Source organism: Petaurus breviceps, unplaced genomic scaffold (assembly GCF_028583685.1).
Source record: "Petaurus breviceps papuanus isolate PSGF00001 unplaced genomic scaffold, PetGlider_PUasm1.0 38, whole genome shotgun sequence".
NCBI lineage: Eukaryota > Metazoa > Chordata > Mammalia > Diprotodontia > Petauridae > Petaurus > Petaurus breviceps.
In genome coordinates, this window is record NW_027186304.1 from 56,770,446 (window position 1) to 56,842,534 (window position 72,089).

Genomic DNA, 72,089 nt, shown 5'->3' on the forward strand with positions numbered 1-72,089 from the left:
CATTATAATTAAAGCTTATGAGCTCCCTCTCAGAATAAACTTTTAAATGACTACAAGTATAAAGAAATCATATTAGTTGAAATTCAATCATGGAAATATAGTTTTTCCATAAAAACTTCATAGATGCCAGGTTAGGAAGCATTAAGAATACAGGCAAAAACATGAAGTTTAGAAAGACATTCTTTGGGCAGAGTCAATATGGCCTAGTAGAAACACGACCTCCCCATGGCTCTGGCTTCCACATTCTCCAGTCCATGTAAAAAGGGGACTCTGAACAAACTTTGGAGCAACACAAGCCATGAAACGACACAGAGAACAACCTTTGGGGCTGCAGAACTCACAAAATGACACAGAGAAGCTAACCTCCCACTGAGGACAGCCTGGCAGGCCAGCAGAAATTGTCCAGCGGAGTGCTCTAAGCCGAGCCCAGGCCCACACAGAGGCTTTGGTGGGCCTGACCAGCCGCTAGCCGGAGGGACTCCAGATCAGCAGCAGCTATGGCCATTTCCAGATTTATCAAAACATAGATTTGAAGGACAAAGTGAGAGGTCAGTGCAGTCTGGACTTTGGGATCAATAAGTGGGAATGCATGGTTTTTACCCCTGGGGCGAGAAGCTGCTGAGATGCCAGCACAGCCAGCCAGTGCCACGTGGCAGCTTCAGCTCCTGGCCTGCAGAGTATAGGGGAACCAAGCACCAATCTGAGGGGTTATCACTCTTGTTTTAAACAGCTTGCATCTGGATTGAAGTCTAGGGTGGAGGTCCTGGGGTGTGTGTCCAGCTTGGCAGATAGTGTGGAGGCCTCAGAGAGGGCACCCAATCTACTACCTCTGGCGGTTGAGAAAACACCAGCATTTGGGAGGAAAGCTCCCCTGTCTGGTGGCAGAGTCCTATTGTGGCAAAAAGCCCAAAGGTCAGGTGACTGAGAGTCGACATGACCAGGCAAAGCAAAAAGAGCAGACAGAAGATTCCAATATTAGACTCCTATTTTGGGGACAAAAAGGAGCAAAGATAGAACAGGAGGAAAACAGAGAAGTCAGAACTCCTGCCCCAAAAGCTTCAAAGGAAAATACGAGATGGTTACAGGCCATAGAGGACCTTAAAAAGCAGATAAGAGAAATGGAGGAAAAATTGGGAAGAGAAATGATAACAATGCAAGAAAATTACTAAATGAGAGTCAACAGCATGACTGAGGAAAACAACACCTTAAAAAATAGAGTAACACAAATGGCAAAAGAAGCTCAAAAAGGCAATGAGGAGAATGCCTTAAAAAGTAGAATTTGCCAGATGGAAAAAGAATCTCAAAAGCTCAATGAGGAGAATAATTGCTTCATAATTAGATTGGAGCAAATAGAAGCTAATGACTTTATGAAAAATCAAGATGCTGTTAAACAGATCCAAACAAATGAAAGAATAGAAGGCAATGTGAAATATCTCATGGGAAAAACCACTGACCTGGAAAACAGATCCAGGTGAGAGAATTTAAAAATTACTGGACTACCTAAAAGCCAAGATCAAAGAAAGAACCTAGAAATCGTCATTCAGTAAGTTCTCAAAGATAACTGCTTTGATGTTTGAGAACCAGAGGGCAAAATAGAGGTTGAAAGAATCCACCCATCACCTCCTGAAAAATATCCCAAAAGGAAAACTCCCAGGAATATTATAGCCAAGTTCCATAATTCCTAGATTAAGGAGAATATTACAAGCAGCCAGGAAGAAACAATTTGAATACTGTGTAATCACAATCAGGATAACCCAGGATCTGGCAGCTTCTACACTGAGGGATTGAAGGACTTAGAATATGGTATTCCGGAGGTCAAAGGAGCTGGGATTAAACCAAGGGTCACATACCCAGCAAAACAGAGTATCATGTTTCAGGGGAAAATATGGTCATTCAGTGGAATAGAGGATTTTCAAACATTCTTTCTGTAAAAAACAGAGTTGAATAGAAAATTTCACATTCAGATACAAGAAGCAAGTGAAGCATGAGAAGGTAAACAGGGAAAAGAAATCATAAGGAACTTATCAGACTTGAACTACTAATATTCCTACGTGGAAAAAAAATAATTGTAACTGATGAAACTTTTCTCAGTACTTGAAGGGAATGGAAACATATATATAAGGGTATATGGGCATATGAATACATATGTGAATGTGTGCATATATGTTTACAGGTATACATAGATAGAGGGCACAGGACCAATTTAACAGGAAGCGATGATATTTAAAATGTGAAATTAAGAGGTGAGAGAGGAATATAATGAGAGGAGATGGGGAGAGATAGAATGGGGTAACCTATCTCATATAGAAGAGGCAAGGGAAAATGATTACAATGGAGGGGAAGAATAGGAAGGCAAAAGGTAAAGGGTCAACCTTATTCCCATTGAATTTGGCTTGAGGAGGGAATAAAATACACACCGAACAGGGTATCTCACCCTACTGGAGAGTAGGGGGGAAGTGGATGAGAGGGGGGATGATGCAAGAGAGGGCAGTTGGAAGAACCCACTTTTGAAAAGGGACAGGATCAAAGTAGAGAATAGAACAAGTGGGAGGTGGGATAGGAGGGAGGGAAATAGTCAGTCTTTTACAATATATCTACTATGTTATTGGTTTGAGTAGCCACACATGTATAACCTATAATGAACTGCTCATCTTCCCAGTAAGGGTGGGTGACAAGGGAGGAAGGGAATGAATCTGGAATTCAAAGTTTTAAAATCAAATATTCAAATATATATATATATATATATATATATGCACATACTATTATTAATACTATTTTACATGTAATTGGGAAATAAGATATACAGGCCCTGGAGAACAGAAATCCACTGGAAAAGTTGAAAGGGGTATGGGAGAAATATGGGAGAGAGCAGATTGGAGGAGGGGACAGATTGTGGGACTGCTATTTTGGGGCGGTGGGTAGGGGAAAAATGGGGAGAAAATTTGTAACAAAATCTGGCGGAAATGAATGATATAAATCAGAAGTTAATAAATCATTTAAAAATTAAAAAAGAAAGACATTCTTTGACTGGGTAAACCATTTTCACTGGTATACTAGATTGTTTTCACACACACACACACACACACACACATATATATATATATATATTGCATTAGGTAGATAGATGCAAGATCTCTAAATGACAAATGTTAATGATTTCTTTGTTCTCCAATATCAATTCATACACTTGTTATCTCCTTTCTGTTTGTTTTCTCTTTCACAGACCAAGAGAGAAAGATATGCAAGGAATATCCTCACATTATTAATTAAGGTCTGACCTACTTGTAATGAAACTGAGTTCTGCCTCTTTATGTCAGCTCCCATAATGAATGAAATCAAAGTTTGTTTTGCAGGTATTAAGATTTTTAAAATTTATTTTAATTTATAGGATAAAACAAGCATTTTGATAATGTGATTTTTAAAAAAGATGATTGCACATGAAATACAAATCTATTATGTACACCTTGCTATATTTTTAAATATAAATATAATTATTATGTAAATTTCCCCTATTTTCCCCTAATATTTTAAGATTTTACACCCCCCTTCAAAGAAATAATAAATAATACTTTTGGAACCTTGGGGTAGTGAGGATACTGTTCCATAATTGTTTGAACTGAATTTGTTGTGAAAGCTAATTTTAAGTAGTTGAAAGATCTGGTATCTGAAGCATACATATTATATCAGTTGTAATTCCTCTGGTAGAATTTTTTTTCGCATATTCAACAATAAAAAAATATTTTGTAATCTTTTGCTTGATTTCAAGTTTTCAAAATATGGTTAATTAAATTGGATTACTGCTCTAAGTTGACTCAACCTTTTTTTTTATACTACAGCATTCCTCAGTTTTGGGCAGTGCTGAAGGGAAATCCTGTTGGAATGAATAGGAATCAAAATATCACTATATGATCCTAAATCTTAGGCTGTAATGCCCTGATGTATTTGAATTTATGTATCCTCCTATATTTAGAAGAAACACAGTAATGTTGAATAATGATGATGAATTGTACAGAATTTGTTCTATCTTGGCTTTTTAATTCCTCTAGCATTTTTTAGTCTATGGATCCACTTAGCAAGAAGCTGGCATGGGATTTGATGTTTAGCAATAAAGTTGTTTCTCTTCTGCAGATATTTTATAGATCTTATTTAATTTGAAGAGAAACTTCATCTGCTTAAGTCTATATTTTAATATTTATAAATCGAATGCAAGAATTATTTTCGAAATTAGAATAAAATAGAGATATTTAACATAATTATCAAGTATAACTAAATTATTTTCAGTTTATTATGATTAGGAAAATATAGAGTAATTTATATTGGCTCATTTTCATCTCTCTATGTACACACATACACATGTATACATGTAGGCACATACATATATTATACATTTATTGAAAACACACAAAATATTAGCACATATAAGTGCATATCTGTATACATGCATGCATATATATATGTATTTACATATATATTCATTCATGCATATGTGTTTTGTTTGTGTGTGTGTGTGTTTGTGTGTGTGTGTGTGTGTGCTGCATGTGATATATGAGTAGAAAAGTTGGGTCCTTTCCTACCAAATTTTGTTCTTGTTTTTTTAGAATCACTTCATAATACAAAACTCAGCTTTAACCTTTCTTTCAAACTACTTTAATAATGATAAGTTTTAAGAATATTATTACAGATGGCAGAGTCAAGATGGGGGAGTAGAAACAGGACTACCATGGGGCTACGGTTTCCACCTACACCAAATCAGATAAAAGGTGATTCTGAACAAACTTTGGAGCTACAGAGCCTAACCCAGCCCTGTGCCAGCTGGAGGTCTTAGCCTCAGGGCAGCCACAGCCAGCCTCTGGCTGGAGGGACTTCAGATCGTCAGCAGCTATTGGGGTTTCCAAAATCATCAACCCATAGATGTTAAGGATAAAGTGAGAGGTGAGTGCAGTGGGAATTTGGGATCCAGTAAGCCCCCACAGTGAGAAGTAGCGGTGACCATGCAGCTGCAGCCACGTGGCTGCTTCAGCTTCTGGCCTGCAACCAGTATGGGGGGTAATTGCTCTTGCTTTTACCTACTTGGATCTGGATTGCATACACACTAAATATGGTATCTCACCCTACAGGAGTGTAGGGGGGAAGGGGATGAGAGGGGAGATGATGGAAGGGAAGGCAGGCTGGGGGAAAAGGAAGTTGCAAGCACCCACTTATCATTGTCTGGTTAACACTGCTAGATCTGACTTCCAGAAATGCCAAGCGATCTTTCAATCTTCCCTCACTCATTATCTTCTGTTCTTCAGATGAAAATTCCTTAGACAAAAGTGAGAATAAACTTCTTGAGGCTGTGAATAATGTGAAATTTGAGGTAAAATTTCTTGAGATCTACTCTCTATGTGTGTTCATGTCTTGATCATGTTTACTGCTAGCCCTCACTGCTGGCAGGACAGTACTTGCTCCAGCTCTAACTAGTTTTCTGGAAGCCATAGCTAAATATTCAATGTGAGCATCTTTGCTTCAGAGACCAACAATCAGAACTTACAGCTCCATTTCATTTTGATCATTTTCAAAAAATACTATTCATTAAGGTCAACCTTAAAAAACCAGAATCTCTATTTCTATCTATCTATCATATATCTATCTATCTATCTATCTATCTATCTATCTATCTATCTATCTATCTATCTATCTATCTATCTATCTATCTATCTATCTATCTATGTTTCTTCAGAACTCTCTTTTTAAAAATTTACCAGAATTCTCTTAACTGCAGGAGTATAATCCTTTCCCCCATTGGTCTGTCCCTAGGCCCCTAGTGTGCAACTATATTTCATACTCCTTGACCTGGCTTTCAGGAAAGCTATAAATACTATCACATTATTGTTCTTCTAAATACATTTTGGGATGTTTTCCAAAATCAATTCTCCACTTTTTGCCTCTGTGATTTTTGTTCACCCTATTTGCTTTAGCTTAAATGCCTGACTTCCTCCCTTTCTCAGGCTTCTTTTCTCTTTAAGATCCAGGAAATATCTCGTCATATATATGAATATTTGTATCAATGTTTATACAAATTTCTTGATAGCTTAATCAATATTAATCCAAAAATCCCTTGTCCTCATTCTCTCAAAAATATTCTATATAAAATATGTAAAAGAGTAAGAATCATCAAAACTGATGTATACATAAAAAGTATGAAAAATATACAATATGATACATTAATTGATGTCACAACTTAGCAAAAGAGTATGGTGGCAGAGTTTTCTCACATCTCTTCTTCAGGCCCATAATTATGCTTTGCAATTTTGCAACATTCACTTTGAGCTGTTTTGTGGTTCTTGCAATTTATAATCTGGTAGTAATTGTATATTTTGATTTTCTTTAATCATGTTTAATTAATTTTAAATGAGATCAAGTACATTTTTTCTGTTAGCAGGTAATTTGCTTCAATATGCATTCAGACTCCGTTCTTTCTAGTTCTTTATCTGAATGTAGACATCTCTCTCCATCAGGAGTCTTTTGGAGTTTACTTATAGACCTGCATTTCTGATAAGAGCCCAGTCTATCAAAGTTGGTTGTCACATATACATTGTGTCTTTAATTGTTTACAATTTTTTTCCTGGTTCTGCTCTTCTCACTCAAGATCAGTTTGTATAAGCCTCTCCAGGTAGATATGAAGTGCATCTGCTCTTCATTTCTTATAGCACATTAGTATTCCATTACATATTATATGATAACTCGTTTACCCATTCCACAATTGATGGAAACAACCTTAATTTCCAATTCTTTGCCACTACAAAAAGAGTGATATCTTTAGGATACAACACTAGAAGAGGTATTAATGGATCAAAGGATATGAAATTACTTATAGCCCCTTGGGCATAGTTCCAGATTGCTCTCCAGAGTGGTCGGATCAGTTCACAACTCCACCAGCAATGTATTAGTGTTACAATTTTTCCATATCCTCTACAGCATTTACAATTTTCCTGTTTTGTCATCATAGCCAATCTGACAGGTGAGATGTGATATGTCATAGTTGTTTTGATTTGCATTTCTCTAAGCAATAGTGATTGAGAGCATTTTTTCATATGCTTATACATATTTTTAACTTCTTCCTCTGAGAACTGTCTGTTCAAATCCTTTGACCATTTGTGAAGTGGGGAATGACTTGTATTCTTATAAATTTGACTTAATTCTCTGCATATTTTAGAAATGAGGCATTTATCAGAGACGTTGGTTGTAAAAATTGTTTCCCATTTTCCCACTTCCCTCTTAATCTTGCTTACATTTTATTTGTTTGCACAGAAGCTTTTCAGTTTCCTGTAATCAAAGTTATCCATTTTGCATTTTAGGATGCTAGGTGATTCTTGTTTGGTAATGAAATCTCCCCCTCTCCATAAATCTCATAAGTACACTATTCCTTGCTTTCCCAGATTGCTTACATTATCATCCTTTATACCTAGATCACACACTCATTTAGACTTAATTTTAGTATATGGTGTTAGATAATGGTCTATGCCCATTTTCTGTCATACTATATTCCAGTTGTCCCAGCAGTTTTTGTCAAATAGTGAGTTCTTTTTTTTTAATAAAGCAATTGGGGTTAAGTAACTTGCTCAAGGTTATACAGCCAGTTATTTCTCAGTGTGGTGCTAAGTATCTGAGCCTGGATTCGATCCTAGGTCATCCCGACACTAGGGCCGGTGCTCTTACTCACTGAGCCACCTGGCTGCCCCTAAGCAATTGGGGTTATTTAACTTGCTCAAGGTTACATGGCCAGGTGTTTCTGTGTGAGTGCTAAATGTCTGAGCCCGAATTCGACCCCCAGGTCATCTTGACACTTGGGGCCAGTGCTCTTACTTGCTCTGCTACCTGTCCTCCCCCAAGTAGTGAGTTCTTATCCCAAAAACTGGAGTCCTTGGGTTTATCAAAGAGTATATTATTATAGAAATTGAATGCTGAGTCTCATATACCCAATCTATTCCATTTATCCACTGCTCTATTCCTCAGCCAGCACCAAGTAGTTTTGAGAACGGCTGCTTTATGAAAAAGATTAAAGTCTGGTTTACATAGGCCATCTTCCCTAGCATTTCTTTTCATTAATACCCTTGATATTCTCAATCTTTTGTTCTTCCAAATGAATTTTGTTACTATTTTTCCTAGGTCTATAAAGTAATTTTTGGGTAAGTTGATTGGTACAGCTTTAAATACATAATTAATTTAGGTAAAATTATCATTTTTATTACATTAGCTCAACCTAGCCATGAGCAATTAAAGTTTTTCTAATTAGTTAGATCTGACTTTATTTGTGTGAAAAGTATTTTGTAGTTGTGTTCATATAGGTCCTGGGTTTGTTTTGGCAGGTAGATTCGCAAATATTTTATAATGTCTACACTAACTTTAAATGGGATTTCTCTTTCTATCTCTTGCTGTTGGAGTTCATTAGAAATATACAGAAATGCCATGAATTTATGTGGGTTTATTTTATATCCTTCAATTTTGCCAAATTTATTTATTGTCTCAAGTAGTTATTTTCTTGATTCTTTAGGATTCTATAAGTATATCATCATTCTATCCACAAAGAGTGATAACTTGGTCTCTTCTTTGCCTAATTTGGTTTTTTTTTATTACTTTGTCTTCTCAAGTTGCTACGGCTAACATTTCTAGTACCAGATTGAATAAGAGGGGTGATAGTGGACTCCCTTGATTCACCCCTGATATTATTGGAAATGCTTCTAGCTTTTCCCCATTACATGTAATACTTGCTCATGGCTTTAAATAGATGCTACTTATTATTTTAAGGAAGGCTCCCTTCATTCATAAACTTTCTAATGTTTTTAATAGGGATGGATGTTGTAGTTTGTCAAAAGCCTTTTCTGCATCTATTGAGATAATCATATTGTTTCTACTATTTTATTGTTGATATGATCAATTATACTGATTGTTTTCCAATATTAAACCATCCTTGCATTCCTGGAATAAATCCTACCTGATCAAAGTATATTATTTTTGTTATAATTTGCTGTAGTCTTTTTGCTAATATTTTGTTTACAACTTTTGCATTTAAATTCATGACATAAATTGGTCTATAATATTCTTTTTTTTGTTTTATCTCTTCCTGATTTAGGTATCAGTACCATATTTGTGTCATAAAAAGAATTTCATAGGACTCCTTCTTTACTAATTTTCTGAAATATTTTCTAGAATAATGGAATCAATTTTTATTTAAATATTTGATAGAATTCACAAGTTAATCTGTCTGGCCCTGGAGATTTTTTCCTTTGCAGTTCACTAATGGCTTGTTCAATTTCTTTTTCTGAGAAGAGGTTATTTAAATAATTTACTCCCTCTTCAGTTAATGTGGGCAGCTTATATGTTTGTAAATATTCACCCATTTCACTAAGATTGTCAAATTTTTGTGCATATAAGTTGGCAAAATATTTCCTAATTATTGTGTTATTTTCCACTTCATTGGAGGTAGATTCACCCTTTGCATTTTTGACATTCACAATTTGGTTTTCTTCTTTTTTTTTAATTAAGTAAGCTAAGGGTCTATAAATTTTATTGTTTTTTTCATAGAACCAGTTCTTAGATTTATTTATTAATTCAATAGTTTTCTTACTTTCAATTTTATTAATCTCTTCTTTGGTTTTCATTATTTCTTATTTACTATTTAATTACAGATTTTCAATTTCTTCTTTTTCTAGCCCTTTTGCTTGCATTCCCAATTCATTGACCTCCCTTTTCTCTAATGTATTCATATATGCACTGAGGGATATAAAACTATCCCTAAGAACAGCCTTTGCTGCATCCCAAAAATTTTGGTATGTGTTCTCATTATTGCCATTTTCTTGAATTAAGTTACAGATTGTTTGTATGATTTATTTTTGGACCCACTCCTTCTTTATAATTAAATATTTAAGTTTCCAATTAGCTTTTATTCTGTCTTTCCATGGTCATTTATTGCATATGATTTTTATTGCATCATGATCTGAGAATGATGCATTTAATATTTATGCCTTTCTGCACTGAATTGTCTGGTTTTTATGTTAAAATGCATGGTCAATTTTTATGTATGTGTCATGTACCACTGAGAAGAAAGTATAATCCTTTTTATCCCCATTCAGTTTTTTCCAGAGATCTATCGTACCTACCTTCTCTAAAATTCTATTCACCTCCTTATCTTCTTTCTGGTTTATTTTTAAGTTGGATTTACCAAGTTCAGAGAAGGGGAGATTAAGGTCCCCCAAAATAACAGTTTTGCTATTTATTTCTTCCTCTAATTCCCTTACCTTCTCCTCTAGGAAATGGATGCTATACCACTTGGTACATAAATGTTATGTAATGATATTGCTTCGTTCTTTTTTTTTCTGCCCTTTGCCTCTTGGAGGGCAATTGGGGTTAAGTAATTTGCCCGAGGTTACAAGGCTAGTATTTTTGTGTGGGTATTAAGTGTTTTTAGGCCTGAACCAAACTTGGGTCCTCAAAACTCTGGGGCCAGCCCTTTCCTCATTGTGCCATCTAGCTGCCCCCATTGTTTCATTCTTTTTCTTTTCTTACTTTTTTCTTAAAGCAATAGGGGTTAAGTAACTTGCTCAAGGTTACATGACCAGTTATTTCTGGGTGTGTTCCTGAGCACCTGAGCCCGGATTTGATCCAGGTCATCCCAACACTGGAGCCGGTGCTCTTACTCGCTGAGCCACATGGCCGCCCCTCATTGCTTCATTCTTGATGGTGCTTTTTATCAGGATATAGTTTCCTTCCTTATCTCTTTTAATTAGATCGATTTTTTATTTTGCTTTATCGAGATAATAATTGTTATACCCTGCTTTTTTTACTTTAGCTGAGGCATGATATATTTTACTCCAGTCTTTTCCTTTACCCTGTGTGTATCCCTCTGTTTCAGATGTGTTTCTTGTAAACAGCATTTTGTAGTATTATGGTTTTTAATCCATTCTGCTATCTGCCTCCATTTTATGGAAGAGTTCATCCTATTCTCATTCACAGTTACAATTACTGTCTGTCTCTTTCCCTCCATCCTATTCCCTCCCCTGTTTCTGCTTATATTTTTCTCCCCTTATCTCTTCCCCTCCTTAAGAGTTTTCTTTTTCACCACCACCTCCCTCAGTATTCCCTTCTTATCATCTCCCTCTCTTTTCCTCCCCTTCCTCCTGACTTCTTCCCTCTCTTCTAAGCACATCCTCTTTTTAGCCCTTCCCCCCCTTACTGCCTGTCAGGTATTTCTTATTCCCTCCAAGAGTGACAGGACCAAATCTCATGCAAAGCTCCTCTCCCTTCCCTCTTTCCCTGTATTATTATATGTTTTGTTTCCCTTCTTGATACAGTCCTATATTTAACTAGTTTGTTGTTCCCTCCTTGCACCAGAACCAATGAGGGACAAGCTCATATAATACTCATCTCCCTCCCTTTTTTCCCTCTGCTATATTATTTTTATGTCTCTTTGTGTTGCATAATTTACCCTTTTCCACTTCATTCTTTCCTCTTCTTCCATTGCAGTCCCTTTGTAGCCCTTAATAAGTTTTTTTAATCATCATTTTGTGTAATTTATACTTATGCCTTCTAATTGTCTATAAAAGTTTGCTCTTTTTAAATAACAGGATGTGTGTGTGTGTGTTTTCCTTGTTTACCTTTCTATGTCCCTCTTGCATCTCATAATTTGAAGTTGAATTGTCCATTGTGCTGTGGCTTTTTCATCAGGAAGTTCTGGAAATTTATTATATCATTGAATGACCATCTCCTTGCCTAGAAGAATATGTTCAGTTTTGCTGGTTAGATGATTCTTGGTTGTAACCTGAGCTCTTTTGCCTTGCAAAAAAATGTATTCAACTTCCTCTGATCTTTCAGTGTAGAGGCTGCCAAATCCTGTGTGATCCTTACTGTGGTTTTACAATATTTGAATTGTTTCTTTCTGGCTACTTGAAGTATTTTCTCCTTTACCTGGTAGTTCTGGAGTTTGGCCACCACATTTTGAGGACTTTTTGATTTGGGATCTCTTTCAGGAGGTGACTGATAGATTCTCTCAATTTCTATTTTACCTACTGTTTCTAGTATCTCAGGGTAGTTTTTCTTGATGAGCTCTTGGAAAATGTTGTCCGGGCTCATTTGTTCATCATGATTTTTCAGTAGGCCTATGATTCTCAGATTATCTCTCCTGAATCTGTTTTCCAGGTCAGTTGTTTTTCCATTGATATATTTTATCTCTTTTTCCAATTTTTCATTCTTGATGTTTTCTTTGACTAAGTCTTGGTTACTCATAGAGTTATTTGATTCAATTTGGTTGATTCTGTTTTTTGGAGAATTATTTTCTTTGGTTTGTTCTTGGAGATCCTTTTCCATATCACACATTTTTCTTTTTAAGTTGCTGTTTTCTTCATGGTAAAGTTTTTTTCTAATTTTGCAATTTTTATTTGAAAAGAATTATTCATTTTATCTCCTATCTCTCTCATTTGGTTTTCAAAGTTCCTTTTGAGCTCATCCAAGAATGCTTTCTGTGCTTGAAACCAGTTCCCTGTTGAGGCTTCAACTGTGGGTGTGGTGTCAACACTGTCTCCCTCTGAATTTGGTTCCTCCCCCTCAGGATAGTAAGACTCCAGCGTCTTTGTCTTTGCAATCTGCTTTCTACCCATTTTGAGGCAGAGCCTTAGCTGCACCCTTGTGATGTGGTACCTCAGCATTGTTTTGATTTGTATTTCTCTAATAAATAGTGATTTAGAACAACTTTTCTTTAATTTCTTCCTCTGAAAACTGGCTGTTCATATCCTTTGGCCATTTATCAATTGGGTCTGACTTGTATTCTTATAAATTTTCCTCAGTTCTCCATATATTTGAGAAAGGAGACTTTTCTCAGAGACACTGGTTGTAAAGAATTGTTTCCCAGTTTTCTGCTTCCCTCCTAATCTAGTTTGCAATGGCTTTGTTTGTGCAAAAACTTTTCAGTTAAATAAATCAAAATTTTCCATTTTGCACTTCATAATGTTTTGTATTTTTTATTCATAAATTTTTCCATTCTCCATAAATCTGACAGATAAACTCTTCCTTGCTCTTCCAGTTTGCTTATGGAGTTAGGATTTACATCTCAGTCATGTACCCATTTTTTACTCTATTTTGGTATATAGTGTAAGATGTTCATCAATGTCTAGTTTCTGCCATACAATTTTCCAGTTTTTACAGCAGTTCTTCTCAAATAGTGAGTTCCTATCCCAGAAACTATAGTCTCTGTGTTTATCAAACAGTAGATTACTATAGTCAAAGACTATTATGTCTTGCTTACATAACCGATCGCACTCATCCACCTCTCTATTGTTCAACTAGTACCAAGGAGTTCTGAGGATCGCTTCTCTATAAAAAAAATGTAAGATCTGGTATTAGGCCACCTTCCCTTCCATTTCTTTTCATTAAGTTCCTTGATAGTATGGAACTTTGATTTTTCTTCCAGATGCATTTTGATATTATTTTTTCTAGCTTTATAGACTATTTTTTGGTAGGAAGGGCATTTCTGATGGGTTTTCTTTTCTAGAACAAAAGTCCTACTATAAAAACTTTGGAATATATGGCAATTTTGTTCTTATCAATGGTATCCTTAGTGTGCAAACCTAAAAATGGACTATCTAGGAAGAAATCTATGCCCCAAACCTTCAGTGTACTCTAGAACACATGGGATATTTTCCTTATCTGTTTGTGTAAGGAGGGAAGTGGGAAAGGAATAAGGATTTATTAAGCACATACTATAAGCACACTCTTTGCTAAGCACATTGTAAATATTGCCTCATTTGATCCTCACAAAAAGCTTGGCAGGTAGATACTATTTCATCCCCATTTTAGACCTGAGAAAACCGAGCAGACAGAGTTTAAGTGATTTGCCCAGGGTCACTCTGTTAGAAAGTTTTTGATACTGGATTTGGACTATGGTCTTTTAGACTTCAGGCACAACATTTTATCAAGTACACCACCTAGTTTCCCTTGAAAAGACTAGTTATTCTCTACTCTGGTGATGGAGATTTTCCTCAAATCATACTCTGCTAACTTCTACACTCTTTTAGAAGAAAAAAAATTCCTCTATTTGCTGACAATCATATTGAACTTTTTCAAAATTTCAGTAAAACTTGACTGTAGTTTCATTTTCATAAGAATATTTAGGTAGAATAACACACAACTTTTCTATCTAGATAGGTGCTTATATTACATTAGAAAAATTGCATGAAGAAGTACCAACAATGGTAGATTTACTGGAAAAATGGTTATGTATTACATGGAGGATTTCAATTCATTGTTAAATTCAATTTTAATTTAATTCAATAAATATTTAAGTGACAACACACTGTACTTACTGCTAACTATATCAATTTATGTGATAATTTTTTCATCAGGTAAACATATCATAACATAGCATAAATGACATTTGGTAAATTATAATGCATTAATTTCAATATATCTTGATAATAAATATATAATTTATCTTATGTATGTAATATGTACATACATGTGTAAACACATGCATACTTAAATTTACTTGGACACCTTATATGTGCATGTCTATGTTAAGTATAATATGTGTGTGTTTATAGACAGAGGTGTGTATATATGTGTGTAGGTATACATGGTTACCTATGTGTGTATATATTATATATTATGCATACATGTTTGTATGTACATATATGCATATGCATGCATGTGCATGTATGTGTATAGTGATGATGTGGAAGCATTAGAAGCCTTTCAACAAGTTTGAGAAACTACAGTTGTTTGGTTATACCTAAAGGTCAAGGTAAGTATTATGGCAGGTGCCTTCTGATGTATCTTCTTACCCAGAGATAATTTGAAAATTGATAATTATTTCCTCTTTGTGGAGTGTAGTGTATAGGAAACCACAACGGGAGACATATAGAAAAATGAGAGGTAATATTCTCATGAAAGTACTCAAAATAATTTAGAAAGACCATATGGTACATAGAGTATTAAAGTCCATCCCACCCAAATGCTGGACCATAATGACCTTCATATTTATTCTTCTATATCTATGACCTTTTGATTTCTTTAGGGTATTAATCTCTGCTAAAAATTATCCTTGCTTGTCAAATTGGATTTGGGTTGAAAAAACCTATTGCAAAGTACTTCCTTATTGTCTCATGTCTTTAAAAAAAAACTACCACCCTGAAAAATGATGTGTCTCTACTGTCTACCATAACTCAGACCTCTTCCAAAGCTCAAGCTGAACTAATACCTTTATCCATGCAACAAAGATTACTGGTTGACAGTTTTCTTTATACAGAAGGGGAAATAAATGACCACATCGAAGGATTTCTCTGGTTAAAACTTCCAAAATTATATTTATGTTAGAACAACATATTTATAATGATGCACTATGGTTCCTTAGACCTTAAGGCTTTGTAAAAATACCTATGAAATGTCTATTTGATTAACATTTTTAAGAAAATTGAAGACTAGGTAAATTCGTTATACCAAAGTAATTTTTGTGTCTAATTAACCATTTACCCTGCTCAAGAAAGAACAAAAGCATTTGATGCTCTAAGAAAAAGAAATAAAAAATAACATAAAATAAATAAAATAACATAACAAAAAAAAAGAAAGGAAGAAATAAGGGTCATGGTAGAGGGGTAATTCTCACATCCCTATTCTATTTATTTTCCCCCCATCATTCAAAAGCAATGATGTGGTTTTTGTTGTTTGTTTTTAATTTCTTAGAAAGGCTATAAGAAAACTAATTATGGCTTTCCTCAGTCTCTCTATGGATTCTCTTCAGCTCTATTGTCTCTTCTATTTTGGCAGTCATTTGGGGGTGCTTCTGGTTCTAACATGACAGAGCAAATGGGGGATGATATCTTAACTTTAGCTTTAAGACTCTGGGGGAAAAGCCAGCATGACAGGAGCTAGCAGACTCCCTCATATCTATATCACTAGCTTCTACAACAGAGATTTCAGAAAAAAAAATTTCCTTGGCTGATATTTTGGTCATTTTATATATGTGTGTCTGTGTATATGTGTATGTGCATATGTGTATGTATATAGATGCATGTATGTATGTACGTGTGTGTGTCTTCCCCACACCAATTTCTGTTTTGGTATCAAATTGTGCAAGTGAGCTTCTTTGAAAAATGTAGAACATTTATTAAATACATATTATGTGCCAGTTACACTAGGTATACAGATAAAAACAAAAAATGACAGCCTCTACCCTCAAAGAACTTACATTTTAATTCAGGAAGAAAACACATAAAAGAGTTGAAATGGTAAAAAGGGAACAATATAATAACAGCAAGGAAAGTGGATCTCTGCAGTTATGGAGGCCATGGCCACATTTGTTCCTTATAGGTGTATGCCCCACTGAATAATGAATTCAAATTATTGCCTACTTTTCCCAATGACATGTAGTATGTATGCAGGAGAATACAGTTTAGGTTTATGGGGAAAATATTTTGTAGCTACTGTTCTTATTCTATTTTACTAAATGCATTTGCTTTGAACAAATTATGTCTATTGGCTGACTAAAATACACACACACATGCATGCGCACGCGTGTGCGCGCACACACACACACAAGGGAATTTAGGAGATGTGGTTTTAGGAATGTGAACCAAGAGGAGTATTCACTCTCTGAGAATTGAAAGCTGCTCACTTGCATGCCAGATGTAGTAGTCTACAGAGTGGGTATAACATGTCAATCTCTCTGGTGTTTAGCATAGTACCTGGCACAGAGTTATCACTTACAAATGTTAGTTAACTGACTGACTTGTGTGGCATGGTCAAGAATTCACCCATCCAACATTCTTATCATTCAATTTTGTATGCTTTTCACCAGCCTATGTAGTACATTGGAAAGAATTTTGAATTTAGAGTCAACAATTTGGAACAGTAGCAACCTCCATGGGATCCAGTTTCCTTATTTTTAAAATGATGGGTTAAAGTAGATATCTTCTCAGACTCTTTCTACCTCTAGATAAGTGATCATTGTCAGCTTATCCTAATACTTCATAAAATGTGTTACCTAGAACTGAACAGAGTGACCTTTCCAAGAGAGTAGATAGGAAATATCATATCATACCTTCTTATTTTGCACAGTATTTGACTAATATTTCAACTCTATTGTAGCTTATTTTCCTTTCTTCTCTTCCTATCGACACAGGTATATAGTGGGTAAAAGAAAAAAAATGAAATGAAATACTGAGCATATTTATTCTTTGAGCAATAAAATAATACATGGCCATTGCCTAACAAACCAGGATAGGATGTCTTGAGTGTAGGCCTAAGTCCTAAATACAGCAGGAGACACACTTTTGTTGGGGTTTACTCTCTGCCCACCCAGAGACACCTAAAACTGTTGTTGTTTCATGATGTCTTGTTGTGGAACCATCTCTAAGAATTCAGATTCATAACACCTCCAGTTCAAGTATAGGCATTTATTGAGATTGATGCTCTCATACAGTGGGCTAAGTTCCAAGAGGAACCAGCAACTTCAGAGAAAGTGATATGAACTTTTATAGAGTAATGACGCAATTACACAACAGAAATTTTGAATATTAAAAAAAAAGCAGGAGATGTTTGTTAAGGAATTAGGTAATATGGGAACAGTCCCAGTCACAGTGGAACTGTGCATGCAATCACCCACAATTCATATGGAAAAGCCCATTGGGGAGGTACATATGTATGTGTGATAGTGATATTGTTCTAAGCCTTAATATGCCATCAATTCATTCTAGGTCAGTTCTTTACTATTACTGCACAGCTGCCTACTTAGGGAAAGTCCCTTCTATTGTTTTTAATTCCACATCCTACTTGGATATCCTGGTGGTACTGATTTCTCATTGGTTGATTGGTTGAATATTGTGGTCCTGTCTGAGACGATATGGGTGTGGTTGTGGTTGGGTGCATGGACACACCTGTTGTTCTAATGAGCAGTGAGGCATATATAAAGAAGTTAGAGCATTGAATGTGTGTGTGTGTGTGCGTGTGTGTGTGTGAGGTGAGTGACTAGATAGGGGCAGTAGGCCTGCTGTTCAATGGGACCTATAAGGAAGTTAGAATATGGAGGTTGGGGGCAGATTTATTAGGATTCCATCACTTCTATATGTTAAAACAATTCATCAAATAAGAACAACAAATAAGACTGAATGAAAACAATACAATGTTAGGTGATCTGATTTATAAGTAGATGAAAGATTAGGGACTTTCCAATTTGGGAGTGGGAGAATGAAAAGGGAAAATTTCCTGAATTCAGAAAAGGAGGTGCCCCACTCTCCAAGTACCTCTAAACAGTTAATAGAACAAGGAAACCACTATGGATTGATCAGTGTGGGGCCAATTTTCAGATAAAAACATGGATTGCTTGAGAGGTTCAATAATGAGAAAACTCCTTACATTAATCTTTGGGTCTAACTGGGTTTCTGGTCAGCACAATCTAGGTCCTTAGTTAAGGGTTTCTAAGCAATTGGTAGAGGTGGTTCAGCTTCCTAGCCACAGAGGGCTAGGCACAAACAATGGAACAAAGGTGTTGTTTTTTTTTTTTTTTCAATTCCGACAGTTGACTAGTTTTCTCACAAGACAGAATTTGGATTAAACCCATAATTGAACAGAAATGGAACAGAGGTAGCTTAATAATTGACTCACACGGTAGAGTAAGTGTGGTTCACTTAAATTCCCACAATTAAACACCTACTGTCCTTGTCCTCTCAGTTCCCTCAGGTATGGGTTGTAGCACATATTTCTTTTCACTTAGATTCTGTGACTGGTACAATTGAAATCTATTTATTAAGTACCCACCATATGAAGAATGTCTCTAGACGATGAATGAAATAGTATAATATAGGCACTGCCTTCAAAAAGGTTGTAGCAGTTGCAATATGCACATAATCGTACTGCAGAATACTTGAAAAGTGTATGAGGAGATTCCACAACAAAAGGTTCTTTGAATACAGATCGGGGAGATTACTGACAGATCAAGAAGAAAATATGGAGGAATTTGAAAACATCATGTTTTGAGTTGCAAAAGACAATATAGTGTTCAAAGCAATTAAAGGAGATAAGACACTTAGAAGACAACATGAGTAAAGTTTAGGAGTACAGAAATATATTCTTTAAGGAGCAAATGAATAAAATATTCTGAAACAAAAAATATGTATTATGTATAATATTATATATACATATGTATGTTTATATATGTATGAATGTATGCATGTAAGCATTCTGATTTAAACACATACATATACATATTCAATAAAATCTCAATTCAAATCTGGACTTGGATATTTACTAGTTATTTGACTGTGGGCAAGTGAACCTCTGTGTCTGCCTCACTGTACCCATCTGTAACACCAAGCTAATAATAGCATCTACCTTCCAAGGTTGTTGTGAGTATCAAATGAGATAATAATTATAAAACAATTAGCATAATTCCTGGTTTATAATAAGCACTATATAAATGTTTATTTATTATTATTATTTTATTTTTATATATTTCTATAACCTCTTGCATATTGTACTCCAGGCTTGACCCTACACTGGCTAAATAGCCAGAGGAAACATTATGGTAACAAAAGTGATTCACAACTTCTTTCCCACATCACATTCCTCTTCTCAGGGCAAATATTTGTTAATGGATACCAAGGAAGGGGTAAGGCCATTCTGATGCCAGTCATCTTAACTACAATTTTTCTCTCTAATAGAAAGAAAGGATCTAGAGAAACTTTGGTACCCATAATTAGAAAACATTATATATAAGGATCATAATTTTGGAAAGCTAAAACTCCAAGCATAAATTGTCTCAGTTTCATACACCTATATCTGCTGCTGCCTCTTTGAGGCATTGGAGTATAAATGTCCCCATGACTTATGAGTAATTCATGCTTTTATTTGAGGATTCACCAGTACTTGATTTAAATTAAAATTGACTGAGGAAATTATGCAGTGAAGTAGATGAAATAGTGTGAAATACGAAAGAAAATTGATCCCTGCAGGCTGCATATTAACTCAGAAAAATACACATTAACATTTTCTACATTGTATTTTTTAAAGTTTATTTTCTTAAACATTTCCCAATTACATTTTAGTCTGGTTCATGCTGAATTCAGGAGATGTGCATGAGAGCACCCAAAATGTGTTTAGGACTTTCCTTCTTCTTTTTTTTTAAATTCTTCTTGCTTTTATGCCCTATTGACTTGAAGTGCCTTGGTTGTTGTTGTTTAGTCATTACACTTGTATCTGACTATTTGTGACCCCATTTGGAGTTTTCTTGGCACAGGCACTGGACTGGCTTGCTGTTCATTCTTGCAGCTTTTCTTATGAATAAGAAAATTGATGTAAACAGAGTTAAATTCCTTGTCCAGGGTCATGCAATTAGTAAGTGTCTGAGGTTGAATTTGAACTCAGATCTTTCCTAACTCCAGGCTTGACATTCTATCCCCTGTACCATCTAGCTGCTCTGGGTATGCTGCTAAATTATTTGACAATTTATTTCAATTCCACAAGCATTTTTTGAGAGCCTGTGTGAAATAGACTTAATAAACTGAGAGAGTGGCATATAGGTTACTATGTCAGAGAGAATCAGAAAATCTGCTTTTTGGTCATAAATTTTTCAGTCATGAAGTGACTGTTTTGCCACTAATTGTGTGACTTTGGGCAAGTCACTTAGTCCCTTTGGGTCTCATTTATCTTAGCTCTTAAACTGACAAGATTAAAAGAGGTGATATCCAAAGTGTCTTGGAGCCCCTAAAAGTTGGACAATTTATTGGGAAGAAGTACTGCTAGTAAAAACCCTGAATTCCAGAGAAAAGCACTCTGTGGGAATCATAGTCCTTTAAGATGAGGCTTGGTAGTTCCACTTTCCACTGTTAAAATAATGTTGAACCAATGGAGCAATTTTCTAAGATTCTCAAAAGGCTCACATTATTCAAAAGCCATCTAAACCAGGTTGAGGTTTTGATTATTACGCTCAATTCTGTTTGGTTCTTCAGTCATTCCTTGGTTGTAAATTTTAGATGTGAGAAGGTGATTTTCTTTTTCTCAGTCCATTTGGGCATTTTTTATAACATTCTTACTACCAGACAGTAAAACAGGGATGGAAATACTACACAACAGAAGCAAAACTATGTTCTAAAAGCAAGGATTTAGGGAGTGAAGAAAGGTCCTATCATGTATCCCTTTCACATCTACTCTGACTCTATAAACTCAAACACTTGCCGTTCTAGGTTTTTGTAGTGGAGGACATAGTGGTGGTGGGGAGACATAAAGAAAGATACAAGGAAAAGTGTAAACAAGAGGCCAAAAATGGGGAATTTGAAAAATTAAAGGAAGAGGTATGCTATTTGTGCTCACTCTGAAGTGAGCAATATATTCATAGCTCCCAAAAGAGAAGAAGCACAACCCCCACCTCATGCTTTTCCTACCTCATGCTCAGTTGAAGGTCAATTAATGGACAATCTTTGATGCTATGCCTCTCCCCTACTGTCAAGATTCAAGCATAATAGTGCTTCTTCAGCTTCTGTGCACTTTACACTTTCCTTACCCCTGGCAGAGCTAGGGGTTTGTAAGTGGTATGTATGTAGCTGAGGCAAACTGAAATGTTGTGCTGTTCTGTGCTTTAGTGCCAAGACACAGAAGGCTTACCTAAACCTTTTTTTCTCTGTGGGTTGTGTTTTATGCTTCTGCTCCTGGTGGCAACTTATAATGACATAATCAATTCATCAATGAACCTTCCTAAATACTTTCAGTAGAAATTAATGAGGCATTCTCAAAATAATTTTAAATGAAAAAAAAATAGGTTCACTATTTTCCCCATATCTTTATAATAAAAGAATTTTGGAAGTGAATGTGAGGTGGTGAGGTTCTTATTAATAAAGGGAATGAGCATTTTTGTTTGCTTGTATTTCCAGATGATTTTCAGTACTATCAGTACTTTCCTTCACATATGAGAGACTTCACATGAATGTGTGACAAAAATATTTCTCACTTATATTTACTAACTATTCAATTATGACTGAGGATTTCCTCCTTTTTAACTTGCTTGTCCAGAAACCAACCAGTGTGGGGAATTTCTCTTAAAGATTTACCCAGGTCATTATATAATCAGACCATAAAAGAAATTCTAAGTTTGGGCTCATCGTTGTATTCTTGCTCATTCAGTTTTCCCAGACAGGTCTAGGGAAAAGTTAATTCTCCCTACTGTAAAGATAGGTGGAAATTGATGTCTGTTTGACTAAGATTTGAATGACCCAAGTCTCATACCCCAAGATACTTCGTTTCCCATTGTTAACCAATAAAAGCCAATTAAGCACATTTTGAGAATGGGTACTCTTCAAAGGACAAATGCATTGTGAGTCCACTCACTGTCATAAGGAGTCTTTGGTACAATATAGACAGACAAATTATCATCCTTTTATTAATAACCTGCTGGCCTTATTACCGTGTTTCCCCGATAATAAGACCTATCCCGAAAATAAGCCCTCCCCTTACTGTGTAAGATTCCTCTAAAATAAGCCCTCCCCCGAAAATAAGCCCTATTGAGATTGCTACTGTAGTGAAGGTGATCCCCTGCGCTACATGCTACATTAAGGTACCCTCTGTATGCACCGCGCCCCCCGCCCCCGTGAAATGCACGCCACGCTCTGAGCTGCGTCCAATCAGAGCTGCAGCAGTGAGCGCATCATCCTGTTCTTCCCCAGTGATTTGCTTATTGAATAAAGGTACAATTTTTTGTTCACATTTACCTGTTCATTAAAATTGCTGTCAATGTTCATTAAAATAAGCTCTCCCCTGAAAATAAGCCCTCTGGTGTTTTTCTGTGCAAAAAAATTAATAAGACAGTGTCTTATTATCGTGGAAACACGGTAATAAAGTAATTAAATTGTCCAGAATTGATGTCTCTCCAACTTTTTTAATTGTCAAAAGTGCAAGAAAATAATATAATGCAAATGACAATCCTGTGAGGTGAAAGATGTGTGCTAGTAAGAAATGCCCTAATTTACATGACTTAGCTATCAGTGAGTTGGGAGTTGGAAGTTAGTAAGTATCTTTTAATTAACTGGTTGGGGACTCCTGAGTTAAAAGGAAAGAAAGGATAGAGGATATAGAAAACTCATAAAAAACATCTGAGACTACTTATGTGGGTTTCTGATGTCTTTACTATCGGTTACTCTCTACTCTGTTGTATCATTCAATCACTACCTTTATGACCATATGCAAGTTTTTTCACCTCTTGCTACTTTTATTTACTAATTTTTAAAGATGGGGATATTACTATTCATAGTACAGTACCTACCTGAAATCATAGACACAGGATTCCTGGAAAACTTTGAGGGCTTCCTTTTTTGTTCCTGGTAAAGAAGAAAAAAGAAGGAAGGATTCTTTCAATTTTCTCTCTCCATGGAATATCCACTTAAATACCTCTTATTCTGCAGTATAATAAAGTAATATGAAACTTGGAAATTAACATAGAAAAGAAGTAGGTAGGAGAATTAGGGCAGGGGGAAGAGACACAAGTAGAGATATTACTACTATAGTTTGAAAAGTTTCATCCATGAGGCTCACCATTGACATGCTGGTTCTCCTTCTTCCCTGGATGTGTTTTGAAAAGTGTTATATCTATTATTAATCTGAGGTGTTTGAAGACCTACTATAGTTCACATATAAGTCTTACAGTCACAATGAAAGTATTGAAATAGATAATGATGCTAACCTAATTATGAAAGTCCCATTAGTTCACCTTATTAAGAAAAATAAAGCCATGATCACTAATTAAGTTCCTTCTATACTCCAGGCAGTGGGGTAAGGTAATAAACTGGAAAGCCTTCAGGGAGTACACAATGTAATGCAGGAGGGTGGTAGCTGAAATGCAAACAACTATGAACAAACAAATTTAAGGGGTACATTGGAGATATTTTCAAAGGGAGGACACTAATATTGAGGGGACCTGGGAAAGGCTCTCCTTTTGTTTTCCCTGCCTTAACTACTTTGGGTGAATGCACTTAAACCTTATGGCTTTCCCTTATATTAAATATATTTTGATTTCAAGATTACCTGCTAGCCCAGATGCAAAATCTCTTTTAGTCCCAGCAGCCAAAGACACCAATATTATTCCTTCCCATTTTAGAGTTGTGAAGAAATATATACAGGGAGGTAAAGGGATTTAGCCAAAGTGAAATTATGTTAGTGTCAGACTTGGGGTAAAACATCAAGTTTCCTGACTACTAGGTCATTTTTGTTATGCTTGTTCTGTACTCTTATTTTGAATATTATACATAAGTTTTTAAGACCACAGATGTTTCTAAACACTTTTCTCCTGGAAGTTATTTTATTTTATTTTTTTCCATTTTTCAAATGCTTTATTAACTTCTTTTTTACATCATTCATTTCTGCCACATTTTGAGTTATAAAGTTTCTCCGTGTTTTTCCCCTCCCCTGCCCAAAATAGCAGTCCCACAGGATATCCCCTCTTCCAATTTGCTCTCTCCCATATTTTATTCCATACCCCTTTTGACTTTTCCAGTAGGGTATGGTGGATCTCTTTGCCCCAGTGCCTGTATATCATATTTCCCAATTACATGTAAAATTATATATATATATATATATATATTTGAATATTTGATTTTAAAACTTTGAATTCCAGATTCATTCCCTTCCTCTCTTGTCTCCCACCTTTAATGGGAAGATAAGCAGTTCAGTATAGGTTGTACATGTGTGGCTAATGCAAAACAATAACATAGTAGATATATTGTAAAAGACTGACTATTTTCCCCTCCCTCCTATCCCACATCCTGCTTCTTCTATTCTCTACTTTGATCCCATCCCTTTTCAAAAGTGGATGCTTCCAACTTCCCTCCCAACCCAAGCTGCCCTCCCTTCCATCATCCCCCCTCTGATCCCCTTCCCCTCTACTTTCCTGTAGGGTGAGATACCTTATTTGTGTGTATTTCACTCCCTTCCCAAGCCAAATTCAGTGAGAATAAGGTTGACCCAATTCCCTTTTACCTTCCTATTCTCCTCCATTGTAAACATTTTCCCTTGCCTTGTCTTTTTTTTTTAAAGCAATCAGGGTTAAGTAACTTGCTCAAGGTTACACGGCCAGTTATTTCTGGGTGTGGTGCTGAGTGTCTGAGCCCGGGATTCGATCTCCAGGTCGTTCTGACACTGGAGTCAGTGCTCTTACTCGCTGTGCTACCTGGCCACCCCCCCCTTGCCTTGTCTTTATGAGATACTTTTCCCATTCTGTCTTTCTCCATCTCCTCCCATTATATTCCTTTTTCATCTCTTAATTTCACATTTTAAGTATCATCCCTTCCTGTTAAATTGGTCCTGTGCCCTCTATCTATGTATACCTGTAAACATATATACACACTCACATATGTATTCATAAGCCCATATACCCTCATATATAGACACACATATGTATTACTATTCCCTTCAACTATTTTCATACTGACAAAAAGTTTCATCAGTTATAATTATTGTTTTTCTATGTAGGAATGTTAATAATTGAACTTTGATAAGTTCCTTATGATTTCTTTTCCCTTTTTACCTTCTCAGGCTTCTGTTGCTTCTTGTATCTGAATGTCAAATTTTCTATTCAACTCTGGTATTTTCAGCAAGAATGCTTGAACATCCTCTATTCCACTGAATGACCATAATTTCCCCTGAAACATGATACTCAGTTTTTCTGGGTAGGTGACTCTTGGTTTTAATCCCAGCTCCTTTGACCTCCAGAATATCATATTCCAAGCCCTTGGATCCCTCAGTGTAGAAGCTGCCAGATCCTGGGTTATCCTGATTGTGTTTCCACAATATTCAAATTGTTTCTTCCTGGCTGCTTGTAATATTCTCTCCTTAATCCAGGAATTATGGGACCTAAGTATAATATTCCTAGGAGTTTCTATTTAGGATCTTTTTCAGGAAGTGATCAGTGGATTCTTTCAACCTCTATTTTGCCTTCTGGCTCTAAAATATCAGGGCAGTTTTCTTTGAGAACTTCATGGAGGGTGATTTCTAGGTTGTTACTTTGATCATGGCTTTCAGGTAGTCCAATAATTTTTAAATTATCTCTCCAGGATCTATTTTCTAGGTCAGTGGTTTTTCCCATGAGATATTTCACATTGCCTTCTATTCTTTCATTTGTTTGGATCTGTTTAAGAGCATCTTGATTTCTCATAAAGTCATTAGCTTCCATTTGCTCCAGTCTAATTCTGGAGCAATGATTCTCCTCATTGAGCTTTTGAGATTCTTTTTCCATCTGGCAGATTCAACTTTTTATGGCATTGTTCTCCTCATTGCCTTTTTGAGCCTCTTTTGCCATTTGAGTTAGTCTATTTTTTAAGGTGTTATTTTCCTCAGTCATGCTGTGGACTCTCATTTCATAATTTTCTTGCATAATTCTAATTTCTTTTCCCAATTTTGCCTGCACTTCTCTTATTTGCTTCTTAAGGTCCTCTATAGCCTGTAACCAGCTCATATTTTCCTTTGAAGCTTTTGGTGCAGGAGTTCTAACTTCACTGTCTTCCTCCTGTTCCATGCTTTGCTCCTTTTTGTCCCCCAAATACAGGCTAGTGTAGGAATCTTCTGTCTGCTTTGTTTCCTTTTCCTGGTCATGTCCCCCCTCATTCACTTGACTACTGGACTTTTTGCCACAATAGGACTCTGCCACTAGACAGGGCAGCTTTCATCCCAAATGCTGGGGTTTTCTTAGCTGCCAGAGGTATTAGATGGGTGCCCTCTCTGAGGCCTCCACATGCTCTGGCTAGCTGGACACACACCCCAGGAACTCCACACTAGACTCCCATCCAGATCCAAGCAGGTTAAAACAAGAGCAATTACCCCTCAGTCTGGTCACTTGGTCCCCCTACACTCTGCAGGCCAGGAGCTGAAGCTGCCACGTGGCACTGGCTGACTGTGCTTAGCATCTCAGCAGCTTTTCCCCCCACGGGTAAAAGCCATGCATTCCCACTTACTGGGTCCCACTGTCCAGCCTGCACTGACCTTTTACTTTGTCCTTAGCCTCTATGTGTTCATAATTCTGGAAAAGGCCACAGCCGCTGATGATCTGGAGTCTCTCAGGCCAGTGCCTTGTCAGGACTGCTCTGGGACTAAAGCCTTGGTGTGGGGCTGGGCTCAGCTCCCAGAGAGCTGCACTGGATTCCTTCAGGCCTGCAGGGCTGTCCTTAGCGGGAGGTTAGCTTCTCTGTGTCATTTTGTGGGTTCTGCAGCTTCAAAGTTTGTTCATACTCCCCTTTTTACGTTGATTGAGGAAGGTAGAAGCTGGAGCCTCTTGGAGGTGGTGCTTCTTTTCCACTATCTTGCCTCCACCCCCCCCCAAGCAGTTATTTTAATATTTTTAAAATTTCTGTATGTGTGATTCACATGGCTCCTCCAGTCATTATATGGTTGAATTACTATCCCCCAAAAGGTCAGTTTTCTACCATAGTTTGAACATATTTTTTTTCTTTCTCCTGACTGTGAATGATGTTGGCATTTTATTCTTATTCTTTCCCTGACTCATCCTCACATTGGAAGCACTACCACCACCACAACACATGTTTTCTTGTTTCAAGTTTTCTTTTCATCCTTTACTCTTCAAATGTTAATAATATAACTGAGTGGCGGCCAGGTAGCACAGTGAGTAAGAGCGCCGGCCCCAGAGTCGGGATAACCTGGGATCATCTTAGAACCCACTCAGAAACACCTGGCCATGTAACTTTGCAAATTACTTACCCCCAATTTCTTTAAAAAATAATATAACTGAAACAATTTCCTTTCCTTCTTCTACTTTTACTAGTTATTTTGTTTTGAAGTTACTGTTTTGCGGTGATAGGCAAATGATGAAGCCACAAGTATGGATACATTAAGAGCTATAGGCACAAACATATAGAGAGATGTCCAAGGCCATAAGATTGTCTTCTCACTGGAAGCAATGCTGAGATTTGGCAGCCTGGTGTTTGTCTAAGCAGCCTCTTAAGGACTACACTGTTCACCTCCTTGTGTGAGGAAAGGGATAAAAAGGGTACCCTAAAAATTGGACTTCTTAATGGAAGCTGGGAATCCTACTGCGGTCAAAATGTAAAGCAAAAAAAATGTACAAAAACTTTTTCAAAGATGATTCCACTCACCATCAGTACATGGAATGTATGCACACGTGTGGACCACACAAAATCCAATAGACCTTAAAGAAAAACAACTATTATTGTGAGAGAACTCAGCAAGTATTGTATATAAATAGCATCCCTGAGTGAAACAAGCCTGGCAAATGAAAGTCAGCTTACCAAAGTAGAGCTGGATGTGCAGTTTCTGGAGTGGTAGCAGTGAAGGGGGGCATCATGAAGCTGGCATAAGTTTTGCAATCAAAATTAATCTAGGCAAAAGTTTATATACTCACCAAAAAGAATGAATGACAGCCCCATGACAATATCATTTGCACTTGAAGGAAAGCAAAATCATCAGTGAACTGTGATGAATCCTGAAGAGGTCAAAGAAAATTTTATGAAGACCTGGAGACACTCATAATAATTGTGCCAAAAGAGGAAAAGCATTCAATTCAGGTGACTTTAACCCCAGAGTAGATACAGACTATCAGACATCACAGAGACTCTTTGGAAGAAATGAAATTAAAAAAAAAAACAGCAACAGCAATGGTCACTTATTCCTGAAGAATTGTGCATCTCATGACCTCATCACTAAACTGCCTTCCATTTACCAAAATTCAATAAATCTTTGTAGATACACTCCCATAGCAAACATTGGATAGATTACTTCTTTACAAGGAGAAAAGACAGAGAGAATGTGAGAATGACAAAGGTGTTGTGCATGGCAGAGTGTTGGACTGATCATAGACATTCTCTCCAAGCTAAATATGTGCATTCAATGAAAGCAGTGGCACCAAGGCAAGATCACTACCAGAAGACTTCAAGGAGTATGAAAACAGCATCAAGGTCAATTACTGCACTGATGATAAATCATTTAGCTTAAAAAAAGCTACTAGCCAAGACTAAAGTGGACAGAGAGTTGGTGCACAATATTTTGTTTGCATATCATTATGCACTCAATGAAGCTTCTGAAGCTGAGATGCAACAAAATATAAATTAATTATCTACCGGTTATTTTTTGGGGGTAATTTTGCCTAAAAATTAACAACAAGAAAAGACAGGCCCTCCATTAACCAGCAACACATAATATATAAATGGAACCATCAGTTATGACAAATAGAGAAATATTGAATGCAGTAGATAAGTTAATTTACTTTAGCAGAATAATTTCCTGAGATGTTCACATAGATGATGAGGTTGAAGCATGCATCACCAAAACCAGCTCAGTATTTTGGAAAATCCAAAGGAGAGTGTTGGAAAGAAGAGCAATTAGCCTGTCTCCCACACTGAAGGTCTAAAAAAGCCATTGTACTGACCTCATTATTACATGCCTATAAAACCAAGAAAACTGAATCAGTTCCATTTGAATTGTTTTAAAATGATTTTGAAGATCATCTAGAAAGATAAATTACTGGGCACTGAGGTCCTTTCTCAAGCTAAACTGCCAATCATCCAGTCTACTGCAGAGAGTACAGTTCTGATCAGTGTCCATGTTTGAATGCTAAACATGTTTACCTAGGACTATTTAATGGAAAACTCTTACAAGGCAGGCAATCAGGTGGTGGTCAGAAGAAGCAAAACAAGGGTACTACATCAAGGTTTCTCTTAAGAACTTTGGAAGTGATTGTGTGACATGAGAGACACCGGCAAAGGACCACTCAGCATGGTGTTCACTCATCAAAGAAGGTGCTATGCTCTATGAACAAAGCAGAATTGTAGTAGTTTGAAAGAAGTGTGAAGATGCTCAGATATAGAATCTTCACTTCAAATGTTCATATGGACTATTTTTACACAACATGTGTTATAGCCTTCCAAGCTCATATTCATCTGATCAGTCACAATCAGACAGAGTATACCTTGACTCCAACGTAGTGATGCTATTTTGGTCCTCTTTAAGAACAAAAGACAGCAAACTATCAGCATTTTAGGGGCAATTATGGGAGTATATGGGTGAACAAGAGTTGGAAGCATGAGAAAGCATGGATAGTCTGTGTTCTGCATTTTGCCTTCATCACAGATCCATGTGAGTATTCAAAGCTAATTTATATTTATCTACATATTCTTTCATTCCCAACATTCAATTAAAATATTCTCTTGCAATTTAACCTTTTGCATTTGGTTCCTATCTCTAGGAATTCAGGTCAACTTAAATAAAAAAATATATAAATAAAAAAAAACAACACTTTCTTTCCTACTATGTGGAAACAGTGAACATGGGCTCAAAAAGAACTAAAAGATTGGAAATAATTTGTGAAAAAAGTTGAGAATGAATAACAAGAAAACTTCCTTTAGCTACTAATATAGAAATAATTTGCAATAAACAATGGTCTAAAGAATCATAGAATCTTTAATACAATAACCACTAAGACTGTATTATAAGAATCTAACAACTTTTTTTTTAATTTAACAGCTAAAGACATTGAAACCACAAAGGGCTAAGTGACTTGCACAAGGTTATATATGTTGTAAATTGAAAATAAATTAATGAGAGGAAATATCCATGATAAATTCAACTGATCTGAAATCTATATGTCAGTAACATTTAAATATGAGGCAAAATGGATTATACAGGTTTAGTTTTTTTAAACACATAGATAAGTACCTGGGGGGGAGTACCATCATATGGAAATTTAACATACAAGACAATTATATTATGTTTTTGAAAGAAAGTTTCATTCCAAAATAGAGCATTTATGCTTCCTCTCTCTCTCTCTCTCTCTCTCTCTCTCTCTCTCTCTCTTTCTCTCTTGATAGATATAGATATAGATAGATAGATAACATTTATGTTATCATAAATGCAGGTTCTTAATATAAAAAACTCATTTTATTCCACAGTCAGATGGCAATTTTTAAATATGTGATATTTGCTATTCTTGATATTACATCTTCTTTGCTGTTGTTGTTATTGATCAGTTGCTTTAGTCGTGTCCAATTCTTTAGTCCCACATTTAGGGTTTGCACAGCAAAGATACTGGAATGGTTTGCCATGTCCTTGATTTTCCTTCATTCCTTGCTCATTTTACAAATAAGGAACTTAAGAAAACAGGATTAAGTAACTTGCCCAGCATCATACAGCAAGTAAGTCTCTTAGGACAGATTTAAATGCAAGAACATGAGTCTTCTTGACTCCAGGTCTGATACTTTGTCCACTGTGCTTCCTACCTCTGTACATTTATACAAACTCTTCATTGTGTCTGGAATGCCTTTCCTTATTATGATTCTCAAAATTCTTCTGTACCTTTGATGCTCAATTACAGGTACCACTTTCTCCATGAGTTCGTCTCTGCTCTGGGCAGTTTTCAGTGTTCTTTTCTTACTCAAATTAGATCTTATTTATCCATCTGTATAAGTAAAACATATAATATATACTATAAACACACACACACACATATATGTGTGTGAGTGTGTGTGGTGCTTGCCATTACAGAATAAGAATAGCAAACAAGTATATATCCCTTTACATTTTGAAAAATAAAATACACATGTTTTTGTGTTCAAAAACAGTGCTTGCAGTTACTAAGTCTTTGATTTATTCATCTGTTTCCTAGTGGAGTTTGCTCTTGCTCAGTTTCATTAAAGAATGACAATTCTATAAGATGAGTGATATTACTTAAACTCATGTATTTTGATCAAATTAAAATTGTAAAAAAATAATATATTAATTACTCATTATACAAAAATAATCATAGGAAAAAGAAAGCAATTTGAAAATGACTTTAATGAAGAGACCCAAGAAGATGGAAATAGACTGCTGTGGGGATTATAATTGTACAATGTACAATAAAAGAGCCTGAGGCAGAGGTCTGAGCTAATGACACTTTATTAAAGGATCTGTGATACCTGCTAATGAAGTACACCTCAGACCTTCCTCATGATCTGAAATTCCCCCTTTTCCAGGGCCTTATTTTTTAATTTATTTTTAATTTTCAAAATTCATTTCCACAAGATTTTGAGTTACAAATTTTCTTCCTGTCTTTCCTTTACCCCCACCCCAAGATAAAAGCCTACTGAATACCCCTTCCTCCAATTTGCTCTCTCTTATATCCTCCCCAAACTTCTTGTAATAGCAAGCAAAGAAGTAGCCAACACCTTGTTCCAGCTATTTCATTATTTAGCACCTTTTTTATGTTCAAGTTTCTTTTAAGGCTGCCCTTGATTACAGTAAGTCTTTGAACTTGTGAACCCCTTTTATTGATACAACAGGAAGGGGAGGAACAGGGTGGAGGTTAATGCTCATATATATGGAGAAGCCCAGGCTGAGGGAGAACTGAGAGGAAGCATTGTTGTGGTGCTGGTATTTTGTCTGTCTGTTTTGATATTATTTTGTCAGATTTGACTGCTGAAATAGGATGTTGCTGTTGTTACAGAAGCCCTGGGACCTTATTACTGGCTCAGTAGCCCTGAAAGATGATTTTCTTGTTGTCTGTTTACAGAAACCCTGAGGTAGGTTTTATTGATGTTTTCAGAGGTCCTGGAGCTATACTCAGGATTTGTGTTGATTTCTCAGACCTTGTTTTTGGGTTAGTGTTGATTTCACAGGCAGAAAATGAATTGGTGATGATGGCAGCAATGTGAATGAATGTTACTGTGGCTTTGTTAAGCTTTGTCTTCACAGAAACAGAAACTGTGAAGGACTTGAGGTGGACTGGAAACTCTGAGCTTCAGTATGGAACAGGAAATGGACACAGAGCTGGACAAGGAGTTGGAAGCTGCCTGCCTTTGAACACAGGTGACAGTTGGGTGGATTTAGATAGGAGCTGGACCCATGAAAGAGGAACCATGCTAACTGAGAGCCAGACTTGGGTCAAGATGAAAAGACTTTTCATTGACTATTTAATGCAAACTGAGAAAATCATGATTCACTGTGACCTAGAGGTGGGAGGACTGTATTCTTCAAGATGATTGAATTAAGGATAATTTGAAACTAATCTCCAATTAAGAAGAAAGAAGACTTTTGACTGAGAGATTAAGACAATGTGACTGGGGGGGGTAGAGTGAAGATGGCAGGGTAGAAACAGGACTTCCATGGGGTGCCGGCTTCCACCTCCCCCAATTCATGTAAAAGGGTACTCTAACAAACTTTGGAGCAACAGAAGCCTCAAAATGACAGAGAAGCTAACCTCCCGCTGAGGAAAACACAGCAGGCTGGCAGGAATCGGCCAGCACAACACGCTAGGAGCCAACCCCGGCCCTGGACAAGCCAGAGGTTTTAGCCCCAGGGTGGGCCTGATGAACCACCAGCTGGAGGGAATCCCATTGCTTGATAGACCTTGCTTCAAGGGCCAAAATATCATGTGTCCACTAGAAGCGATCTATTGGCAGAGGGGTTTCATTTGGTGAAGCATGGGGCATCTCCACTGGCCAAGAGGTCATAAGATTGTTAGAAGATTGTTACCTGCTCATGTTGAACAAGACAGTGATAAAGAGTTGGAAAAAAAAAAGTTGGAGGATTTCCCATGTAATTGTGTCACCTCCACCACACTGGATTTCATCAACATGTGAAGGCAAAACAGGAATGGAAGGTCTCTATTTAACTTCCTATGATTAAGAAGTAAACTTACATTCTGCAGCACACAGCTCTAGGATCTAATTACAGAACTTTTAATCACTATCCCCTATATAATCATATCAAATTGAATAATGCTGTTTCAAATAGAGTAGGGGTATACATCTCATATCACAATTGCTAGGAGATTCATGAGATACTTAAATAAGGTTATAGTTTTGACTAGGTTTAAGTAATAAATTTAAAAGAATAAAACATTACAATTGAAAGTGTCAGACAGTAGATTATTCTTCACAACACTAAAAACATGCATCTAACCCATTATAGGTTTAGAATCAGAAAAAGACCAGATTCCTTAAGTATAAGGCAAAAACCAATTAATAGATATTCCAGCAATAACACTGTGTGTGTAGCTTTTGTTCACCTAAGACTAAACAAAAAGTATCATGAACAATTTGATCAATTTCATGCTTATAAGTACCCAGATATTTAGACATGCAGCTGAGTAGTATGGTATGGAGATGACTCTGTAGTCTTGAAGGCTTTGTCCATGAAACAAAAGCTCTGAACACCTTTACTATATTGGAAAGCATTCAAATATACTCATAAGTGAAGGCTGATGTTGCTTTCTTATGAACAATCTAGGTCAATACAAATATTCCCATAATCAGTAAGCTGAACCCTTGGTGATAAATTCTTTGACTATGTAATTCATAAAACAAAGGAAAATATAAAATGATCCCCAGTCATATACAGCCTCCATCTACTGCTGCATTGACAATGTATCCAAATGGAACAGAAAGTACTAAGAATGGCATGTTTTTAATCAATCTGGATTCATTAAATTCCTATTGACAACTAAAATATGAAATTCTTTTTAGACCATCTGTATTCTCTATCTTGGCCACTGGTATTGAAAAATTCCTTCCCTTTCTCTCCCTTGTCTTGCCCTTTCTTGCATTCCCTTGCCTTGCATTTACTTCCCTTCCATTCCCTATTCAAGGTTGAGCTCAGTTTCTACCTCCTAAAGAAATCTCACACACAACTCGTCTCCTCAAATTACTTTGTATTTAGTTAATATCTTGCATTTATTACTTGATGTTCATGTTTACTTGCCAAAAAAGTATAAGTTTCTTGAGAGCAGGGGCCATTCTGCTTCCCATTGCTATACAAATATAGTGCTTATAATGGTGCCTTCCATATATCATTTATTTATTGAAGGAATGAATGGACAAGTTTCTGTTCTGTGCAACTCTTGTTTATATATTTACATAATTCATCCATGAGGAGGCTACCTAATGTTTTAGAGATCTCTCCCTAGATCTTTCCCCTGATCTTTCCTCCTCAATTCCTTCCCCAAATGTTTTGTTTGGCCAAAGAAATACATTTTTTCCCATGCTCACAACTTGTGTAATAGGGGAAGACTCTCACCACAAAACACTGGTATCAAGTCAGGTACTGCTGTCAACTACATGTAAGAATAATAGCCACTGTTGGGGTAGTTTGGTGGCTCAGTAAATAGACCACCAGTCCTGGAGTCTGGAGGACCTGGGTTCAAATCCAGACCCAGATACTTGATACTTTCTAGCTGGGTGACCTTAGGCAAGTCCCTTAAACCTAATTGCGTTGCCTCTCCCTCTCCAAAAAAATAATAATAACCATTGCTTAGGATGAGTTTGGGGGGTTGGGGATTCTTATTTTCTGTTACATCTTGAAAATCATCCCCTCAACTGCTCCCACACAATGCAATATCAGTTTCATTTCTGGGGGCATTTCTAGGGGAACTTGAACTTCATGAGGAATTTGAATCCTTTTTTTTTCATAATCTTCAATTCCTTAATCCCCTCACTCTGGTGCCACTAGGGAGGGAATGATTATTTCTAAGATTTTGACTTACTTTTAGTCTAATATTTCCCAAGGGAATGAGTAAAATGGCATTCAATAGATAATCAGTCATGGGTTAGACAATTAATATATGCAAAATAAATGCTTAAGATTTAAGTCACAATCACAAAGAAGAAAAGACTTCAACTAAACAAGCAGAAATACTGTTCAGAAGTTGTCACTCATGACTCAGTATGGAGTTCTAAGGGAAGCTGCAAAAATTCTTTGTCAATCCCTTGTCAATGGAAATACATTTGCCTGTCTTATACTCTTATTTGTTATATTCCACTTGACTCCCCTTTAAAGGTTAGATAGTCAGTTCTATGAAAGGATATGTTCAAAATGTCCATCATCTACACTGTTGTGTAGACAAAATAGGATAAAATTTAGTTTCTGCATCCAAGTTTCCCATAATATTTGCCTTTTTGGCTTGACTCATCAAATAAGATACTTTAATTCTTCATATTGTGTGGTGAGGTTGTTTTGTAGCCACAGTTTAAACATGAAGGGACAATAGCTTGTTTTTCTTTAAACTCTTGTACGATTCTCAGATTTCAGATTAACTTTCTAAAAAGTATATATAATATGTTTAAATTAGTCCTGAGGGTATAATTTTAAGCAGCACTTTCAAAATAGGCTTACGAATTAGCCCTATAGTTATAAGCATTTCAAATGACAGGTTGGAAGCATAATGGCAAACCAAATAATTTCTACTCTAATGCATGCATATAATTTATAGCTTGTTATCGCCTATTTGAGAACAAAGTTACTCACAGAAGTTTAGAACAGTAACAGCACCATCATGAGAGATTTGACAGGTTTCCACAAAGTTTTAGCTTAATTTTTTGAAAAATCTTGCATGATATGTGTTAATTAAAAAAAGATTGATATAAAGTATGCATGAGAAAAAATAAATCTGTACTTAAAATGTAAATAAAACAGTTAAATTTAATAATTAGCAAAATGCATTCCTCCTAAAATACCTTACACAAATTGTCAGGCCTCTTTTAACCATACATGTGGATTTTTTCATACTGAATATAAAGAAGAGAGAAGGTAGTGAAATGTCCATAATTATCCATTTAATTATTTAGTAACTTAAATATTGATTGTTCTGTTCTTTTCTGCCTTTCATCCTTTAGCATCAGCAGAGTACTATGATCTCAAGTCTGTGTTTTTCTAGAGACTCACAGTCTATGCTGGGTAACCCATGTAGTCAAGACAGATTAGGAGAGCTTGAATCAACTATGACAAGTTTCCAACTCTAGCACATTTAATCTGCCACAACATGAAATTTCTAAACTTATTACAACACACTCCCTGTTATTTACTCTGGTGATCAACTAAGTCATTTTTCTGATATGAATGTATCATATTGTTGTTCATTTTTTTTTCAATCATGTTCATCTTTTCATGACCTGTTTGGGTTTGTTTTTTTTTTTTGGCAAAGATACTGGAGTTTGTGGTTTGCCATTTCTTCTATAGCTCATTTTACACACCAAAAAACTGAGGCAAAGAGGGCTAAGTGACTTGCCCAAGGTCACACAGCTATTAAGTGTCAGAGACGATATCTGAACTCAAGAAGATGATTTCCTGATGCTAGGCCTGGCAATCTACTTATTACCCTTGCATAGACTATCTTCAGGCCTAGCATCATTTTAAAAAATGTGCATTTACTAAGCATCTACAATATGCGAGAAATTGTGACAGGCTCTAGGAAAACAAAGATGAAATAAAGTAATTCATGCCTTTAAAATGTCATTCTTTGAGGGTAGATGAAATATTAAGTGACACAACGAAGAGATTCATAGGACCATAAGTCAAAGAAAACCAATGTTCAAATCCAGGATCAGATCCTTACTAGCTGTTTGACCTTGGGCAAATCATCTAATCTCTATTGTCTTTTTCTTATCTGTAAAATGACCCTATCCCAGAGGGTTGCTTTGAGGGTCAAATAATATAACTATTCTAAAGGGTTTAGCATAGTACCTGGCACATAGTAAGTGCTATATAAATGTTAGCTATCAATATATTTGTCATTATTATTATTATTACTTTACATACATAAGTGCATATGTATTAATGTACATACATAAACACCAAATAAACACAAGGTATGTGTTCTTTTCTCAAATCTGAAAATCTCTAGCTTCCTCCAAGCCTCAGGTGAAAAATCTCTTATATGAGCCTTTTCCTGATTGCTCCTATCTAGTGTTATCTGATATTTGGAAATTCCCTTGTGTTAACTTTATATACTTAGCATCACAGTTCTAGAACTGAAAGGGACTTCAGAGGCCATGTATTCTAACTCACATATTCTAGGCACAAAGGTATTAAAGATGAAGGCAGTTAAGTGACTTACTCAAGGCCAAATATTAAGCATCAATGGTAGGATTTAACATACATCCTTTGCCTTTAAACCCAACAATTTTTCTCTGATGTTCTATTATGTCTTGCTCTGATAAAATTAAGCTCCTTGTGGGCAGAAACTGTTTCATTTATGTGTATTTATCTCTGGGGTCTGGTGCTGTGCATGACAATTGAAAAGAATTAGTTCTGACTAGAATAAAAATAAATGGATTTCTATACTTTCTTGACCAAATCACCTTTCTGGTTGAAAAGCATTTTTCTATTAGAACTCTAAAACATGCAAGTGTATCCACCAATTTCTTCTTCAATAGAATAATGTCTTTATGATATATTGAACTGCTTAATGTGAAAATAGCAATTAACAGAAGGAGATGGTGCATGGAATTGCTGATGATATAACTTAATGACCATACTGTAATCATTTCACAGATTGTTTTGTTAAACTAGGTTATAAAAATTGCTGTGTTCTGCCATACTACTACTAATAACACATATTTATATAGTTTTTAATGTTTACAAAGTACTTTACAATAATTTTCCAGTTTTACCCTCACAATAACCCTGTAAGGTAGCTGCTACTATTATCCCCATTGTCAGATGAGGAAACCAAGGCACAGACTAATGATATGCTTAGTGTTTCACAGCCAGTAGTTTCTGATAACTAAATTTGAACTCAGGTCTTCTTGACTCTAAGATCAGTGTTCTATCCACTGTTATACTTGGAAATTAAATTATTAAAGAGTATTTTTATATACAGCATTTAAGATAGGCTAATAAAAGTGATTGAAATGAAAGAACCATCAATGTTAATCAGTCTGTGTGCCTTATAACAGGCAAAGGAAATCATTAGGTATGACTGACTAATTGTTTGGAGATAGCTATGGTTTTCATATGTAACAAACAATTCATAAACAGTAAAAATAATGGAGAAAAGTTCTTCCAATTTTTCTGCCAGAGACTTTAGAAGTCTGTACTTATGGTAACACGTAATAACTGTCATGCAAGGAAAATCTTCTAAATATACTGCCTTTCCCCTTAACATTTAAACCTCTCTTCAATTGAGAAAAGATGACTGCAGTCCACTGGCGCACACATGAACTTTGCTGGAGGAACTCTCTGAAATCCATTTGTAAAGAAATTCTAAATAAGGAAATATTCTATAAAGATTTTATAGCCATGCAGGTTTCAGGAATTCATGATTATCTAGAGTGCATGCAAAATGAAGAAGTATGCTTGTTGAAATGTGATATGTGAGATATTTTTTAAAAAGATCTAAACATAATATTTCTTTCTTTTCAGAGATATCCACAAAATATTTGGCAAACCCTACTTACTTCTTCCCACAAAATATCATAGAATAGTTTGGCCTTGAAAATATATTTCAAGAATGTAGAAAATTTTTTTGGAGGGGGAGGTAAGATAGTGGAGTAAAAGTAGGGACTCACCTGCACTTGCTGAAAAATTCCTTCAGATACCTCTAAAATGTGAATTTGAACAAATTTTAAGGTGGCAGAATCCATTAGGAGACAAAATGTGACAGATTTCCAGCCCAGGAAAAGAATGAAAATTGACAGGTAGGTTTTGTTGCATTGGGTGAGGGAAGCATAGAGCACAGTGCTCAGAGGCAGGCTCCACCAACACAGAACCAACCATAGTTGAGCCAGAACAAGTCTTGGGTGATTCACGCACCACAGGGGTGATTACCAAACCTCTCACCACAGGACAGGGGTCTGTCTGAGCTGGGGAAGAGACATGTGCAGGGCTTGCAAAACAGCAGGAATTATTCCTGATGCTATCAATTCAGAGTCTAGATGTTTAAAAAATCACCTCCTGTAATAGTAATGATATTTAAAGATCCCTTTGTATTAGAAAGCTAAGAGGTACTTAGCACCTAGTTCAAATTAAGCCTCTGTTAAAGCAACAGAAGGTATGATCTCCTGTTGCTAACATAACAGCAATGGACTGAAAAGGGAGGAGCAATACTGTATATAATGAAAAGCCCCAGAGAGGGAGAATCAGAACTAATTGTGATAAACTTTGTGGAGGCAGAAGCAACTGCTGCCAAGGAGGCTGAAGATGAAAGGCCCAGGCTGGAGATAATAATTTTGATTTTGGGAACCTGTGTGAAGTGCTTTTGATTCTGGGAACCAACTGGATCTTCTTCTGGGGAGATACCAGCTTCTCCTGAGAGCTGTCAAAGACTGAGGAAGCATGACTGTGCCACTGGTACTTTTATGAACCTGTTTTTGGCTTTGTTAAGTCTTAACTTTCTAGGAAAAGCGACTATGAAGGATGGACTAGACACTGTGAGCTTCAGCATGGAACAGGAACAGCATGGAGAGTTGGACAAGGAACTGGGAGCTTTTTGCCTTTGAGTCCAGGTGACATTTTGGTGAATCCAATTAGGACCTAGGACCATGGAAGGGGAACCAAGGAATCTGAGAAACTACCTTGAGTCAAGCTGAAAGAAGACTTTACTTGGATACTGTATATTGACTGAGAAGATTGTAACTTATTTGTGACTGAGGGGTGGTCTGTGTATTTTATACTACCCCTTAAGAGAGTGCTGAGTATTGACTGATATTGTAACTTAGTGTGCTCCATGAATGGAGAACTTTGAGTATTGCATTTTGTGACCCTGAAGGAAGCAAGCCACCTTAAGGATGGTTGAATGATTCAGTTGATTGAACGATTGAATTACTAAGTGATTGATTGGCTAAATGATAATACTTTGTTCAAAACTTTGTGACCACTGTGGTGAAAACTATGAAGCCATTTTCAATGATAAGTTGTTGTGAATGCTGTATTTTGATTATCTGTGTTAAGTTGTAACATTGTGAATGCCGTACCTTGATTTACTGTGAATGTTTTGCTCTGATGTGTTATTGATTAAATAGAGTGATCATTATTAAATGTAATCAGAACCTTAAAATCTGGTCACATTAGCAGTCCTCTGGAAAGTTGCTCATGCATGGCTATTCACTGACCTGAACTCCCAGGAGCCAAGATGGTGGAGCAAACCTTAGAAGCTCTCACCCACCCCTTTGTTGAGTTTGAAAACCGCAGAGATTATGGCCCCAGGATAAAATTCTGAAATAGGGGAATCTACAGGTAGCTTGGGAGATCTGCAGGAAGGCTGTGGCTGTGGCTGTGTTGTGTCTGTAGAGGACCAATGTAGGATGGGAGGCATTCAAAAGGGAGATGCTTAACCACAGGGGGGTGGAGCCAGCAAGCACCAACAAAAGAACTAAGGTGTGCCTTCACACAATCAGGGGAATTGGCAGAGAACAGCATGGATCCTGGCAATAGCACCTGAGTCTGCCTGAGCTCTAGCCTTGGGGAAGGGAGGTAGAAAGCTGAAGCAGCCAGACCAACCATCCCCCACAAGTCACAATGTGAGTTTCAGTGTAACCCAGGGGAAACAAAGAAAGTCCTGGCCTTGGTCTCAGTTTTGGCACTCACCAATCAACTCCAGCTCAGCACCAGATGAGCTGCAGCATTATATAGCCTCTAAATGACAGAACCAGAGAACACAGAACACAAGACCAGTAACCAGCCTCCTAATTCCCACCACAAGATGTGTGAATCAGAGCCCTCTGTGCCCCAGAAGCAGAGATCCACCTTAAAAGCCAGGAAATAGTCAAAAACAATGGGAACAAAGAAAATTGGAAAAACAAAAGTTTTAGAATCCTACTGTGGTGAGTGGGAAGAACCAAATTCAGAAGAGGACAGAATTGACACTATTCCCACATCTGAAACTTCAAAAGGGAATATGAACTGGCCTCAAGCCCAAAAAGCATTCATGGAAGAGCTCAAGAAGGATTTTAAAAGACAAATTAGAGAAGTAGAAGATAAATTCATCAATTATTATAAAAATGCAATTGAAAAATGGAAAAAAAAATTCACAGAAGAAAATAACTCCTTAAAAGGTAAAATTGGCCAAATGGAAAAGGCAGTACAAAATCTAACTGGAGAAAAAAAATCCCTTAAAAGTAAAAACTGACTAAATGGAAAAGGAGGTACAAAAACTGAGGAAGACTATTCATCAAAAATTAGAATTAGAGAAGTTGAAACTAAAGATTCTGTGAGGCATCAAGAATCAGTCAAACAAAATCTAAAGAATGAAAAAATAGAAGAAAATGTAAAATATCTCATTGGAAAAGCAATTTACCTGGAAAATAGATAAAGGAGAGAGAATCTAAGAATTATTGGTCCCCTGGAAAGCCATGATAAAAAAATAGCTTGGAAAACATCTTACAAGAAATCAATAAGGAAAACTGCCCTGAGCTCCTAGAACCAGAGGGTAAAATAGAAATTAAAAGAATCTACTGATCACCTCCTGAAAGACATCTGAAATTTAAAATGTCAAGGAATATTGTAGCCAAATTCCACAATTATGAAGTCAAGGAGAAAATACTGCAAGCATCCAGAAAGAGAAAATCCAAATATCATGGAACTACAGTCAAGATCACACAGGACCTTGCAGCGTCTACATGAAAAGATGAGATAGATTGGAATAAGATATATTGAAAGGCAAAAGAGATTGGACTAAAACCTACAGCTATCCAGCAAAATTCGACATAATTTTTCAGGCAAGGAGATGGTCATTCAAAGAAATGAAGGATTTCCCAATATGCATGTTGAAAAGACCAGAACTCAAAGGAAAAAAAAAATCAAAGATCCAAGAGAGATATAAAATGGTAAAAAGGGAAAACACAAACTCACACACAGAGATACAAACACACACACACACACACCAAATTGTTATTCATTAACAGCAAACTATTTACACATCTATATGGGAATCTGATACCTATTAATCTTGAAAATTATATAATTATCAGGACATTTGAAGTGGATATACAAAGATAGAAGATACACATATAAATTAACTTATGTGAAGATAAAATCTTAATTAAGGGGTGTAAAGAGATTGTAATAGGGGAAATGGAAAGAAGTAGGCAGAAAAGGGCAAATTAAATCATGTGATGAGTCACAAAAACACATTATAGAAGAGAGAAATTAGGGAGGGATATGTGCCTTGTATGAGCTTTACTCTCACTAGTTTTGGTTCAAGGAAGGAACAAAACCCTGTGGTAAGTATAATATTCTAATGTACCTTACAGCCAGTAGGAGGGGAAAGGGGAAAGAAAAGGTGGGGTGTTAGAAGGGAGGGAAGAAATAGTAAGGTAAAAGAGTAGGAAAAGGGAGGAATATTTATAGGGAGAGAATATTGACGGATGCAGTGGTGAAAAGCAAAAACTCTTTTGAGGACAGTAAGGGAAATGGGAGAAATAAAAACATGAACTAGGGATGGATAAAGATGGAGAGAAAGACACAAATAGGAATCATAACTTTGAATGGGAATGGGGTGAACTCTCCCAATAAATAAAGGCAAAAGAGCAGAATGGATTAAATAAAAGAAATAACACAATCCTAGAAAATGTTGTTTAGAAGAAACACTTTTGAAAGAAGGGGATACACCCAGGGTAAAGGTAAAAGACTGGAGTAGAATATATTATGCTTCAGGCAAAGTTAAAAAAAAGCAGGGGTAACAATCCTAATCTCAGACAAAGCAAAAAGCAGAAAAAAATGCAATTTAAAAAGACAAGGAAAGAAACTATATCCTTCTAAAAGGCACCGTTAACAATGAAATAATATATAACCTTATATGCAACAAGTTGTATGGCATCAAAATTCGTAGAGGAGAAGATAAGGGAGTTATAGGAAGAAATAGATAGGAAAATTATGCTACTGGGGGACCTAACCCCCACCTCTCTGAACTTGACAAATCAAACCTCAAAATAAGCAAGAAAGAAGTTAAGGAGGTGAATAGAATTTTAGAGGAGGTAGATATGATAGATCTCGAAAAAATTGAATGGAGATCAAAAGGAATAAACTTTCATCTCAGTTATACATGGCAAAATACAGAAAGACTGACCAAGTACTTGGGAATAAAATCCTCACAATCCAATGCCAAAAGGCAGAAAGAATAAATGCATATTTTTTAGATCATGATGCAATAAAAACCAATATGTGTAATAAAGGACCATGGAAAGATAGACTACAAACTAATTGGACACCTAATAATCTAATCCTAAAGAATGTCTGTGTCAAAGAAGAAATCAAAGAATCAGACAGTAACTTTATTAAAGAGAATAACAATAAGGAGACAACATAGCAAAACTTATGGGGTGCATAGAAAAAAAGTTCTTAGGCAAAATTTTATATCTCTGAATTCTTACATGAATAATATAGCAAAAAAGAAGATCAGTGAATTGGGCATGCAACAACAACAACAAAAAATTATAAAGAAAATTTGAAAATCCTCAATTAAATACCAAATTAGAAACACTGAAAATCAAAGGAGATTTTAATAAAATTGCAATTAAGAAAACAATTGAACTAATGAATAAAACTAAGAACTGGTTTATGAAAAAAATAAACATATATTCAAGATGATTTTTGGAAAATGATAGAAGAAAACCAAATTACCAGTATCAAAAACAAAAAGGGTGAATCCACCTTCAAAGAATAGGAAATTAAAACAATAATTAGGAATCATTTTGCCCAATTTTATGCCACAAATTTGACAATTTTAATGTAATGGATGAATAGTTACAATACTATAAATTGCCCAGATTAACAGAAGAGGAAGTCAAATACTTAAATAACACCATCTCAGAAAAAGAAATCGAACAAGTCAGCCATGACTTCCCTAGGAAAAAATCTCCAGGGCCAGATTATTTACAAGTGATTTCTATAAATGTTTTAAAAAACAATTAATTCCATTACATTATAGAGTATTTAGGAAAATTGGTGAAGAAGGAATCCTATGAAATCCTTTTTATGATACAAATATGGTACTGATACCTAAACCAAGAAGACACAAGATGGAGAAATACATTTACAGACGAATTTCCCTAATGAATATAGATACAAAAGTTTTCAATAATATATTATAAAAAAAATTAGAGCAACTTCTCACTAGAATAATACTTTTTATCAGGTAGGATTTATTCCAGGAATGCAAGCCTGGTTTAAATAAGTGTGATGGACCATATAAACAACTAAAGTAGTATAAATCATATGATTATATCAACAGATGCAGAAAAAGCTTTTGAAAATTATATCATTCATTCCTATTAAAAAACAATACTAGAGAGCATAGGAATAAATGGAGTCTTCCTTAAAATGATAAGTAACATCTACCTAAAATCATCAGTGTAATGGGGATAAGCTAGAAGCTTTCCAATAAGATTGGGGGTAAAACAAGGATGTCCATTATCACTCCTCTTATTCAACTGGTAATAGAAATTCTTGCTGTAGCAATAAGAGAAGAAAAAGAAATTGAAGGGATTAGAATAGACAAAGAAGAGACTAAGCTATCACTCTTGCAGAAGATATGATGATATACTTAGAGAATCCTAGAGAATTGAATAAAAACTTATTTCAAATAACAAATAACTTTAGCAAAGTTTCAGGATATAAAATAAACCCACATAAATCCTTTGTATTCTTATATATTTCTAATGAAACTCAACAACAAGAAAAAGCAAGAGAAATTCCATTTGAAGTTCCCATAGATATTATAAAATATTTGGGAGTCTATTGGCCAAAACAAACCAGGAACTATATGAACACATTTATGAAACATTTTTCACACAAATAAAGTCATATCTAAATAGTTGAAAAAAATAAAACATAAGTTGTTTGTGATTAGGCCAAGCTAATATAATATAAATGATTATTTAACCTAAATTAATTTACCTATTTAGTGCCACACCAATCAAACTGCTAAAAATTATTTTATCAACCTAGAAAAAATCATAACAAAATTAATCTAGAATAAAAGTTCCAAAATATCAAGGGAAATAATGAAAAGAAATGATAGCGAAGGTGGCCTAGCTATACCAGATTTTAAACTGTATTATAAAGCAGCAATCATCAAACCTTCTTGATACTGGCTGAGAAATAGAGTGGAGAATCAGTGGAATAGATTAGGTACACAAGACACAGTAGTCAATGACTACAGTAATCTACTCTTTGATAAACCCAAAGACCCCAGCTTCTGGGATAAGAAGTCTTAATTTAATAAAAACTTTTGGGAAAACTAGAAAACAGTATGGGAGAAACTAGACATAGACCAATATCTTATATTGTATTCCAAAATTAAGTCAAAAATGGTCTCACAATTTCACTCTAAAGTTTGATACTGTAAGCAATCTTGGAGAACAAGGAATAATTTGGCTGTCAGATTTATGAAGAAGAGAAGAATTTAGGACTAAACAAAAGTTAGAGAGCATTACAAAATGCAAACTGGATCATTTTAATTGAAGTAAATTGAAAAGTTTTTGTATAAAAAATCAATTCAAGCAAGATTAGGAAGGAATTAGATAATTGGGAAATTATTTTTATAAGTAGTGTCTCTGAAAAAGGCCTCATTTCTAAAATATAGGGAGAACTAAATAAAATGTATAAGAATACATTCCCCAATTGATAAATGGTCAAAAGATGTGACAGGCAGGTTTCAGAGGAAGAAAATAAATAAACAAACAAACAAACGAACGAACGAACGAATGAATGAATGGATGAATGAATAAATGAATGAATGAATGAATACATAAAAATAAATATATATATGAAAAAAATGCTCGAAATCCCTATTGATTAGATAAATGCAAATTAAAACAACTCTGAGGTACGACATCTCACTGGTCATATTGGCTAACATGACAAAATAAGAAAATGATCAATGGTGGAGAAGATGTGGGAAGTTTGGAACACTAAGGCATTGTTGGTGGAACTGTGACATAATCTAAACATCCTGGAGAGCAATTTGGAACTATGCACAAAGGGCTATATAAATGTGCAAACCCTTTGTCCTAGCAATATCACTTCTAGCACTGTATCAGAAAGAGATCATATAAGTGGGAAGAGGATGAGTATATACAAAAAAAAAATAATAGCAGACCTTTTTGTGGTGGCAAAGAACTGGAAATCAAAGGTATGTCCTTCCATTGGGGAATGGCTAAACAAGTTGTGGTTTATGAATGTAATGTAGTTCTATAATGCTATAAGAAATGAAGAGCAGACTTCATAATATCAAGGGAATTAATGATAATTAATAACCTGGAGAGACTTATATAAAGTGATGCTGAGTGAGAGGAGCAGAATCATGGGGGCATTGTACACAATTACAGACACGTTAAATCTGTGATGACTACCTTTGATAGACTGGACATTTTTCTGCAATGCAAGGCTATAAGAAAACTCTGAAAGATTCTCAATGGAAAAGGTTATCCACACCCAGGGAAAGAATTATGGAGTCTGAATGCAGATTGAAGCAAAATATTTGCTCTCTTTTTTTAAATTTGTTTTGCATTATTTTTTTTCCTTCTTTCTCATTATTCATTCCATTGGCTAAAATTCTTCTTTGCAACTTGACTAATGTTTAATGTGAAGGTATATGTAGAACCTATATCAAATTTATGCCACCATGAGGGGAGTGCACAGGAAAGGGTGGGGATAAAATTAGGAACTCAAAAATTTGTGGAACTAATTATTGTAAACTAAAAACAAAGAAATTTAAAAGAAAAAAAGGATATAGGAATTCTTTGTACAGAAACTATGAAAGATTTGTACTTTACCAAAATAAAATAATGTGTAAAGGTGATATATGAACATATATTCAAGACTAAAAGTTTATAGTTACCATGATTTTTGTCAGTATTTCCACAGTGATTTAATATTTGCAAAGCAAGTTTCACAAATATTGTTCAATTTAATCTTCACCTCGAACCTGGGAGTTAGATGCCCTTATTATCTCCATTCTACAGATGGTTAACTACAGGCAGGATTAGGTTATATCACTTGCCAAGGGAAATACAGCTATTAAGTACAAAAAGTAGTTAAAAAGTCATTAAAATTTATGTCTAACAGTAATCAAAATATTAATACATGTAATTTTGGGGACTGTAAACAATAGGAAAGAAAGTAACAAGATGCCTCTATAGTTAAATATGACTTCTTGGGAAAGCTTTCCCAACATTCATTGTTTTATGCCACCTTAATTCCAGTAGGAATAAGGATGTATACTGATCACCATCCTCCAGAGAAAGAGCATGGTCCCTGGGAGCACATTTATAAGGCTTTTTTCCACAATGAAGCCTATGATAGAACAGAGATGATCTCTAATTGACAGCCTTCTCAAACTGAGTCCTTAGAGAATTGCTTCTCAGAATGATTTCCCTAATAATCAAGAAGCTCTGACCTCCATTTGAATGCCTCTCCTTCTTCATGACAATGATCAGATTTATATCTAAAATGATTTCTGAAATGGGAAAAAAAGGTGATTGTTGTCTAAAGGTATGACCACTGCAATTATATTTGTAAAGTTTTTCTCAGTTGTGGAACCCTTTCTGTTAAATATACTAAGAGTTGTAAATAAAAGTTCTGCCATAATAATGACACTCATGAGGTTTGTCTTCAGTGTGGATTCTCTGATATTTAGCAAAACAGAAGCTCAGTGTGAATCATTCCACATTGATTATATTCATAAGGTTTCTCTTCAGTATGACTCTTCTGATGTCCTGCAATAATGGAACTCTGTCTGAAAACCTTTCAACAATGATTACATTCCTAGGGTTTCTCCCCAGCGTGAATTCTCTGATGTAAAGCAAGACTGGAACTGTATCTGAAAGGCTTTCCACATTGATTACATTCCTAAGCCTTCTCTTCAGTGTGGATGTTCTGATGTGCAGGAAGATTGCCCCTCTGTGTGAAAGTCTTTCTACATTGATTACATCCATATGACTTCCCTCCTGTGTGGATTCTCTCATGTTCAGCAAGACTGGAGCTGAATCTGAAAGCCTTTCCACACTGATTACATTCAACAGGTTTCTCTCCAGTGTGGATTCTTTGATGTCTAGCAAAATGGGAGTTATGTATAAAAGCCTTTCCACATTTATTATATTCATATAGCTTCTCTCTGTGTGGATTCTCTGAAGTGCAGCAAGACTGGAGCTTTGTGTGAAAGCTTTTCCGCATTGATTACATTGAAAATGTTTCTCTGCATTGCGGATCCTATGGTGGTCAATAAGGAAGAATCTGTAGTAGAAAGTCTTCCCACATTTATGGCATTTATAAACTCCCGAGTATGCATCTTCTGAGATCTATCAAGATCTGAGTCCCAACCAAAGGCCTTCCCACACCGAGTCATAGCTTTTCATTCTAGGGTGAAAGCTAAATTGTTAAGGAAGGGATGATTGATGGCATAAGATTGTTTTAGAGTCATATTTTTCAATCTCCTTTCTAATGGGAATGTGCTAATGAGTTTAGAGTTCTGACTCAAGGCCGCCCTACCATTATTCCTTACAGAAAGCATTTCTGCAATATCACTTTTCTGGTGTCTAATGGGGTCTGAACTCCAGTTCAAGACCATTTCTTATTGATTACCTGGATACATTGATATTTCAGGAGGCTTCTCATGGGACTTCAAAAGCTCTACCTCTTCAATAAAGCACTTGTTATATTCACTGTACTGAAGACAGTTATTTCTTGAGATCAATTTTTATAGTGATTTAGGATAGAACACTGTCTGAATCTCTTTCCAAATTCATCAAATTCATAGTCTCTCTTTGGATTTGTATCTACTTTCATAGAGTCATGGATTCTTCTGAACTTGAAGTACCAGGGACCACCACTCATGAATCTTTTCACATCATGTTCTTCTAGAAAAGTTCTCAGCTTCCTAGGCACTTGATTTACTTCAAGCCAGGTCTCCAAGAGCAGCAGGTTCCAGCCACTCTCCAGCATGACCTCCCTATACAGCTCCCTCTGAGAATGGTCCAAGGTCACTCCCTGGTGAAGTAAACAAACATGTTGCTGAATGTGACCAACTCCTGGGAGGAGGGTTTCTGGGTGCCAGGGCCATTCCCTCTAGTTCTGGGATCTCTCCTAGGAAAAGGCTTTGTGCTCAGCAAGTTGGCCTAGCACCTGCATGTGCAGAGTTGGTTTCCAGAAAGTATTGAGATCTCAGCTCAGGTTATCACAAACTCGTTACAGAACTTTCTTTTTTTTAAAAGCAATTGGGGTTAAGTAACTTGCTCAAGGTTAGGCCAGTCATTTTTGTGGGTGCCAAGTATCTGAGGCTGGAACTGATCCCAGGTCTCCCGACGCCTGGGCCAACACTCTTACTCACTGCACCACCTGGCCGCCCTTTACAGAACTTTCTTAATCCATCACCTAGTACACTTTTGGTGGGGAAGAATTTCAAATTTTTTTCTTTCTCTATAGATTCTTATACCTTACTGACAGAACACATACCTTCTCTGTAATTCCATTGTGAGAATCATTTTATAGTAAGACATTTTCTCATTGGAATTCCCATTGGAATAATTAATTATTCCAACATGATTTAAACTTCAAGTATAAAATGTTTTTCACAATATTCCAATTGGCTCTTAATGACTAGTTTCAAGTGTTGGCTATGACACTTTTAAAGGTCATATGTCTTTTAGGCAAATCCCTTTTCTGTGCCTCAGTGTACTCTTCTAAGTTAATGTGCATTGTTCTATATGAATCATGGAATCTCTCTTTTAGCTCTAAATCACATAACTTTTGATGGTTTAGTAGTTGGTGACATTCAAGGACATGGTTGTGGACCTCCCCAAGAAGGAATGGTGCCTCTTGGACCACTCTCAGAAAGAGCCACACAAATAGGTCATGTTGGAAAACAATCAGAATCTGATATCTCTGACTAAGGACCATTTACTCTCTATTATTGGTGTTAATGGTCAGGTCACAATCAGTATCAGTTGCACAGCATGAATAGATCCGTACTCTTGTTTCATTTCATCCTCAGAAGCTTCACTGAGTACATACTCTTATTTCTGCACCAACTTTTCACTTTAAACAGTTTATCATCAGTCAGGTAGCCAATAAAGCTGAGTATAATCTTAAAACTATCAGTAAGAGTTACTTGTAATGGGGATAAGCTGGCAACCTTCCTAGTAAGATCGGATGACTACTGTTACCAATATTATTCAATATCTTATTGGAAACTCCAGGGAGAGCAGGTTCTGGACATTCTCCAGGCTGATCTCCTTGTAAAGCTTTTCCTGAGAATGGTCTAAGAGGTCCCACTCCTCCTTGGTGAAGTCCACAGACACAACCTTGAATGTCACCAATTTCTGGGAGAAGGGTTTCTGGGTGCCGGGAGCCATTCTGTCTGGTTCAAGGCTCTCTCCTAGGAACAGGCTTTGGGCTTTGTCAGCTGACATTTTCTGACCAAATACTTCAGGTTTTTCATGTCTTCTCCATCAGGATAGGAACTTGAATGAAGACTGAGGGTCACTGCTCCCTAGAATCTCTATAGTTACCATGATTTTTGATGCTTTCCTAGAAAGTGTCTCTTCTTCATATTTATCTTGCAATTTATTAAAATAAAATTATGTTCTTCATAAATTTTGGTGGTTCACTTGAGTTCATGAAGTTTACCCTTTTGTAGTGTTTAGTTTTTAAATTTTTGTCTGCTTATCCTTCTGGAAACAAAGCTCAATTTGTTTCACAAAAAAAATATTTAAAACCTTCAGATGGCAAGAAATTATGTTTGCGAAACATTGTGATAAGTATCCCTGTTCCTTTTAGTAATGGAAAACCCCAGGAATTCTAAGAAAGGATATTTCATAGTTCAGTTAGTTTTTAATGCTAAAAATTAACAATCAAGGAACTGGCTGAAAATATTGTTTTTTACTATGAAAATTTAATGTCACTTAAGCCACAAGAATGAATTATAATTGAAATGATTTTAGTAAAGTCCAATTATATTTCATCTGCAAGGAAATTGTGTTGCCACTGCTCTTATAAATACAGGAGACTATCATGGTGGATCAGTGGTTATCATGGAAATTCAATGAATAACAGCCATATTGGAGTAGAGATAGCACAATGTTCTTATTATTTCATTTCAGAAAACTAATTCTCATCACTGAAATGGAAAAAGAATAGGGAAGCAGTATACAAATGATTGTTCCTTTGATTAATGGAGTAATTCTAATTGAAGATGGAAACATCTACTTTATAGATGTGCTTGAATAGAGCATTGCAAGATAAACACAAATCAAAAGGAAGAAGGTATGCTATCTTGAAGTCCCTGAAACTTCATTTTGCTGGGTTCTACTCAATGGAAGTGGGGAGTGGCCAAAAAGAGCAGCTTCTGCTTGAAGTCAATAAAGTTTAAAAGAACCTTCCTGACCCCCAAAGCATCAAAGACAAGTGTGCCTCAGCTACCTGTTCCTATAATCTCATGAATATAAGAAAATAAAAGTTGGACAATAATTCTGTTCATTTTCATTTTTTTGCTCTCTAAAAAGAAGAAAAGGCATGGCCCCTTTACAAATATATGGTATCACAAGTAATACAGGATGTTAAGTCACATAAATTCACAAGTATGATGAAGTTATTAAGTATTGACAAGAGTGTTAGGAGGGATAGTGAATAAAGGACAAAGCACCATAGGCAGTCTACATTAACCAAGGATGAAAACAGCATTCAAATTACTATATGTGCAAGGTAATTACATTCTTTTTTTTTTTTTAATTTAAGATAAGCTGCACAACTAGTTTCTATGCATGCTGTTTTTCCCCATTTCAACTTTTACTTGGTTGGCAAAATGATCTTCCTTCCTCAAAAAGCTTCAATAAGCCTTCCCTGGCTAAGAAAACTTTCCTGGTCTCTTCATTGCGTAGAACAGAAAATACATGTTCTTTACCTTGAGATGTAAGGACCCCCATAATACGGCTTCAAGTTAATGCTATATATTTATGTCAATCTCTTCCCTTTGATAGTCTCTGTTCAAGCAAGCCTAAACTATTAACATTCCCAATGCTTAGGTCTGTATTTAAGAAAAGAGGACATAATTTTTTTTCATCTTCTCAGATAAAAGTGATATTTCTCTTTTACAATTTCTTCTAGCATTTTCTTTGTACCTTACTTTATCTCTGGCTTTCCTTTCCTCTCATAACATTATTTCTAGTGTCATTTATGTTGATGTACATTTTAATCCAAAACCATGGAATTTATAAGAAACCTGATGGCCTATATACTGTTCAATTTGTACCTCTACAATAGTTTCTTCTACTACAGTCATAATTAAATAGCATTGCATATTCCCCAAACTAACATTACTAATCGGTAAAATGTGAATCCCATAGGACAGGGATTAATTTTTTTCAAGTCTTTTACCCCTATCATCTAACACAATAATTTGGATAAGAAAGTACCTGAATAATTCTTTTTTTATTTGAACTTTGTTTTTTGACTTCTTGACTAGGTTATAAATGCATATTATCATTAGATTTTATATGTGAAACTAGAATGGACCTTGTAAATCACATAGCCCATTACCCTTATTTTCCAGATAAGGAAACCAAGGGCTAAAGAGGTTGATTTGCCTAACATCATCTAAGTAGTAAATGTCAAGGGCTGGAATTTGAACCCAGGTGTTCTGACACCAAATCAGGGTTCTTCTCCATTGAGATACAATTTAGATTGAAGGATTAAGATTCAAATAGAAATCTTTCTCTGAAATAGGAATTGGGATGGTCTTTTGATTTTGAATTCTAAATTTTCTCCCCATCTCTCCACACACACCCCCACACCAAGATGGAGTATATTCTGATTACCCTTGTCCCATTCTGCCCTCCTTTCCATCATCCTCCCTGGTATACACTTCCCCCTACTTTCTTGTAGGGTAAGATAGATTTCTATACCCCATTGTCTATATATCTTATTTCCCATGTAAAAGACATTTTTTAACATTTGTTTTTAAAACTTTGAATTGCAAATTCTCTCCCTTATTCCATCCCCACCCATCATTGAGAAGACAAGCAATTCAATATAGGTTATACATGTGAAGTTAGGCAAAACACTTCCATAATGCTCATGTCATGAAGAACTAATTATACTTCCCAGTATCATATGCCATCCCACCCTACTCATTCTATTTTCTCCCTGTCCCTTTTCAAAAGCATTTGCTTCTGACTACTCCCTCCTTCAATTTGCCCTCCATTCTATCATTCCCTTCTCCCCACCCCCTTATCCCTTTGTCCCTTAGTTTTCTATAGGGTAAGATACCCAATTGATGATGTTTGTTATTCCCTCTGTAAGCCAAACTCAATAAGAGAAAGGTTCATTCATTCCCTCTCATCTCCCTCCTCTTCTCTTCCATTGTGAAAACATTTTCTTGTCTCCTTAAGTGAGATAATTTACCCTATTATATCTTTTCCTTTCTCCTACTTCCAATAGATTCATCCCTCATCCCTTTATTTTTTAGATATTATCCCTTCATATTCAACTCACCCTGTGCCCTCACCATCTTATCTTCCTATCCATTTCTCCAAATACCCTAATACTGAGAAAGATCTCATGAGTTACACATATCATCTTTCCATATATGAATGGAAACAGCTCAACTTTAATAAATCCCTTATGAATTATCTTTCCTGTTTACCTTTCTGTGCTTCCCTTGAGTCTTGTATTTGAAAGTCAAATTTTCGCTTTATCTCTGACCTCTTCACCAAGAATGATAGATAGTCCTCTATTTCATTGAATATTCATTTTTACCTGAAATCTTATACTCAGTTTTGCTGGGTAAGTGATTCCTGGTTTTAATCTGACTTCTTCTGCCTTGAGATTAGCATATTTTAAGCCCTTTCATTCCTTAATGTAAAAGCTGTAAGATCTTGTGTTACCCTGATTGTATTTCCACAATGCTAAAATTGTTTCTTTCTGGCTGTTTACAACATTTTCTCTTTGACCTGGGAACTCTGGAATTTGGTTACAATATTCCTGGGTGTTTTCCTTTGGGATATTTTTAAAGGGGTGATAAGTGAATTCTTTTAATTTTATTTTACCCTATATTTCTAGAATATCAGGGCATTTTTCCTTGATAATTTCTTGAACGATGCTTTCTACGCTCATTTTTTTCATCATAGCTTTCAAATAGTCCAGTAATATTAAAATTATCTCTCCTGGATATATTTTCCAGGTCAGTAGTTTCTCCAATGAGATATTTCACATTTTCTTCTATTTTTTTCAGTCTTTCAGTTCTGTTTTTATAACATCTTGATTCCTCATAAAGGCATGTAATAGGAATGTAAATTTTTAAGATCTTCCCTGCCCCTAGGCTAAAGTGCACCTGGAGCCTGGGGTGGGAGCCTTGTTTATCAGTAGATACTTTTTGATTGGCCAGTGGGTCAATAAGGTTGTTACATTCTCTGAGCCAGGATAAGGCTTTATATGCCCTGATATGTAGCTTTGTTTTGGGGCTCACTTTGAGAAATGTTCTGTGATTTGATCAGATGAAACTCTGGGAAGCCGTTGCCCAGGGCTCCCCAGCTTTGAAACCCAGATGTTGTTTGGTATGGATGTAATGGTTGGACAGTTTGGAAATCTGTCTACTTGATCTGTTTCTGTCTTGATAATTCTGTCTGTATACTCTGAAGTTCAGGGTGCTGACATTTTTCCCCTGAATGAGGTAAACGATACATGTTTGACTGATTAAAGTAAGCTTGTTAACCAATTTTGAGTTGCTTTCCTTTATCAAAGCAGATCTAAGAACCTGTGCTGGCAGCCACGCTGGGGTGCTTGCTGCTAAAAGGCATTAAACTCCATTTGCTCCATTCTACTATTGAAGGAATTATTTTCTTCAGTAAGCTTTTGGACTTCCTTTTACATTTGGCCAATTCTACTTTTAAAGTCATTCTTTTTCTCTTTGCTTTTTTTTTTTGGAACTATTCTGCCATTTGGGTTAGTCTATTTTTAAGGTGTTATTTTCTTTAGTATTTTTTGGTAAGCTATTGACTCATGTTTCATGATTTTCTTGCATCAGTCTCAATTCTTTTCCCAATTTTTCCTCTACATACTTGATTTTCAAAATCTTTTCTGAGCTCCTTCATGGCCTGCAACAAATTCATACTTTTCTTAGAGGCTTTTGATATAGTGGCTTCAACTTTGTTGTCTTCTTCTGGTTGTAGGTTTTGATCTTCTTTGTTACTTGAGTAAGATTCTATAATCTCAGTTTTTTTTAATACTGTCTGATCATTTTCTCAATCAAATATTTGACTAACTCTCAAGTTAGGACTGTGCTTCTACTGGGGGTGTGGTTGCAGGTGGGGGTACTGTCCCAGGCTTCAGGTGCTTTCTATCAGCTGCTTGATCCCCACAGTCTGTGCAACTAGAGTTCCAGAAGCAGCCACTCCTGCTGCTGCTGCTGCCACTGCCACTGCCATCACAGGTGCCACTACCTCCACTGCCCCAGGGCTGGGCTAGACCATGCTCTTCTTTCACCAAGGTCCGAAAGAGTTTTCCTACTTGATCTTTTTATTCTGTCTTTGGTGTTTCTGGGTTGAGAAGTCTAGAAACCACTACAGCTGCCAGACACTCAAATTATGAGGCCTTTTCTGGTCCTATCTGTGCTGGCATGTCCCACACTGGGCTGTGCTCCCTTCCTAGCCTGGTGTGACCCACCCTTCCTGTTAACCTTCCAGGCTATCCTGGGGTGGAGATGTGTTTCACTTTGTCATTTTGTGGGTTTTGTAGTTCTAGAAATTGTTTAGAGTTGTTTAGCTTTCTTGAATTTTTTTTATGTGAGGATGTTTGCAAAGAAAATAATCTGCTTATACATTGTTTTCTTAGAATTTGCAAATGCCAAAAAAGGAAAAATAAGTACCTACATTTACAAAAAATGTTTGTGGCAGCTATTTTTGTGGTGACAATTTTTTTTTTAAATGGACATTAAGGGCAAGCCCATCAGTTGGGGAATGCTTGTGTTATATGATTATAATGGAATACTATTGTCCAATAAGAAAAGATAAGCAGGCAGATTAAAGAATAACCTGAAAAGAATTGTGTGAACTGATGCTAAGTGAAAAAGAGTAGAACCAGGAAAACAATATAACAGCAACATTGTTGGATGATCACTTAAGATTGACTTATCTCTTCTCAGCAATACAATGAACCAAGCCAAATCCGAGGATTTATGATGGAAAAAGCTGTCTGTATCCAAATAAAGAATCAAAAGACTCAGAGTGAAGTTCAAAGCAAAATATTTTCACTTTCTTGTGTGTCTTTTTTCTTTTGGATTGTTCCTTCTTTCATAACTGTGACTAATATGAAAATATGTTTTACAGGATTGCATGTATATAACATATCAAATTGCTTAACATTTTAGGAAGAGGGGAGGGAGGGAGGATGAAAATGTTTAATTCAAAATTTTCTAAAAACAGATGCTAAAAATTGTTTTTACATATATTAGGAAAACAAGTAAAAACTGTTATTTCATATATTTCAAAAGGTTTTCTTTTATACAACATCTATCTTCTTCCAGATTGTCTTTTATTGCATGCATTTGCATTCCTCATCAAGTGTTTTGATTTTCTTTTGGTTCAATATTGACATTTATCAATATGGATTCAACTTTTTCTATTCTTTTTATTTTCTTAAGTGTTGTACAGGTTTTAAAAAAAAAATCTGTTCTTGAGACTTTTATTTTTCTCTTCAACCTTTAAGGATTATGCTCCCGTGGTTCCATGCTCTTTTGTGAATTTACAGTGGCATATACCTCATCAGTTGTTGATTCATTTTCTTTGTCTTTCAGTATTTAGAAATGTTTGGACTCCTTTAGAGGACCTGGAGACCATCTTCCCTCCCATTCAAGTTTTATCTCTCTCAGCCAATTATTTTCTCTTTCCTAAGATGTTTGATTATTTTAGCTTTATCCCCTCACTTATGTTAACTTTTTAACTGTCTCCTTTGATAGTGGTTTCCTTAGGAGTTGGATCTCATAGCTGTATGAGTCTCCTTCCATGCTGGGGGATTCACTTTTTAGTTTCTGCACCAAGTGTCTTCTGGCAGAGGGTTGGTGTGCTGGTATAAAAACTGACCTTATTTGAAAGCATGTCCCATTTCTTTCATTCTTTGGTGAAGTCTCACACCCTAACATTTTGCTCTAGTTTTCCTCTTTCCTTAGTTCTCTGATCTATCTCTGATATTTGACAGCAAAGATATTGCCTTTCTAGGCAAAGAATGTTTCTTCTTTCATGTACCCCCTTCTACACAAAAGAAGCTGTGCCTGTGAGGAGGAGAGGTAGTTAAGTTCTGCTGCTTATTGTTGTAGAATGGTTGCATGAGAACAGGGATAATGTGGGGTATAGTTAGAATAGACTGAAGCCTCACTATAGAAATCCAGAGTGTGGATCCAAGAGCATAAACCTCTAAGATTGGTAAGGGAGAGGGCAGTGAGTGAAGGTATTAGGGCTTAGGTAATTGTCTTTCTTCATTGCCATTATCACTTAATTACTTCACTGGGATTCTTCTTATATATAAGACTATTTAGACAGTCACAATTATTTTATGTCTTTTGCATAATTCTTATTTTGGTAGATTTGAGAGATAATAAGAAATAGGGCAAATATCCATTCCTCCAAGCTCTTGATCTTTTAATACTTTAGTCACCTGCAATGATTTATTGTCATATTGTTTTGTCCATGTTATCTTGAAGTATTTTTACGGGACAACTTTGAATTTCATACAAATTGGATCTATGTGAGAAAAGTATTTTCACTGAGTCTAACATGTCAGTTGTTCTCTTTGTTGTTGTTCTGTTGGTATGAATGTTTATGATGTTGACTGTATGCACAATATATGTTAAAGGACAGGCAAGTACAATTTAACCTGGTGTGGAGAGGTGGTCTATGACAAAGGATAATCTGTAGTGGTGAATAATATGACTTAATCTGAACATCTTGACTTGGGGCTTATATATTTAAATCTTCTTAGAAGAAGGATGAAAAAGTTACATATTACTTCTGTCTTTATTCCATTTGTCCTTTACAGTTAGCTCACTGGAAGCTAATTACAAGGCTGATAAAAGAGAAGGATATCTTTGATTAGCTACTAACCACAGATACTCTATTTCTATGCAAAATATATTGGTTTGAGACAAGCACTTTGATCAGACATTTTGTGGGGCAGAAAAGTCATTAAAATTTACTAATCACATGAATATATTTGCCAACAAACATGTTTGAAATGATGTATATATGGAATAAAGATCTTTATTGTGTGAATGGTCATATTCCTTGGATTTTTTTTTAGGATTATTGACCATTTCCTCCTTTTTGGTGATAGTCTTAAACAGAGTAAACTAGGTAATTCTCTTCCAACATCTTTACTGGAAACACATTTACATTTAGCTTTCATTTATAATTACTTCTACTTTATTATTAAACAGTATTCCTTAGGAATCCTGCAAGATGTGTAGATTTGGCATGTTTAAAAATTAAAATCCTTTAACACCTACTAGCCATATGACCTTGGGCAAGTTACTTAACCCCAATTGACCTGCCTTCCCCCCTCCAAAAAGGAAAAAAAAATTATTTCAAAGTGTGTGAATATATTCTTATACATATGTATTTTAATAATAGTACATTTTATTTCCTACAAAAATTTAGTAATGCTCTTACTGTTTTCTATTTTACAAATTTATTTTTCACCTAAAAATTAAAAAAAGAAAACCTTCCATTCTTCTATAAAATGATTTGTTCCTCTTTGGGTGACTCATGAATCGTTATTTGTTTTATCCTTCATATACAAGAACTGAATATTTAACATCTCCTTTTGTGACTTCATAAAACTCTTACTGTTGTCCTTTTGGATATTCTAGCATTATTAGACAAATAGTTATCTCAGTGAAGTATTTTCTTTCAGGAGATTACATTTAGACAAAATTAAAAAAAAACTAATATGAGAACCAAATGTATTAATTTACCTAAGTGGTAACCAACAGCAAGAAGAAGTGATTTTATCTTTGCTAGCATTAAAACATTCCTGCATTTTTCTACTAATTTTTTTTAATGACTATGTGATGGATTTGAACCATAGAATCTCCAATTTGGAATAGTTGTCAAAGACAATGTACTAGTACACCCTAAACCTGAAAAAACTGTCCTCATGTTATTGTTCAGTCATGTCTGACTCTTCATATAGTATGCCAATATTGTTCACAGAGATTTCTTGGCAAAGATACTAGAGTAGTTTACCACTTTCTTCTCTACTGGATAAAGGTAAACACAGTTTAACTAACCTGCCCAGGATCATGCAGATTAAGTGTCTGACCAGATTTGAACTCAGGTCTTCCTGACTCCATGTCCAGAGCTCAATCTACTGAGCCATTTATCTGCCACTCAAAAGAACCATCTCCCCTAAAAGAAAATTCACAAAAGGACCCTCAGTTTTCCATGATGATCTTCATTTTATCTTCCACTTCTTGGATAAATAAATTTAAGAATTCATCACCCCTTAAGATCAAACCTATATCTGCCTCTTTGAAGCTTCTATTCTACATTTCTGGCTGGATCTTCCTTCAGGAAGCATGCCAACAAATTTTATTCCCTTCCCTACGTAAAGGCCCTTTCAATACTTAAGAAAAAGTATTAAATCCTTCCTGAACTTTACTTTTCTAAAAAATAAATTAAGCTAAAAACTATTCAGGTCATATAACCAATAACTGCAAGTCAAGAATATAATATCATTCCTCTTGGCAGTAGCATTTCCCACCTGGTTGACCATCTAGGACTCATAACCTCCAGAACTTCACCATTCTACAAGATGAATTAAATTCTGAATCTCACATGTTTTCAGCAGTCCCTGCCCCTGGGGTCCCTGTCACTGGAGTCCTACTGCACTCTGATTAAAAAAGATAAGCACTGATATCTGAGAGTTCCTTCAAAATTCTCTCTTTGAGGTGGTGTTGTAGTCACAGTAACTTTACCTTGTTATTTCTTATCTGAATGATCTCCTGAATTTCATGATTTCCAGAAGCTCATCTATTATCAATTACACTTGGTGCTTTTGAGACAACCATGATAGTCACCCAGTAAGGAACACTATAAGTTTATAGATCTCACTCACAGAAAAATACTGAAAATAACATATTTTAAGTTGGTATATCTGTGTCTCACAAATAATATTTTTTCTACCTTTTGATGACTTTTTTAAAAAAGCAATTGGGGTTAAGCAACTTGCTCAAGGTTACATGGCCACATGTTTCTGGGTGGGTGCTAAGTGTCTGAGCCCGGATTTGATCCCAGGTCATCCTGACTCTGGGGTGGGTGCTCTTACTCGCTGTGCTACCTGGCCACCCTTATTCGATTTTTTCCCCAGTAATGACCGATGATAAACAATTCAGCTGGTTGTAGGTAGACCATCCAAAAATCATAGTATAAGAACCTCATTCTCAAAAGAGCACTGAAGAATATACCTTCCTCTTGAGCAGGCACTAGGAAATGGCTAGTTGTTTTTTTGTTTGTTTGTTTTGTTTTTTTTCTGAATAGACCCATATCTGGGCTCCCCAATGCAGTGCCACCTTTAAATTGGTTATATTCTATATCAGTGGGTATGCCTGCATTGCATGACTTTTCCCCTTTCCTCACCCCCATTACTTGCAACAAGTTTTGTATTGAACCGTTTTACATATTATTCTCAGCACTTGAACTCATTTAGGGCTTATTTTCCTCCCTGTCTCTATATGGATCATGGAACTTTCCTTAGACATAAACTGGGCACCCAGCCAAGGACTTTACCTGTCAAAAACCACACCTCTGATGGGGTCATTTACAACCCAGTTGTAGAAAGAAAAGGTCAATGGAAGCATCCTAAGTCCTTGCATAGGGAATCAATAACTCTGTAAGATCAAATCAACTCTTTTCAGATCATTTCCCACTGATGCAAGAATTCATCCTCCTTTGCGCCCCGGACTCCACTTCCACAACAGCGCCACTCTTTGCAGTTTCTTTTGATATGCTGCCTTCCCTCACTAAATTAGGAGTCCCTTGAGGAGGAGTGTCATCCTTTTCTCGGTATCCCCAGAAATTGGCAAAGTGTCTGGCATACAGTAACCGTTGGATAAATGTTTTTTTTTTCTTTATTAACGACTAGTCAGGAATATAATATCCTTCTATGCCAGTGGAGATATTTTTGCTCCTAAGTAGTGGCCTCTAGGATAAACTATAATACTTTACCTAGGAAGAATACAATGGGATTCTGATCTATTAGAATCAAGAATATGTCACTCTGGGGTAGCTAGGTGGCGCAGTGAATAGAGCACTGTCCCTGGAGTCAGGAGGACCTGAGTTAAAATGTGCTCAGACATGCAACACAAAAACCTAGCTGTGTGAGCTTGCGCAAGTCACTTAACCCCAATTGCCTTCCAAAAAGCAAAAAAACAAAACAAAACAAAAAAACAAACAAAAAAAAAACAATGTCGCTCCATACAAACTGACATCACATTTTCTCTTTTGTTTAGCACATACACTGTTGACTTATATTAAACCAGCTAGCCATTTTCCACCTAAAAGATCTTCACAAAATTGCTTAACCATTCTGGGCTTCAATTTCCTCATTTGTAAAATGAGAGATAAATTAGAATTCTTTAACCTTTATACCACTGAAACAATGATCCTAAAAAAGAGAATCTTTCTTTTTTCACATCAATATCTATTTACAAATACTCCTCCATCTAATACTCATGAATTAATTTTGTAAACCCTGGTATAAAACATTTCAATTAAAATGTATTGTATTAAATTCAATCCACTATATCAATTTGATCATAGCATTTTACTTTAATCCTCATGGTGGTATCTAACAGGTTAGCTATTCCACCTGTGTTTTGGTCATTTTTATTATAAACATGCCACCACTTCCTCTATGCTATGCTTTTTTTATGTCAAAAATCCCTAGAACAACCACAAATTTTAGGGTCACTCCACTAGGTAACCACTCCTAAGGTGAGATTGAAGTATTATGCAATACTTTTAAGTCTGCGTGTTCAACCCTTCTCGACCTACAGAAGTATGTTATTGCCTATGCAATTCTCTCCATTTCTCCCACAGTGAAGAGGAAGCACTTTGTTATTGGAGTGGTAATAACTTGATCCATACCCCCTGCTCTTACAGTTAGCCATTTAATTATTGTAAAGCATCTTTGGCCTCAGTTTTCTTATTAAAAAAAAATGAGATAATTTTAATTGTATTCCACACATAACAGAACAAATTTAAGCAGAAGATAAACTACCAAATTGAAATACCATGGAAACCTTACAACATTTTATAAATACAAACCATATCCTTACAAGTTGGGTAAGAAGGGGTAGTGGCACATAGTGGATATATAGTTGGGCTTGAATCAAGGAAGACTGTTATGTTAGAAGCAATGTACTAATATCACTCCCCATGCAAGCTAAGCTATTTTTTCCCTTAAATGGAATTATTTAAAAATTTGAAAAATTTTTGAAAAATTTTTCTGAAAAATTTGGCTGGCTAAAAACTTAGACTTATTGCACGTTAGGAGTGATTAGCCCAGAGGGAATTCAAGTGCTCTCCTTTATAGTTAGGGGATCATGAAAGGCAACTAAGTAAAGTAAGTTCTGCTCATTTCAATGAACTTGAAAAGTCATAAAGCTTATCCTTATTGAATAACCTTCTTTTGCTATGGCTAAGTAAATATTTCTTTTCCTTAGTGTTAAATGAGCTATGTATGTCTCATTTTGATCCATTTTTGAACCTACAATACAGGAGAACTAGTCTGTTAGGCCAAGTCCAGAAGATCCTGGGGTCAAGCCCTGATTTTGACATGATATTCAAACTGGGATCCTTATGCTTTTTTAGTTTTACAGCAACTCTTTAAGACTATTCATTGCCTTGATAAATAGAACTTTCTTACTTATGAGTTTGTCTTAAAAATAAAATCAGAGAAACACCAAGTGAATGTGAAGAACAGAAAGAAAAAAGTCATTATTGAATCATAGAGTAGATGAGTAGGGAGTCAAATGAAGAAGAAAGATTATGAATAGATTTAAGAAACAGAGAGGAATTTATACTTGACCCAATAGGTAATGGGGAACTGTTGGACTTTTGACATAAAGTGGCCTATGCCTTATGATGATTGATTTGACAGTTGATTGCAGAAACTTCTCAAGTGAGGAAAGACCAGGTAGGGAGAACAACAACATGGCTATGGTGATAGTCCAGGCATAAGATGATGTGGGTCAGCACCAGGCTGGTGGCTGAGTCAGAGACAAAACCTGGACATAAATGAGAAATATCATGACCTTTCTTTGTAAATGGACATATTCCATACCACTTACAAAAATGTTTATGTGTCTCCCATTTTCAAAAAACCTTCACTTAACCTATCCATCACCATGAAGTATTCTAGCATATATCTCCTCCTTTTAATGTTTGCCTCCATAGAAGTCCATCTAAAAGTGTTCATTAAACTTCCTTTCCTCTCACTTTCCTCTTAATTCTGCAATCTGACTTTTTGATGGCATCATGCAATTGAATTTTATTTTCAAGTCTTTCTAAATTTCCTTGCAATATTTTGTTCAACTTCAATGATCTTTGATTAATTCTCATCTTTCTTGACATCTCAATAATCTTATCCTTGATACTCTCTTCTTTCTAGAGTTTTATGACAGATTTTACTCTTGGTTCCCCTTTTTGTATGGAATGATTCATCACAGACTCCTTTACAGGATTGTCTTTCATATTTCTTCTGCTAAATATGAGTGTCCCTCAAGAGTCAACTGTAATCCCTCTTCTATTCTTCCCTTATTTTATTTTTCTTAAAACTCATCAATTCTTTCCAATTATCTATTCTATGTGGATTATTCACAGATTTATGTTTCCAGTTCTAACATCTCTCCATATCTTTAGTCCTTTTAACTCCTACAACTTATTAGACATCTCCAACTGGAATTTCCATAGGCATCCTTAACTTTGACATGTCCAAAAATGAATTCCTTATCTTTTCCCCAAATCCATTTTCTCTTTCTATCTTCCTTAATATTGTAGAATGTAAAACTAACTTCCCAGTTACCCTAGAATTCAAATTGGGTATCTTCACTAACTTTTTAGTATTTCTTACTTCCTTCTAATTCTGACAACTTGCCAAGGCCTTCTAATTTCATTGTTTTAATATGTGACTTCTCTGTATTCACCTTTCTTCTTTTTTGACAATTATAGCACTCTGGCACAGGCTGAAATCACCTGATGTCTGAACTATGAAATTGTCTTTTAGGTGGTCTCTTACTCAAGTTTCTGTGCCCTCCAGTTTTTCCTCCTTTCCGTTGTCAAATTGGGCTTCCTAAACAATAGATTTCTAAATAATGTCACTGTCTGATTCAATAAAGACCTGTAGTTTTTAATTACTTCCATGATCAAATAAAAATTATCTCTTTGCATTTAAAAGCCATTCATAATCTATCTCCTTCCTTTCTTTCCTGTCTTCTTACCTTATTAACCCTTACCACTATGTAACTCACCTTCTCATTGTTTCTTTTTGCTTATTCATTTGTCTTAGTCTTAACCAAACCTTCAGGAATCCATTTTGGATTTTCCTGGAAAATATACTGGAGTCATTTGCCATTCCCTTCTTCAGCTTATTTTATAAATGATGAACATAGGACAGTTTAAGTGACTTGTCCAAGGTCACACAGCTAGTAAGAGTCAGTAGCACGTTAAAACTTAAGGAACAGAAGTCTTCCTGGTTCTAAGCATGGCACTCTTTCCACTCTGCAACCTAGTTGCACTCTTATTGTTCCAAATCACTAGATCTTTCAGCTCTGGACATGTTAGGGAATTTTCTCTGGCTTTCCTCCATGCCTGGAACTCTCTCCTTCCTCACTGATATCTCCTGACATTCTTGGCTTCCTTTACGTTTCAGCTACATTTCCTTCCTTTCAAGAAACCTTTCTTAGACCTTCTAAATCTAATTGCCTCCCTTTAAGTCTCTCTCTAATTTATCTTGAATGTATCAACTTCTTTCACAGCTTCTTTGTTTGTTTTTGCACATGGTTGTCCTCATTAGATTATTAGCTCCTTGAGAGCAGAGTCTATTTATTTTTATTTTTAGTGCTTAGAGCAATACTAGGCACAGAGTAGACGTCATTTGAATTCTTTGTAATGTTACTGAGCATTTGGAAGTAGAAAGGACAAGTAGTGGTCTCAGATTAGATATATGGGGTGAGAATTTGGAAGAAAATCAAGGATTTTAGAGACTGGGTAACTGGCATTTAATAATGTCTAAATTTAAAAGAGGGAAAACATATTTTTTTTCCATTATGGGGGGATGATGAGATCTATTTTATACATATTTATTTTAAGATATCTAGGGGAAATTCATTTCAAGACAGGCAGTTGAAGATCTGGCTGTGGATGACAGAAGAATGTAGTTAGGAACAATCTCCATCAAAGAAAATTAAGAAAAATTGTTGAGATAAAGTCCATTCATTCACTTTAAGAGAACAAACTCCTGAAATCCATTGACAGTCAGAAAAGTTGGTTGCACATGACATCAGAAAGAAGATTCCATATTAAAAGACAAAAAGAAAATATGAGGATGGAGAACAGAAGCACAAAATCAAAGTAACAGTAAAATTTCCCAAAGACAGCAATTCGTATTTCTGCAAATGATTCATAAGATAAAAACAGAGAACTTGTAAAGTTCACAGATAATAATTTTAATATTTTAAGAGATAAACCTTTCAAGCTTTAAGTCCATAAGCAAAAAAGAAACTAAAGAAAATATTTTTTTAAATGTGATGACCATAAAAAAAAAAGGCTTGAAGAAAATTAATGGAGAGAACAGAATTAGACAATTAGAAAACAGAGTAACCTAGTGAAGCAAGGACAAACAAATGTGAAGGGATGAAATTCAGTGCATTAAAAAAAAATAAATGTAGAATGAAAGTTGTGTGTTTAAAGAGGAAAAGGTGGGGATACTAATACAGTAAATTTGCAATGTTGATGAAAATTTAGGAAAATAACAACCTAATTTTCATAAGGTTAAATTTGAATTCATCCAATATAAAAGTAACAGATATGGAAAGAAAGCAAAATCCAACAATATGTTACTTGGAAAAGAAAGCAAAACCTTAAAACATTTTGCTTACAATAAAAAGACTTGAAAAACAAAGTAAAACAAATATAAAAATAATAAGCCAGGGGGGGAAAAAAAACACTGGGTGGTGTAGTCAAGATTGTGGAGTAGAAAAAAGACTTCCACATGGCTCCACCTTCCATGTCCTCCAATTCATGTAAAAAATTATTCTAAACAAACTTTGAAGCTAAAGAACTCACAAAATGTCAGAGAGAAGCTAGCCTCGGGTGGAAGACAGCCCAGCAGGCCGGCAGGAAGGGGCCAGTGCAGTCCTCTGGGAGCTGAGCCCAGCCCTTGTGAGCCCATGGTTTTAGCCTCAGGGTGCCCACAACCAGTTGCCAGCTGGAGGGACTTCAGATCACCAGCAACTGTAGTGGTTTCTAGAATAATCAACCCAAAGGTGCCAAAGAGAAAGTGAGAGGTCATTGTGGACTTTGTGGGAACAGGGAGTTCTGGAATGTGCATCTGGCATTTGCTACTGGGGCGAGAATCAACTGAGGCTCCACAGCCATGCAGCCACCACCACATGGCTGCTTCAGAACTCCTGGCCTGCAAATTATAGCTGGACCAAGCAAACTTTCTGAGGGGTAATTGCTCTTGCTTTAACCTGCTTGGGTATGGATCATTGTCTAGGGTGGAGGTCCTTGGGTGTATGACCAGTTTGCCAGAGCATGTGGAGACTTCAGAGAGGGCACCAAACTCATAGCTTCAGCAGCTGTGAAAACCCCAGTGATTGGGACAAAGCTCCCTTCTTGGATAGCAGAATTCTACTGTGGCAAAAACCTCAAAAGTCAAGTAATTGAATGACAGCATGAGCAAGCCAAGGAAGTAAAGAAATCATAGTAATCTGACTTTACACTCCTATTTTGGGAACAAAAGGGATCAAAGCAGGAAACAGGAGGAACACAGTGAAGTCAGAACTCCTGCACCACAGTAATCCAAGAAAAATATGAGCTGCTTACAGGCCAAGGAGGAACATTAGAAGGATTTTGAAAACCAAATAAAAGAAGTGGAGGAAAATTTGGGAAGAGAAATGAGAATAATTCAAGAAAATTATTTATTGTCTATTGAAATTTTTTACATTGTTAGACAGAAGCACTCTTATTTATTGATTTATGTTGACTTCTGAGACAGAAATTGAATTAAGATGATAGTACTGGCAATGTGTGAATATTTAATGTGTGTAAATATTTTTGTGGCTCTGTCAAGCTTTGTTTTCTGAGAAACAGGTACTTTAAAGAGCTGTCCCTATAAACCATTGTATGAAACAGGAGTGGAGAACTGCCTACTTGCGAGTCCAAGTAACAGTCTGGTGAATCCAGGCAAGAGCTGGGAGAATGAAAGTGGAATCTTATAGTTTGGAAGTCAGCCTCTAGTTAAGAAGAAAGGACCTTTACTTGAGTACTCAGTGCTCACTGATGAGATTGTACCTTACTTATGACCGAGGGGTGGATGGACTTTATACTTTCCACTACCCCTTAAGGATGATTGACTTTAGGAGCACTGCTCCTGAAGGATGATTAGCTTAAGGATGATTGGAAGCCATCCTCTTCTTAAAGAAGAAAGGAAACTTAGCTTAGGCACTCAATACAGATTGACGAGATTGTGACTTACTGAATGATATGTTTTGTTTAACACTATGTAACCACCTTAGTAATGAGTTGTTATGTTATATTTTTGTGAATCTTTTGCTTTAGTTTATTGCTGGATAAATAGAGAGTTCACTATACTATGTGGTCAGAACCTTAAAATTCTTCACAGCAACAGTCCTCAGGAGAGCTGCGCATGACTGTCTCTACACTTTCTAATCATATTAGTCATCAGTAAATCCATAAAGATTTATTAAGCATATAATGTGCTAAGTGTGAAGGATACAAAGAAAGATATGTCAGTCCCGACACTTGAGGAGCTCACAATCTAATGGGGGCAAAGAACTATGAACAAACAAAATATAGAAGATAAATTACAAATAATTTCAGGATAAAGTCCCCTGAATTAAGAGGATTTGGGAAATACTTAATCTCTTTTTAATACTCTATTTTACAAACCATCTTGAAATTATTTGCTCCTAGATTTCATTCCTACTTCTTCCACCATTGTGAAGTCATATGTATTGTCTCATATGAATTAGTACATTTTTACTCATCTCCATATATTGAAATCTATTTCTTTTTTCCATGGCCTTGGTGAACTGTCATCTCTGTATTGACTATCCTCTTTTCCATGAGCCATTTTTCCAATTCTTAAGTTCCACAGGTCATTTAATTCTCCTGTGACATCATTACAATATATCTGAGGTTATAAAATTTATATTTGTACATGAAATATCCTCCTTACTACAAGTTATTTGATGGTAATTTTTATCTTTTAACTATAGTATTTTGTACAGAATATCATACATATTTATTGAATTGAAAATTGAATTTAAAAATAGGTGAAAATAACAGAAATAAGTGATTGGATAAGCCAACAGGGAGAAAAAAAGGAAAAATGTGTTTTATTTTTAATGTTGATTACTTATAGAATGGTGGTTCTATTATGGAGAGGAAAAAGACTTTAGGGTGAGACAAGGTTATAAGAGTGAACAGTGGGAATATCAATTCATAGACATCGACCAAAGAGTTTAAAGTTGTGGAAACATAACCATTTTTTTCTTTCTTTAATACCATATACACACACATACATTTATACACACACACACACATACATACATACACACTAATATACACATACACATATATGTGTGTGCATATATATATATAATATATATCTTTAAATATATCATAAATATTTACACATATACATATATATTTACTTATTTTTAGTTTTCATATTCACTTCCATAAGATTTTGGTTTTTTTTCCCCTTCCCTTTCCTCCTCCCTCCTCAAGATGGCATGCAATCTGATATAGGCTTTACTTATACATTCATATTAAAATTATTTTCACATTAGTCACTGTGTAAAGAAGAATTAGAACTAATGGGGAAAAATGAGAAAAAAGAAACAAACAACAAAATAAAAGGAGAGGAGATATTATGCTTTCATCTGCATTCAGACTCCCCAGTTTGTTCCCTGTATGTGGATAACATTTTCCATTATGAGTCTTTTGGAGTTGTCTCAGAACCTTTCATTGGTGAGATTAGCTAAATCTGTCAATGTCAGTTATCAAACAATGTGGCTCCCACTATGTATAATGTTCTCCTGGTTCTGCTCAGTTCATATATGTCTTTCCACATTTTTCTTAAGTCCATCTGGTTATCATTTTTCTTGCAAAATTGTACTCCATCACATTCATATACTTTAACTTGTTCAATTATTTCCCAACTGATGGTCATCTTTTCAATTTGCAGTTCTTTGCCACAACAAAAAGAGCTGCCATAAATCTTTTTGTACATGTTGCTCCTTTTCCCATTTTCATAATCTCTTTGGGATATAGACCTGGAATTACTGGATCAAAGGTTAAGCAAAATTTTAAAGCTTTTTGGGCAGAGTTCCAAAGTGTTCTCCAGAAGGGTTGCATCAGTTTACATCTCTACTAACAATGCATCAGTGTTTCAATTTTTCCACATCTTCTCCAACATTTATCATTTTCCTTTTTTGTTATATCAGCCAATCTTATAGGTGTTATGTGGTACCACAGAATTATTTTAATTTGTATATCCCTGATCAATAGTGATTTAGGGCTCTTTTGCATATGACTATAGATAGTTTTAATTTCTTCCTCTGAAAACTGCCTGTTCATATCTTTTGACCATTTATCAATTGGGGAATGATTTGTATTCTCATAAATTTGACTCAATTCTCTAAGTAATTGAAAAGTAAGATTTTTATCAGAAGTACTGGCATTAAAAATTGTTTCCTAACTTTCTATTTTCCTTCTCATCTAGGTTGCATTGGCATTGTTTGTGCAAAAAAAAAAAATCAGTTTAATCTAATCAAAATCATTCATTTGCATTTCATAATGTTCTTGATCTGTCATTTGGTCTTAAATTCTTCCTTTCTCCATAGGTCTGACAGGTAAACTGTTACTTGCTTTCATAGGTTGCTTATAATAAAAATGAAACAAATTGTATCCAATGACCACAGCCAGTCTTCCACTGTCAAAGCATGAGAAAAAACTCAAAGCCCTTGAAAACTGTTTTGGGGATCTAGCCATGGGACCACACCCAAGCAACTCACACATGTTCCCACACCCCATCCCAAGTTCCCAGAAAAAAACTCAACCTCTAAAGTCCTCTTCAAGTCCTGTGTCTAGAACATGAGTTCTAGAACATGAGTTCATGTCTATGAACATGAGTGAGACAATGGACCTATTGGTGTCTTAGTCAAACCCCTGTTTTTCTAAGAAATAAATGATGATGACTTCATCAGTAGATGTAATTCCCAATAAATGCATTTGTTACACTAATGAGTCACCCAACTGAACTATGGTCTCAGTCCTTTTCACTGGGGATTAGAGAGTTATCCTTAGAAAAGAAGAGAAAGACTTCTTATGAGACACAAGATAAGAAGGGGAGAGTATGAGTGAATATAAAAAGAAATATTTAAGTAGCAATGAAAGAAGTTGAAAGATCTATCTATCTACATTGATAATAGAGGCATGGGAATCTATGACACTAATTATAAGTTATATTGTGCAAGTGTTGAAGACAATAATCCTAAAAACATCTTTGATAGAACATACAAAGCCTTGGAACAATAGGACTGGGAGACGTAGAGGCAGGCCTGGAAGGCCTGGCTGGAAGAGGCAGGCCTGGAAGGCCTGGCTGGAAGAGGCAGGCCTGGAAGGTGCTGCCAGCAGAGGCAGTCCTGGAAGACATGGCTGGCAGAGGCAGGCCCAGAAGGGGCCTGATCAACTTGGAGGGCAAGTCTTCCCACAAACCACAAGGTCCACTACCAGGCCTATCACCAAAGGGCTGGGACTGGAAAGAGCAAGGAAAGAAGCAAATGCAGGGACCCCTGTCCTGGACAGCAAACACTCCTGGGACTACCTCTCCATAGCCCAGAAATTAAAAAAACAAGCCCCTTTCAGGACCTCCAAAGACCAGAATGACAGAGTGAAACTCACTTGCTCCAAACCCCACCTCTGACACTGAAAACATTGTAACTCTTGCCCTAGGGCAAAACCCTCTACAGTAAAGGCTTGGTATCATAGAGGAAGGGTGTGGCTAGGACTCTGCCTCAAAATAGGTAGAAAGCAGACTACAAAGACAAAGACTCTGGAGTCCTACTATCCTCAGAGGGA